Source organism: Ricinus communis, chromosome 1 (genome assembly GCF_019578655.1).
Source record: "Ricinus communis isolate WT05 ecotype wild-type chromosome 1, ASM1957865v1, whole genome shotgun sequence".
Lineage (NCBI taxonomy): Eukaryota > Viridiplantae > Streptophyta > Magnoliopsida > Malpighiales > Euphorbiaceae > Ricinus > Ricinus communis.
The window spans coordinates 28,322,436-28,394,524 of record NC_063256.1 but is presented as its reverse complement, the minus strand read 5'-3'; the positions used below and the strand labels follow the sequence as shown (position 1 = coordinate 28,394,524).

Here is a 72,089-nt window from a genome sequence, read left to right as displayed (position 1 = left end):
TTCATAAATTTTGACAAACCGGGGGCAGCTCGCAACACACATTTTTTGAATTTAGATATCGAGGGAATTATGAAAAACCTGATGATAAAAGGTACTGTTTTTCTAGTCTCGGGAGGTTAAGGATGAGCGTATTAAGAATAATTGAACCAAAATTGCTTTTCTATAATCAATTTGAACCCAATTGGCAGAAAAAGTTTAGTTTGAGGGATGAAACAATAGTTTTTATAAGTTCAGGGACTAAACCATAAAAACTTTTAAAACCTTTTACTCCCTAAGCCAATCGGCTTAGCATAGAGCCTACTCTACACATTCCCAATTGGCTCCGAAACGAAACCCGACGTAGTTTTGCATAACTTTTAAATTTAAAATGCCAAAACTACTAAAAATGTCTTCTATAATATTTTATTAATAAATATTCAATTTTTTAATAATTTTTTATTATTTATTCAGTATTTATCATTATTTATCAGTAAGCACTCATGGTAAGTCCAAAATTAGTTTCTTTTAATTATGGATATTTATCAAAAGTTAAGAATGTATATCAAAAAGCCTTTTAGGTTTCCTTCCATAAATAGAATAGGAAACCCTAGTCTTAAGGGGTTGGGCATTTTCAGCAGAACGACAATAAGTTTTCAACAATACATACGCTTTCAAAAATCAAACACAAAAACCTTTAAACACTCTAGATTGCTACCCTATTTTCGATTCAACCTATTTCTCATCACCTGAGACTCGAGGATCTGCACAATATGGTGATAACCTGAGGGTTTTAAAGCATCTATATCATCATTCTTCTCTTCTTTTCTAATTTTTTATTACTTTTTTTATCTTTCTGTTATAGAAACATGCTAGGATTTTATAGTTTTTTTAATGATTGTCATTTTTAATGTTATATGTGTTAGAATTAGGTTTTAGCATGATTTGCATGTTTTTATGATATGCATGTTTTCTAGGTTTTGAATTTGATAACTTTTATGTTCTTGGGTTTTGGATATGATAACTTCTATGTTCTTGGATTTTGAATCTGATAACTTATGTGTTCTTGGGTTTTGAATCTGACAACTTTATTCTTGAGTTTTGAATCTGATAACTTCTATATTCTTGAGTTTAGAATATGATAATCCTATGCTATAAATGAATAGATCAACATGTTAGGTTTTCTTTTATGATAATTCACATGTCTTTGCATGATTAGATCTAATTTTTATTTATTTATTATGATTAGCCTAATGTTCATGCTTTTAGGAAATTGTCATATTTATTTACTATGAGTTTGCTTTTTATTCAATTTGATTTTCGTTATCTTAAAAAGTAGGTATATTCATGTATTATTTGATATTTTGCACATGTTCTAATTGTTTATACGTGTTTTTTATGCAAGTATCTCGCATATTTGGGAGTTAGAGAACTAAAACTATCAAATCGGCCTAAGACATGAGCCGATCAACTTTATGATGCAGCCAATCGGCTGTTCGTTTGATTAATTGCCCATTTTTGCTAATTTTGAGTATTTTCATCATTTTTAGCTATTTTTAGCGATTTTAAGTTATTTTCAAGTTAAATTGTTGTACGAGGATAGTGATAATTTAGTTTTTATTGCTTTTTCTTATTTTGATTTATTTTTCTTTATGTTTTTATAATTTGACATCAAATATCTGCTTTGTGATTGAAAAACTAAAAGATGGACACCTAGACCTAGGGCTTGTAACTAGACTTTGGTATGTAACTTATAGTCTATTAGGTTTACAAAGATGGTAAAATGAGCTTAAATTATAAAATCCATTTGGACTTAAGTGGGCTTTGCCATATTGAATTAATGAATTAACCTATTTAGAATATGATAATCGAATTGGGCTTGTAAATGGTAGTACACTTAGGTTAAGAACTTAGTAATCAAAACATAACTTGTAATTGAGCTAGACTAGGTAGGCTTCCTTGTGCATAATTGAATAGTAAATCTAGGCTAACAATACAATTAGGAATTTGGCCTAACTAAAATGAGCTAGACTTAAGTGGACCTCACATGTTGTAGTGATTAATTATAGAATTATAAATATTGTGTTTATAAGGAATGGCCCGTAAAATAATATAGGGATACACAAGTAAGGAAGTTGGCTTCCGAATCATCTCTGGATGTGTCGAAGCTTTCTTATAAAATCTAGAAACACTCAATTAGTAAAAATATATTAGAGAATTACCAAAGTGGCGATTTTCTTTCTTTGCGCTAGTCTCTGTGACATAGCATTGTTAAAAGGCCTTGTAGTGTCGTAGTTGCTAGAGATACTTGGGTGCAAACTCAAAACCGCCACCTACAGGTGGCAAAAGACATCGCTATGGATCTTGCAAAAAAACTGGTCACAACAAGTCTAATTGCAAAAAGGCAAAATAGGATGGGGACTTGAAAATAAAGGATTTAAAGAAACCATATATCATTGATCTGCTACGAATGAAGATGCGATATTTTGCTAGGGTGTAATTATGAGACAAGGAACCTAAACATGTTATGTTACTATTACGTAAATTTATTCAAGTTCTATTTGGATAACTATTTATCATGCTGTTAAACTTTGAATTCATTAAATCTTTTCTACAAGCTTTGCAAAACTTTGCAAGTGGCGTTCGCAAAAGCTTTAGACAGGTTTATATGATTTACTTTCTTCTTAAATATCTAAGAAGTAAATTGAATTGCACTTTGCATATATTAATAAATGCTACAGTAATTACTACATATTAAAAGATAAGAAAAGTAAATCTAAGCTCTTCTTTGTCATGAATTCATTCATCAACATCTTTTCTTCCTTTTTAATGGTAGAAGTTTTAAATTATATTTGTGCTGAATTTTAGAGATCAAGATAAATTCATTTTCTTACTTTATCAGTTCTTGTCTAGAAATTTTATTTTTTGGTCTGGATCAATTGGGCAAAGGCCAAAACAAAAGAAAACTACTGCCTAACAAACTCTATATATAACGTGTCTGTAATCAAGAATTGAGACACGCCATCTGGAACCTGATAAACAATTTTCATGTCCAACTAACTACTAAATCTCTACCTTACCAGCCTGCACATCCTGATTGGAAAAAGTTTTCCTTTCCTTGACTTGAAAGCGCCATTCTTTTTTAAATATGAGCTGAATAACATTTAGGACACTGCTTCCTGAATTCTCAGAATTACCATGCGAGCCAATATGTTCTACAGCCTCATTAAAGTTGAAGCAAACAAAACCTATCTATAGCCAAGAGACCAAGCCAAAATAATAATTGAAGTGAATGAAGTTTATGCAGCAACTACCACATATCGATTCACGGTTACTTCAGAATATAAATTGTCTAAAATTTCAATGCAAAACTTACACGGCTTTAGTAGGATATGCAAATATATTCAATAATATGAAACTATTCAAGGTTATGTAAGTTTCTTTTTTTTTTTTTAAGTCAATGTTCAAGAAACATCATTTTAATACAAAATATCTATTTAACTCTTCGTTATACATAAAACATAAAAGAAAATAAATAATTCCTTTTTCCTATTCCTAATAAAAAAAAAAATCTTTTAGCTTGCAAGTCTTTTTATTACAAAATTTCGTAGTTGATGTAATAAAAGTTTAGTTTAGGGTCTAGTGTATTCAATAAAAAATCAGAATTTGTGATATATATTATAAGTCCATTTATAATAAGAAAGTAATTCTTTTAGCCCATTTTAAGGATAATAATAAATATAAAGCTAAATAAAGACCTATATTATAGAATTTATTAATAAGCTCAACCAATAAATAGAGCCCTACCTTTACCTATTTTACCTAGAGAACAGAACAAACTTGACCTCGAAGTAAAATAGAAGTTCATTTCTAGATTCTTCAATAAATCATGTGTATTATAGAAAAGCCCTATTGTATATATACTCATATTGAACGAAAACTTCAAGATAGTAAAGGGCAAGATTGTAACTAACCTAGCTTAATTAATTAGTGAATTTAGTTTTTAGCTACATTCCTTTAATTAGTTAGTTATACTAAGACGGTTTTTTGTCTTTTATATTTTTTTTTTTTTGTTTTATAAAATGTATATTTTGTCTGAATTTTTTTTTATTTTCTTTGATTAGTTTTTCTCTTGAACATCAAACATCTAATTTGGTTATCTAGTTAGCCATAGAGTAGCGTTACATATATAATTTGGGGAATCTTGTCGACTCCTAATTGTAATGATATACAATTATCTATATAGCTATTCCCCTTTAGGTAGTTGTATCAGCATAGGCAATCTTGAAGAATTTAAAGGACCCCTCCTCAGAGGAACAAGCAATCACGAATCCGATCTCTCATACGGCGTCGTTTTCCTTCCTTGGAGTAACTGCTGCCATGCCTGCTTTCTCTAATACTTCTTGCCCTTCTTCTGTGTATACAATAATAATCACATTAATTATCAGCTTCTTTTCTGGCCACGCCTAAAGAAAGCCCCTGAATAGGTTTATTTCTTAAATTATTTTCAAGTATTATTTTTCATACACAAAACAGAAGCATATACCAACCATTAGGCTGCATTGGATATCCTTTACTTTTCTTGCTTATAGCAAAAGGTCTAAAGGGCGGGAACACAAAAAAAAAAATCAAGTCTAAGCAAATCAGGAACCATGCATGAGAATTTTAGGCAATAAGAAAATATATTTAACGTAAACATTTTCCCATACTAGGACTTTGTCTAAACATGATTCATGGCTACAACTTCTCTAACAAATGTGTTAAGCATGTTTAGATGGTAGATAATTAGGAGAAGTTGCTAGTTCTAAAATCTTACTTTAAAAGGAAAGCCTTTTCCTTTAGACATAAAGAATCAGAAAAAGAAATATCTTGATTTAAAACGAATTTAACTCGATAATTCTTTGCAGGACTTTTTTTAGTGGGCTTCCAAAATAAGCATGCTGGGCCAGTTACAATCAAATAATAACATAGCAAGATTATCTTACCTTTAATTTACAACTGCAGACGGCACCTACTCTTTTGGTTAGCTTGCGTTTCTTGATTTTTTAAAAATACATTGCATTTTTAGATTCCGAGTCATTAGGGGGCAGTAAAGCAGAAACAAAAGCGGAATATAAGAATTTTCCATGAGGAATTCGGTACCTCATCTACATGGTATCAAAACCAACCATTTTTAAAAGCAGCACAAGCTAAATAAAAAGAAATAAATAAATAAATTTTTACGTTCAAAGTATTCCCCTTCAGAAAAGAAATGAATGGAGGATACCTGAATTGGAAAATAGTTAGTAAAGGTGAAATTAATGAAATATAAGCTAGGAATACTCTTACTATAGTTTTGCCATTATTAAATTCGGAGCTACCAGATACTTAAAATTGGAGCGCTCAGTGTCCCCTCTTTCCTCACCGCTTCCCCCTCCCAGCTTCTGACCTCCCTCCATTAAGAGGGGAAAAGGAGAAGTCACTTCAGGGATATCAGGCTGATCTTTGCCCAAGAGTTCAGAAAGGTTTAGCACGTCGATTGCAGCTCGTTTGCCCATTAAAGGAGCGCAGAATTTTCAATTCCCCTTCATTTCTTCCCAATTCTAACAAAAAAATAGAAACTAACAAATTGAAATGTATTCTACTCTTTTCCCGTCTCTTTCTGTTCTTGCTTCTTAGCACCAATACTAGTCAGCTAATTTGAATTTTCCGTTTTGTTGATCAAGACCCATTCCTACTGTCTTTACAAATCAAATTAGAATCCCATGTTCGAAGACATTATCTAACAAACAATAGAACAATATGAAGCCACTTTTTCAGATAACTAAACCTACAAGTACTTGTAAGAAAAAAGCTAAAATCAATGGAAAAGCTTGAGGCTTGAATGCAGCATTCTACTCCAAATTTAAGCTGGCTAAAATTTGTACAAATAGAGAATAAGAAAGATAACTCTGCCGCCAGAGCGAATTCTAGGATAGTATGGGAGCAAAGAAATAGGAGGAACCGACTACCAAAGCATAATCCTATTTCGACAACTAGACTCTTACTGCAATGACAACTGATTCATTGCAACTCCTTATAATACAGGAGCAGACATTCATGGTAACATAAGAATGGTGAATATAAACTGTGAAAGTGGCCACAATTTAGAATATTAACAAAATTAGTCATTTATAAATAAAACATCAGATACCCCAATTGTTCTAGGTTCATAATTCAAAGGTAGAAAGAAAATACCAACCATAAATGAGAGAAACTAACAAGCCAAACTACAAAACAAGAAACAGAGCAAACAAGTAGATAGTAATGAAAAGTGCCAGAAAATAATGCAATCAAGAAAAACAGACAACCCAACCAAAGCTAATAACACCAAATAAAGATGTCCTAAAGGGAAATAGAATTCTCATCAAACTTATCTGCCCTGTTTCCCTTTCTTTTTTTTTAATGTTTTTAATTTTAGTTTTGGATGAGTGTTCCTCACTTGGCCATCATGACTTTGACAAACTCCTCATAGTTGATTTGACCATCGCCATCCACATCAGCTTCACGGATCATCTCATCAACCTCCTCATCAGTCAGCTTCTCACCAAGATTTGTCATGACATGGCGGAGCTCAGCAGCAGAAATGAAGCCATTCTGATCCTTATCAAAAACCCGGAAAGCTTCTTTGAGCTCCTCCTCAGAATCAGTGTCCTTCATCTTGCGAGCCATCAGATTAAGGAACTCAGGGAAATCAATAGTACCATTCCCATCAGCATCAACCTCATTTATCATGTCCTGGAGCTCTGCTTCAGTTGGGTTCTGACCCAATGATCGCATCACAGTCCCAAGTTCCTTAGTGGTGATGCAGCCTGCAATTATATATCAAAGCCAATTTAAATAAGATACATACAGAGTCAGCAACATAATTTACAAAGCATAGCTGGTAAAATCACAGAAGAACAAAGAGTTGCTAAGAAACATTGTGATCCCAATGAAACAACACAATAAGTACAACGCCACAAAGGCTCAAACGAAGGCAACAAGATGGGCAATTCAACATGGAAATAGCCAAAGATATCATATAAATGTATGAAAAAGTAGACCTGCGCATTAAAACAAAAATATCAATGTCCAAATTAATTCACAGACCACTCCCAATAATCACTCATGAAAACAAGCAAACAACTGCACCAACTATATATAAATTATCCAAAAATTTAGTATATATTTCTTATGACAATCATTCTCAATAATTGCTCAAAATCATTACGAGTGCATTCTTAATGACGAAACAAAATGGAAAATTTTACATCAAACAAATGTTTCAAGGAATGTGAAAACCTCAGGTGTTCTTAAACGATATTCAGGACAATAAGATTAGATACCAATTTCAGATCCATCATTTTTTAACATAAAATATATATGATCCGGATATCTCCAGCCCCATATCTCCAAAAATATTGAATCCATAAATAATTAACTCGAGATTTCAGAAAAAAACAAAACATGCCCACCAAAAAAATGAAAAAATCGTAGCATCAGAAAGAAGAAATGAAAACAAGAGTCCTCATGAAAGTCAACACCACAAGCTTCAAAATAACAACGAATACCAAAAGATCGAGCAAATAAACAGAACAAAAGCACAAATGAAAATGAAAACAAGAATAATAATAATAATAATAATAATATAGATCCTAGATCTGAAGAAATAAAATCAGAGAGTAAGAGAAAGGAGAGATCTAAAAGAAGAGACCATCGCCGTCCTTGTCGAAGAGGCTGAAAGCTTCCTTGAACTCAGAGATCTGGTCATCGGTGAGCTGATCGGCCATATCTGTTTTTTTTTTTCCCCTTTTCTTCTTTTGGATTTGGGATTTGTGTGTTTGTTTCGGAAATGAAAGAGATGCGATGCGCTCTCTCTCTTTTGATTTGATCTTCTGCCTCTTCTTTGTGTCCAATTTGGAAATTAAATAGGCAAAGATGTATGTGGGCCACTTTTAAATGGTTTTGTGTGTGGGCCCATTTCTCAATTAGTCCATTGCTATGCACTAAGCATCTGATTCTCCACTCATCCGCACGCGATCCTTTTCTCCTCCTCCTCCTCCTATTGATTGTTTGATACCCTCGTGGATTGTCTCCACTTTATTTTCTTTTATCAGCTAATTACGATTTCCCCTCCGAAGTTTTTTATATTACACTCGACACAGCCGCACTTCTAACTATTATATTAAATATTTTAATTTGTAGGGATATAATATATTAATTCTCCTTTTATTAGTTTTTTCTGTTAATTTTGTTATTAAATTGAAATTAAAGACAAAAAGCCCTTGAATTGACTAAATAAAAAATAAACAAATAATTACTATTTTTCTATTACAAATAATTATGTTACACTAATTAGTCCTCATTTTTAATATTATGTCAAATTTCTTCCATAATTTATGATAAATATATTAATATCTCAGTCTCTAATTTTTCCTTTAATTTTAGGAAAAACTAGGAGTTGAAGCTGAACCTTTTAACTTCCATTGCATTTGCTCTAACCGAGTTATTTCCTTTTGTGCTTAAATCTCTTTTATCTGGCATTGGCTTAGCTTGAATAATCACTAACGAGGCAAAAAGTTATATTTTTCTTTTGTTAAAACATTTAAATCAAAATAGTTTTGTATTTAACTTTTATATTTTCAATATATAATATAAATTTATTAAATAGAATAACTATAATAGAAATTTTTCAAATAAAATTATTAGCTTATTATATTTATTATAATCATTGAATTTATAATTTAATTAAATTATTTAATATAATATTAAAAGTGAGATTCTGACTAATGTAAAATGCAAAAACTTAAGGCACAAATTGCAATTATTCCATTTTAAAGTTTTTTTTTTTTTTTTTGAATTCTTACTTTTTAGCTATTTAAAAATGAATAGTTTTAAATTTATATTTAAATTTGTTAAAATTTAATAACTAAATCATTAAATCTTTTAAATTTGCTATTGATATCGACCCAAAAGGAGCATATCAGCCTATGATGTCCAAAATAAATACAAGTTAGGGTTGGAGGTTGATTATATCCAAATTTGTTTGCCGATTATATTAGGACATTATTGATATAATTATCATATTAGATATAGATTTGTTTTTAATTAAATTTTTTATCTTGTTAGTTTTTGTTCTAAAGGATTTAGAATTATGCCTTGTTTGCTAAAGAAAAAGTGTAGACATATATGGCAGACAACGGATTTTTACTGATAAAAGATTAGGCCAAAGGCTTAACTTCATATATTTGCCAATATATGTCAAGTGTCTTCCGATGTTTGGAGTAATGTTAATCGACATACCCATATGTAGGTAAACATAAGCCCATCGACTTATGTGTGAGTGAAGCATGAGTTATCTAAAATCCATTTAAATCTTTGTTCCTTGTTTGAGTATAATCCAACTAGAGTTGAATGTTTAGAGTATTAGAACACCTCTTCTCTCATGAAACTAGGGATTAGTAATTAGATTTTAATATACAACTTTGAGTAATAAAAAGGCAAAAACCATACTTTGGTCCTTCTACTTTGCGAGTTCATTTTACATAGTCCCTATACATCAATTACATCGTAAGTAGTCTCTTAATTTTTATTTTTGTACTTAATTGGTCCTTGCATTAACAGTTTTATAAAATTACTAGCAGTTTTATAAAATTATTAACGTTACTGTTAAAGTATTTCCACGTAAAATAATTTAGAAAGCTATATTACTCATTATCCAACTGGAAAAATGAAGTGGACAATCTTGACGTCTAGAATTTGAATACAAAAAGAAAATGTTAGGGTTTCAACCTCACAAACTCTCTCTTTAAGAGCTTGACTCTATTATGAACATTCATTTCTATAGTAAACTGGATAGCAAATAGTTAGCATGCAATTGTATCAATGAAACTGGGTTACCATATCATATGATTGATAATGATGCTAATAATAACAATCAGTAAGCAAACATCTCCATATTATGCCTAATAATAACTGAATCAACACTTTTCATATTTTCCTCTCTTTTTCCTAGACCAGTTAAACATATTTGTCAGCTATAATTTCCTAACTCAAAGAAGCATACTTTTCATGAGCAACCTAAAGTATCTCTTCTACAAACGTTCACTCAGTCATTTTTACAAACATATTGTGAGCCTAAGCTGAAGTCGTCTTGATGAGCACCTCCCTATGATAGCTGTAAATGTTTTTTTGGGAAGAGAAACAAAGAAAGAAATTGAGAAAAAATCTAGAGTTGAAGGTAGCTTAGCAAACCCAATAAATTTCCTAAATTTGAAAGGTTACTAGTAGTATATGAAAGGCAAAAGCAGAACACAATAATGAAAAAGACTACAACGTACCCGAATGAATTTAGAAGCTCTCGAAAACTTAGTATTGAGTTGATTCGACTGTCTATGGCTTCTACATGCTCTGTGACCTTTCTCCAGTTGATCACCTACACTTTTAATAATGCAGGTCTGAGTGAGTAGGATTGATCGTCATGCTTATAAGTTATGTGCTTCTCATATTGGAAATGGAGATCAACGTCGTCGTTAGGAAGTTGATGAACTGCATCAAGTTCAGCTGCCGCCGACAATTTTGCCGGGTGGATTGATTTGGGCGGCGGTGATCAAATTTTTTTGAGTTTTAAAAACTACGTCGTTTTCAAATACTAGAAATTGTATTTCCTTGTCAGTTTCCATATTGGCAACTTACTTTATATATACACTCAGCAAATAACAACGATTGAAAATACGCATAAAACCTCTATTACCATAAGGACTAACTAAGTATGTAAATAAAAATAAAGGGACTACTTACGAGGCATTTGATGTATAGAGACTAAGTAAAAAAATTTATGGAGGAATCAAAATATGAGTTTTGCCTAATAAAATATATAAAGAGAGAAAAACCAACTTTATCGACAAATTGTGTTTATGACTTTTTGAATGTTCTCTTTGCTTTTTGGTGATTCTAAAATCTCAACTAAGAGCTAAGTATGAAGTTTTATGGAAGTAGACTTCACTAGCTCATGGATGCAAATTTTATAGTTAGTCATTTTTGTGCCTTTTCTATATATTTTTATATTTTATGTTATTTTTTCTAATTAAAATGACTCAATAATGAGGCTATGTGTGTGTTAATGCACCGAAGATAATCTATGTCTCATGGTTAGAGTTTAAAACCCATGGCTATAGAATTTCTATACTTGGTCATGTTCTTTTACTTTTATTAAATCAATGCACATTTGGCTTTTGATTGTTTTTTGCTTCATGATGTTTTAAGTTGTTGGAATTAAAAATATAGTGATTGTGTGATGGATTCTATCCAAGTCATTTTTAATTATTAAATTAATAGATATAGAGTTGTTTTGCCTTAATTTAAGTGAGTATTGAGTCTCATATAAGTCTTTGTATGGAATTTGACTAAATAATGAATTTGGTATGTGTATTAGTAAGTTTAGCACTTAATTTAATGACTAGAAATGGATTTACATGAAAAGACCTAACTTAATTAGGATTTATATTGAAATGGACTTAGTTAAGTAAATTTGTCATTTTTGAAAAATTTTCAAGTTGGGCTTTTAGGCCTTATTTAGTTATTTTTTACCTTTAAATTGATTTTATCAGTAGAGTTTTAGACTTTTAAAATTTAATTTATAATAAATAAGTTAGTTTCATTTTATTACGTGTTTTGGGCTTTTATGCACATCAAGCAAGTTGGACCCCTTAGTTAATAAGGGATTGTCAGCCAACAATTAAGGGACTGTCTATCGATCTTCCCTTACTATTAACCAACATTTCCTTTGTTAATTGTATGATAATTTAGTTTCAGCTTTATTCTTGACCTTTGCTTTGTTTCTTGTGTCTAAGGTATTATGTTAATGCTTGGTAGTAACTTTATGCATGCAGAATGTGTAAATGTGTAAATTTTATTATGTTCATCTTTGATCGAGCGGTGATTAATTTGCTTTTTGGACCTGGATTGTCATAAAGATATTCTTTGCTTGTATTTGATGCTAAAGTATTGTCCTTTACATATTTTGCATGATCTGTAAGGAGTATCTGGTTGAATATATAGAATTAAATCATGCCAACAACTTTGATATTCAATTTCATTTGTAATGGTTGGTTTGAAGCAAGGAATTGTGTAATTAAAAGAGTGATTCGACTTTTCTATATGCTTGGCATAGCTTACTCCTTTATAGCTTAACCCTAATTAGTGTTGAGCCTTCACCCACAACTGTGGGCGGCGGTTTTGAGCGCGCACTTAAGTGTCTTTAACGACTATCGAACTGTAAAGCTTTTCAACCTAATAGAAACACGCTAACTAATCACAAAGACTAGCATGGAGATGGGAGTCACCACCTAGGTAATTCTCCACGATACTTTTACTAATTAAGTGGCGTACTAGATTTCATAAGGAAACTTCGCCATATGTAGAGATGGATCTAAAAGTCAACTTTCTTATTTATGTATCTTAATCTTTAATTTTATTGTTTAACGGAATAAGTTATTGTTCTTTCCATATTTTGCATGATTAGAAAGGAGTATTTGGTTGAATATATAAAATTAAATCATGCCAATGCTATTATTCTACCAACTTTGATACTCAATTTCATTTAGTCCCGTGTATATTAAAAAATTATATTTTTCTAAAATTATAATATGACATGTATTTATTATTATGCGATATTTTATATTATTTAAATAATTATTTTATACATATGGCTACTTTAATTCAAACTATTTTATTTTAACTCACTCCTAAGACTGACAGTCTCAATTTAATTATTTTTCAGATAACAGCTAGGTCTTCTGCAATTCCTCTCCTTGAGCAGCCCAACTCTTTTCTTCCTTGGGCTTGACATAATTATTTTTCTTGTATTATTAACTATTTAAAATTTTTTATATACTTCGCAGTATTTACATTCATAGTTATAATTTCTATTCGGCATGAGGAACAATCTGATGTTGTATTAATTTTATTAGTTCTAATGAACCGGTATGAATTCTATTGTATTTGCGGATGAGTATTAGTAGATATTGTATTTGGTATTATTGAATAGAATTATATTTTAATTAAGTTAGTGATCAATCAGGCTTGTTACAGGTTTTGGTGGCCTTAAGCCTACCCATTCCTTAGCGTCGGTTAGGGGCCCACAGATTGGATCGTGATAAAGTTGGTATCAGAGCCTAGGTTTAGATTTCCTTCGACCTAGTGATGTGCGTAAAATACACACATCTAAATGGAGTTTTTAAGGCTGATTTTATATACATTTGGATGTGAATTGGTCCCAACACTCACCTTATGCGTCTGTTTGTGTGCATTAGGTCCAAAAGAAGCCAAAGAGTGATAAAGGGAAGAATTGGAGCAGAATCGGACGTCAAAGTTGCCAAAACAAGTCGAGTTTATGCATAAGGAAGCTGAACACGGCCTTGTTGGTTTTAACACTGGCCGTATTGGGTGCATTTGACAAAAAAAAGATGCGTTAAGGAGCACGACCATAAAGAGTAACACGGGCATCAACACCAGGTCGTGTTCCCAACACGGGCATCAACACAGGTCGTGTTCCCAACACAGGCATCAACATGGCCATGTTCGCGGCAGCTGGACGAATTAATTAAAAGAAAGAAAAGAGGGAAAAGGAAAAAGTAGGGTTAGGACGTCCCAAACTCATCTTTTTCTCTCTCTAAGGGTTTTCTGAGCTGGAAGCAAGGAAAAAGGAGACTTGGACCAAGATTTCAATTGGATTCCTTTCAAAGATTGAACATTGGGCGAGATTCATTGATTGGTGTCAATTCGAGCAAGAGGAACAATAATCGATTCAAGATTGGGCAAGAGGAATTGGAGCTGTTTACTCTCATCCAAGGGTGTATTCGGGTTTCTCTATCTTTACTCATTGTTGTAATTGAATTCTTGTGGGTTTTGATAATGAACATGATTAGCTAAACTTGTTAACCCATTGGGGTTCTTTATCTAAGGAATTTTGTACTTAACTTTTGAATTGAATGTATTGATTTTTAATATTGGTTTGCAATTGAAGTGCTTATTGATTTGTTCTTCATATCTTGTTGAATGATTATTAGAATTTGAATATTCTTGAGAAAGACGTTTAGGTTTGGATTGTCCTTTGCAACCTAAAATTGAATTCGCCTAGAGATAGGGTGTTTGTTCTACCAGATTAAGAATTAACAACTCTCAATAGTGTTAAATGGTACATAATGCTAATTTGGATAATTAGAGTTAGGAAGAGATTTCAACCTAATTAATCTAAGTTAAGATGTTAATACTCTTGAGAAAGGCGTTAATTGCGTAGAGATTTTCTCACGAAAATTGAATTCAATCAATCAATTCCATCTTTAGTTTCCATTCCCTAGAGACAAGAATTCCTAAAGGGTTACTCCTTAACTTGAATTAATCCTTCCCTAGTAGCCGTAGTTAGATAACAATTAGAGTAGCTATTAGTTAATTTAGGAATTATTTATCATTCATTTTAGGCTAATATAATAGAGAACAAATGAGTAACTCTAGGCTTTCATTTTCCCGAGGAATACGACCTTGATACTCGCCATTAGTGCTAGACTGCATTGATAGGTACACTGCCTTAGATTGTAGCTGCATAGATAGCAACCATCACCTAGGTTAGCTTCCTTAGCTACTGTGGAGTTTGGGTCGAGTTTGTCCTTACATGTTTCGTTGATTCTAGTATCTACGCTACACGTTAGAGAGTCTATTGTTGCTTTGATATTCTGTTTATTTATTTTCAATTTTTGCTATGCTGAGGAATCGAGCAGCTACAGCAGCAGTGGCCCGGAGGCCCAGAATGAGGTTTCTATCCAGTCAGCCTCAAGAATTATGAATTCAAGTTTGCAAATGATGTTTGCCAAGTTCATTTTAGAAATGAATATATTGCATGTGGTACTTTAATTAATGGTCTCTATTATTTAAATTTATATGTAGATAAAGCTGAAACACATAATGTAAATATAAATGCCAAAGCAACCAAAGATCTAAATTCGAGATATTTGTGACATCTTAGATTAGGTCATAGTGTAGAAGAAAGAATCAATAAATTGGTTAAAATGGGATTAGTGAATCCCATTGGTTATGAACTATATCCAATGTATGAATCTTGTCTTCGAGGCAAAATGACACGATCACCCTTTACAGGACAAGGGAAACGAGCCTCGAATATTTTAGGACTAATACATAGTGATGTATATAAGCCTTTTAACATTATGGCGCATGGTGGTTACACTTACTTCATTACCTTTAGTAATGATTTATCACGTTAATGGGTATTTGTATCTTATGAGATACAAGTTTGAATCCTTTGAAAAGTCCAAAAAATTTAAAGCTGAAGTGGAGAATCAGACAGGCCTAAGTATTAAAGTCCTTCGATCTGATCGAGGCGGTGAAGATTTGAGCAATGAGTTTGATAAGTTCCTAAAGGAACATGGCATTGTTTCACAACCTACTCCCCTTACAACACCACAATTGAATGGTGTATTTAAAAGGAGGGATCACACCTTATTAGACATGGTATGATCGATGATGAACTTTACTGATTTACCCACTTCCTTATGAGGATATGCCCTCCTTACAATGTTATACCTTTTGAACAGAGTGCCTTCCAAGTTTGTTCCTAAAACTCCATATGAGATATAGAATGGCAGGGAACCTAGTCTTAAACATGTTTAGATTTGGGGTTGTGCTTTTATGAAAAAACTAAAAGTGGACAAATTGGAAGCTCGATCTGTTAAAGGGAGATTTGTTAGATTTCCTAAAGAAGCAAAAGGATATTATTTCTATCTTTTTGTTGATATAACCATCGTTATTAGTAGAGATGCTCTCTTTCTTAAAAAATAGTTTATTCGAGATGCAGATCATTTTTTGAAGTCTAGGATCTTGTAAATCCTCCTGAAGGTATTGTACCTATAGGGAATAAATGGCTTTATAAGAGAAAGATTGGTTCTGATATGAAGGGTGAAACTTTCAAAGCTAGGCTAGTGGCAAAAGGGTATCAACAAAGGCAAGGAATTGACTATGAGGAAACTTTCTTACCTGTAGCTATGTTTTAAATCCATTAGGATTTTATTAGCCATTGTTGCACACTATAATTATGAGATTTAGCAGATAGATGTCAAAACAGCCTTCCTTATTAGATACATTGAGGAGAACATCTATATGGACCAACCTAAGGATTTTGAATCCAAGGGTACTCATAATCAAGTATGCAGCTTAAGAGATCCATTTATGGTCCTAAGCAAGCTTCAAGAAGTTGGAACATCCATTATGATGATGCAATCAAATCATTTGGTTTCATAAAAAATATGGATGAACCATGTGTGTACAAGAAGGTTAATGGGAGTGCTATCACTTTTCTTGTACTTTATATATATGACATATTATTGTTCAAAAATGATGTAGGCATGTTGACTTTCACAAAAGTATGGTTGTCAAAGATTTTCTTTATAAAAGACTTAGGTGAAGCAACCTATATTCAGAATTTCATGTCTATAGATATAGATTGAAAAGGACTATAGGCTTTTCCCAAGGTCTTTACTTAGACAAGATGTTGAAGAAATTCAACATGCTTGATTCTAAGAGAAGATTGTTACCTTTTAGGCATGGTGTTCATCTTTCAAAGAACATGTCTCCAAAGACATCTGGTGAAAGAGAACAGATGGCTAGGATTATATATGCTTCAACAATTGGAAGTTTAATGTATGCTAGGTTTTGTACTAGGTCAGACATTGCCTATGCTGTCAGTATGACTAGTAGGTTTCAGTCTAACGCAGGTGAGGAGCACTAGGCAGCGGTCAAGAATATCTTTAAGTACTTGGGAAGGACTGAAATGTATCCTTGACATATGGTGGAGGAGAATTAAATTTACATGGTTATACGGATTTTGATTTTCAATCAGATGTGGATGATAGAAAGTTTATCTCCGAATTTGTATTTATATGTAATAGAGGAGCAGTAAGTTAGGAAAGTTCCAAATAGGATACTATTGCAGACTCCACTATAGAGGTCGAGTATGTTGCTACATCTAATGGAGCAAAGGAAGTGGTTTGGATTAAAAAGTTCAAGAGAGAACTTGGAGTGGTTTCAACCATCGAGTTAGCAGTACCTCTCTTCTGTGACGATAATGGGGCTATTGCACAAGCCAAGGAACTTAAGTCTCATCAGAAATCTAGACATATCGCAAGATGCTTTCATATTATACGTGAAATCGTTGGTAGAGGCGATATAGCCATGCAAAGAATAGAATCATATCATAATGTAGTTGATCCCTTTACCAAAGCTATGACACAAATACAGTTGGAACGCCATCTTATGAAGATGGGTTTCAGATACTATCCCGACTAGCTTTAGTACAAATGAGAGATTGTTAGATGTATGTCCTAAAAGCCAATTGGACTTTTGCTTTTTAGTTCATACATTATGATATTATTATGTAATGAATATCATTTTCTTAATGGCAATTGTCTATCATTCATTTCTGTAGTAATATAATTATTGAATGAGGTCCAATAATATTTATTAAAGACTCTATTCTCAAGAGTTGAGAATATAAATGATAGATGATTTTTAGAATAAATATTATAAAATAGTTCTTGGTTGTAGGATTAAATATTGGACATCTTTAACCGGAAGACCAACATAATGCGTTTAACCCTATGATTAGTATGAGATACTAATATATATAAGATGGTGAGTCTCATGCCATTTAGTATGAGTTACTAAGTTAATCATTATAGGTCACTTGTGAGACGAGTGGACTGAACATGACTTGAAGAAATAATGAATCACATGGATGATTTACTTAAGTCACTAATTCATTATTAAGTTATGATGGTGTAACTAATCCTCAGACCTGAGGTGACAGAGTTGTCTTATGAATATGTAATTGGAATTTGCTTATGCTTTAGGTATCTGTTCATACCTAGAATGGGTACTTGCAGATAGTGGCTCCTGTTGCATATGCATCAAGGCAAGTGTTCATCAACAAGGAATCCATTGCCTTGAGTAAACAATGATAATATCATATGTGATTCGATAACATTTTGAATAAGAAATCCTTGGCCGAGGTAATTATGATTAATGGAAAAAGGATTTTCGCATTAATCATATTTAGTCGAGATGTATCTTGGATTTAGTATAGAATCAAGTTAGTGGACTTGACTATTCCATGATCCTCACTTGATCAAGATATTGTTCAATGGGAGGATTTAATTACACGGTAATCATAAATAAAAGGTTCATGGATGATCAATGTATTTATTATTAATTGGGTAATTACAATATGTAACTAGACGTCACTTATAATTATAGGAACGATTGAGAGACAATTATTTAATTATTCCCTTAGTTGATTAAAGTGTTTTAATTAATATTAAAGAGTTTAATATTAAATTCCGACTGTCAATTAATAATATACCTAGAAAGTCACACACATTAAGATCAACTCAAGCACGCGATGGACTTGACTTATACCTCGAGTAGGAACACTAGCATATTCTGAAGTTAAAGTCTGTAAATGTCTAACTAATGATAATGCATAATATATAAGTGTTATATATTGAAGGAGCTTGACACATGTCATCACAAAAGAGTTTGTAATGACATGTATTTGTACAGCAGCTTGATACGTGTCATCACAAAAGGATTTTATGATGACATGTGTTAGGAAAGTAGCTTGACACGTGTCATCACTAAAAGGGTTTTATAATGACAGGTGTTAAGAAAGCAGCTTGACACGTGTCATCACAAAAACTCTTCTATGATGACATGTGTCAGTAGCTTGACACATGTCATCACCAAAAGGGTTTTATGATGATGTGTATCATGAAAGTGGCTTGACACGTGTCATCATACAAGGGTTTATGATGACATGTGTTAGAAAAGTAATTTGACACGTGTCATCACTAAAAGGTTTTTATGATGACATGTGTTAAAAAAGCAATTTGACTGTGGTGTCAATATAGCTTGACACGTGTCATTACAAAAGAGTTTTATGATGACATGTGTCAATATTGCTTGACATATGTCATCACAAAAGAGTTTTGTAATGACATGTGTTTGTACAACTCTGTTAAGAATTATGAATTCTTAACACTATATAAGAGAGTTTCTTACTCCTATTATCATAAGAAGAATAAGAAAGATAATTTGACATACTTACTATTATAACAAGGTTATCATAGTAGGAAATTTGAAAGAGGAGAAGGAGTTCTTCATCTTCAAGAATTGAATAGCTTTGTTTGAGATTGGTTGTGTGAGATAATCTAGAGGATTTACAATTGCGAATCTCTATTTGATTCTTTAATAGAAACATCATCAACAATCAAGAATTGAATTCTATTCTTCAAAGGTTGTAGTTTTTTTCTTTGTATTCTTCACGTTCATAAAAGAAAAGTTATTTTCTTTTCTCAACTTAAGTTCTCAATTACAACTCGTAACCTTAAATTCCATGAGATATGAAATATTTAGAGCTTCCATTGCACCAGTGCATATGTGTTTCTAATATAAAGTTCCAATTAGGGTTTCTAAGGATTTCATAGTCTCAGTTTTCAAGGTTTTATCAATCCATTCCAAGGCTTCCAATCGTCTTTTGTTATCGTCTAGAGCCTTTTCCTTTTTTCCTAAAAGCTCATTCCACCGAACTTATCCTAGTCTGGTTATCGGGCTTATGTAACGGATGAGCAAAAGTTAAGTAATAATAATGTATTAAGGGATGAACTCGGCCTTCTTGTCTTGCCCCCAATCTGGTGAATAATTATGCTACCTTTGATTCAATCATTATTGTATCAAATATTATTCCTTTTTTCTCATTCTCTCAATCTTTTCTCTTCAAGAATTATACTGTGTGCGATAGAAATGCACCTAGGATTATCATTTGTTCCGAGATTAAATAAATCAATTCGAATAGAATTAATATTAAACATGCTCATGTAATAATCATTATAATGCACAATTCCATTAAGATAAATATTATATAAGCAAAACCAAAGTTTATATTAACAAATCAATAGCTGAATCTTTTGAAACTTCATCATCTATAGATAGTGGGTCTTTGATCTCTCCAACTTGATATTTTTTCATGTACCCTCCAGCTCTAGCATTTTCAATCTTCTCTACTTGTAAGCCATCATTATACAAGCCTGCAAAGGTCTTGGGGTTCATCATTTGTAGCTTTTCCATCCAAGATGGGAGAACATTTTGAATTACCATTCGAACTTGATCCTTCTTAAAAGGTTTGTTCTACATTAACCCTACTTATTTCTCCATCTAGTAAAAAAAGATTCATTGAAATTTTGCTTTGTCAATTTAAATATCTTATAGAGACTTCTAGGTGAGCGTTATAGTCATATTGCTTCACAAAAGCATTACTAAGCCTTTTCTAAACAAATCTGATGGGCCTTTCTAACCTATGGTATCAGTTCACAACTAGTCCTTCTAATAAAAGAATAAACAACTTGAAAATTTGGGTCTTAGCTAAATTAGTAGTACTCATGATATTAGCATATTGCTTCAAGTGCACCTTTGGATCTCTAGTTCCATTGAACTTTTATATTTCAGGTGTGTGAAATTTGGCAGGCAACTTGCCTTCTCTAATCAGCATCAATGCATCAAAATTAAAAGTTGAATCTAAATATTGGTATTTTAGAATATCTTGCATCTTGTCAAGCCTTTTAGTCAAACTATGCATAACCTCAGATTCCATAACATTTTTTATAGTAAGTGCAGACTTATCTTAGCTTCTGCTAACATGTAGTCATCTAGGTTCCAGAGATGCTCATAATGTGCTTCCACATTAGGAGTAGTTGTTACAGTAGTTTGGGGCAATAGTAATCTTTCGGATTGTCTATTTCCCAAAAAATCTCAGCTAAAGCTTGTTGGGTTCCTCTCGAATCACAATTCTTAGGTCAGCTATGATTGTAGTCTTGATAGCATCAATCTCTTGCTTGTAGGCTATCTTTGTTTTAACTTTTGAAGTGCTACTTCTTGGACTCTTGTCTTGATTATTGGTGAAATGGGCCTTTTTGTTATCCTTTTAGCTTTTCACCTTCTTGTCTCTTCCAAACTAACGGAGAATCTATATGGCTTCAAAATAGAGAGTTAGAGTGATGCGTGAGATGCACGTGCAATGCACAAAGACAAAGAAAAGGTTAGCAAACACATAATATATTACAAGTTATTATACAAGCATCCTTTCTACCTTATTACTCCCACACAAGGTTCATAGTGAGTTATTCTTTCCTAGAGTTTTAGGTCTGGGCTTTCTATCAACAAGGGATAGTAGGCACAACGTGCATGCCATAAGCTCTTAAAGCATATTAAAGTAAACTAGGTGATGTTTTTCAATATAAGTATAAGCCTGAATATTTCGGGTCAAACGCCTCATTCCACATGTTTTTGGGCCAAGGCTTTTCAATATGTGGGATTAAGTACTTATAAAGAAAAATATCTCAAATAGCAAGCAAAATGTATTCCTAAGGGAGATTGCCACTATGATTACCATGAGTCCAGTCTTGGGTAAGGATAAAAGGCTCTCATAAATAAAAGGCATCCTTCCCTTGCTCGACTCCACACTTAAGGGTCCATGCAACAAAAGAAACTTGCTCATTACTTATGAATGATGGTTAGACAATATTGTAATGCCAAGGTCTGAGTGGAACCAAAGAACTACTACTCAATGCCATCGAGGTTATTGGGACAAAAGTAACCAAGAAAATGATGCAAGAATCACTTGTTAAATAATAAAACTAAAAATAAAGATACACTAAAATCAACTTCTCTTATCCCTAGCGGAGTTGCCACTATAGGCAGCGGTTTCAGGTGCGCATCCAAGTGTCTTTAGCGACTACGCACTGCAAGACTTTGCAACATAAAAGGAACACGCTAACTAATTATAGAGACTAGCGTGGAGATTTTGGAGTCGCCACTTAAGTAATTTACCAAGACACTTTTACTAATTGAGTGACTTTTCTCGATTTTATAAGGAAGCTTCGCCACATCTAGAGATGGATACGAAAACTAACTTCCTTATATTTGTATCTTTGTCTTTAATTTTATTGTTTAACAGGCTATTCCTTATAAACACAATAAATATAATCTCTATAGTAAATCATTACAATATGTAAGGTCCACCTAGGTCTAGTCCATTTTATTAAGCCTAGTTCCTATTAGATGATTAACCTAATTAGCTATCCAATTATATATAAAGGCCTGTCTAGTCAAGCCCAATTACAAGTTATGTATTTAATTACCCACATTTTAACCTAAATGGACTACTTTTTATGTTTAGGCCTAATTAGATGATCTTATTCTAACATGATCCATTAGTTTGATTAAAAGCACGGTAAAAATCTACTGAGTTTATATGGATTTTAGTTTAAGCCTAATTTACTATCTCATTAACCTAATTGATTACAATTTATATGCGAGGTCCAATTTTAAGGCATAATATATATCGAGCTTTAATTAGGCAATCAGATAATAGATATTTAGCATACATCTGAAATAAAAAAAAATAATGTGTAATAAAATTAAATATAGCTATTACAATCTTTCTACAACTAAAAATCAAAAGAAAAAATGCATAAACTAAGTTACAATGTACAAGAACTGCCAAAAATTACAAAAATTGCAAAAATAGGTTAAAATTGGAGCAGAGCCAATTGGCTTGGGTCATAAAGCTGATCAGTTTAGCACAAAGAAAAATCAACACTGCACAGAGCTAATCGGCTCTAGGGCTTGGTCATGGTCAGTTTTGCATTTTTCCTCGATCCCGCTCACCTAGAAGCCGATTTAATATGTACATAAGACAAAAATATGATTAAAACTCAAGAATATGAAATAAAGGATGTACAAACAAATTAAACAAGACCAGAATACATAAAAATAATACAAACATGAAAAAGAATAAACTAACAGAAGACAAAAGCTTCACATGACAGATTCTAGATTGAACATGTAACCCTAGAAAATAGATGCAATCACATAATTATATGAGAAAAACATAAATCTAACATGTTACTTTAATCATTTAAAACATTAGATTCAAAATCTGACATATATTATGTTATCAGATTCAAAATCCAGCATATTCTTTGTTATCAGATTCAAACCAAACATAACAAAAGCATGTTGATTCATAAAAAAGCCTAAATCCAATAATGTAAATCATAGGGATTGGAAACTAGGCCCGTCTGAGCATCTCATTCCTTACCACTGTCACGAGAACTGACCTAGGTGAGGCAGATGATAGCTATAATGGTTGTGTGTGAAAAATTATATGTACTTTCTAGAGAGTATGAAAAGAAGAAAACTTTAACTTCCAATTAAACTATTTTTAGAAAAGTAACCCAAATAAGGATTTGGATGCTCATATAAATGTAAGTATAATTTTTTTATAAGTATCATTTTATTTATTCTTTTGACAATTAATATTGAATTTTGTTTAAATATAACCATTTTTAATTTCTATTTTGTTGTTTTAATTTTTATTTTGTAAGAGTTTGCTAATCTTTCCTCTAGGGATTATAATGGTAGGAAATCCTAATTAGATTTGTATTTGGACGAGTCTTTGCTAGATTACCATTTGGAGCTAAATGTTCTTTCATATTAGAGGGATAATCAATTTTGATATTTTGAATATTCACTTATGGCAAAAGGCATATTGAACATTTCGATTACTACAATAGCATTAGGATCAACTTTTAGTATGAGAGATAGAGTACTAAACAAATGGAAGAGTAGACTCTTATAAAAAAACGCATAAGCGTTAATAGTCACTTGTAATTGGCTATTAGGTCATGATGCAATAACAGATGATAAAAAGATTCATGGTATTGAAGTGAAATTTTATAGTTTATGTTTATTTAATTCATAAATTGGTTTTAGATCAGTTGACCTAATAAATTAATGCAATAATACTTATTTAAATGTATTAGGATTGAGTCAATAAAAAATTTAACATCATATTTTTTTATTAGGCTTGACCAATTATGAGTGTCCTATTACAAGTCAAAGTTAAAATTTAATTTTCATTATTTGGTCAAAATTTGAAATTCAATTAAAAAGCACTGAATTGTTAATGTTAAACAGAAAATAAAGGTTTAGTAAATAAAAAATATATTTATTTATAAAAAAATTAATACATGATATTTTGCTTTTCCACTAATGAGATTGAATTCTTTGTCTCTAATCTTTAACTTGTATTAGTTATGCAGAAAATGTAATTTTTCAATAAAATTTGGAGTAAACAAAAGTATTTAGATTATTATATTTTCATCAAAATAAGTTACACCCAAAAACATATATAATAAATTAGTTTCTTAAACTTATATTTTCAATTAATTTTTTTTTTCAATATAGTAAAATTCTTTTAGTTAGTAATTGAGTTTCTTCATTTTTAAAAAAAAAATACACTTTGAAATTATTATTACTTAAAATATACTTTTATTTGAAATCTCAAACTTTTTTCCTCGTAAATATAACATCAAAAAGATTTCTTTAAGAAATTGTAAGATTAAGAAATATAAAAATATTGCTTATGAAGTTAATATCAAAAGTTATTGCTTACATATATTTATAATAAAATGTTACAAAAACATTATTATTTTAATAAAAAACTATATTCAGAATTATTTCGAATTTTGAATCGGATTATGTCAATTATAAATTTAGATAATATTGAATTTCAAATCGCGCCAGTCTTAGGTTCGAATTATTTTGGGTTTGGATATATTTTGGGTTTTGACTATTTCTAGCTCAGGTTGATTTGGTCTCGGATCACCCGCATCTCGAATAATTTCAGTTTCGCTTTTATATATAAAAAAAAAAAGAAAAGACATAAAGTTTCACCATTAATTTTTTATTTATTGTCGGGATATTTTTTAAGATGAATTGATTCGGGTTTGAGTTATTTCAGGTTCAAATAATTTCGGTTTCGGATTAAAATCTCTAAATTATTACTATAGTTTGAGTTCAAACAAGTCGAGTTTAAAGCCAGTTGGATTGGATTTCTGGATTGGGGTCAGACTTTGCCATCTCTAATTTGCTGAGAGCATTTTCATATTTTGTAGTAACCCATCACTGCATCTGCTTTCTGTTCCTTGTCTCCCTGATAATGACTCTTATACCCTTTCTATATCGCGTTATTTTATTAGGGCTCTGGAAGAGACAAAATGGTAATTGGTATTGCAAAATCAATTGAAATTTCATTATTCATCCCAATAATAGTTTTATTATATTTATATATGATTTGTTTTAATATCAGCAGAGCAATTTACTTAATATTAACTAGTTACCACGTGAATGTTAATATATTAGACTCATTATTATTTATATAATTAAAATAAAATATTTAGTAAAGAGTTTAGGGTTTTTGCCCCTGGATCTTTGTTGGCTGTGGAGATAATTGTTGTGACATTAGTGTCCATGTACGCTTGAAGGAACAATGACCTTTTATGTCCTTCACTAGTAATGAATCTGTTGTCTCATTTTATGTTCGTAGACTGTAGAATTTAATTTGGATTCACTAGCGGCTAGGGATATTAGTGCAAAAAATTTGATTCTATCAACGAATTTTAATAGTAAATCGTGGCACAAAAAAAAAAAAGAAAAATATGTTGGAATAATTGTTGGTAATTGGGATTTTCCAAATTTCCATTGAATATTTCGCTTTCAAGAATAGTTACAATTTGGTGTTGAGGTTTTGTGAAATATTTGGGTGGTTCGGTTTTAGAATAACCTGGTTTTGTAACAGTTTGTAAAAAGTTGGATGGTTTAGGTGGGGTAGAAGGAGTTTTGTCAAGTATTTCAAATCTGTTGGTAGAAACCAATGAAGATTGTCCAGACTTTTTAGCCGCAAAATCGGCCGGAGATAATTTTTTCTTTATGGGAGTGCCCATAAGAATTAGCTTGATTTATTTCCCTGCAAAAATTATCTTGTCAAAAATCAGGCAAAGAATTTGAAGAACCTTTAATATACTCAATATCAAAATCAAATATTCCTAATAGTGCTTGCCATCTGGCAAAAACTTGTTTTGAAATAAAATTTTTAACATCCTTTTCTAAAATATTTTTGCGTACTACAATCAATACGTAGTAAAAATGTTTTCCAACTAAATCATCTTCAAATTTTGTAATACACAAAACAATTGATAAAAGCTCTTTTTTAATAGTAGAGTATTTGGATTGGGTTTCATTCCATGCTCCAGAGTGAAATCTAACCAAAGACTCTGTATTTTGATCAGGTAACCTCTGTTTGAGAATACCTCCAAAACCTAAATCAGAGGCATCTGTTTCTACTATGAGAAAGGCATTGGGATGTGGTATGGATAGACAAGGTAAATGACGAATTTTCTGTTTAATAGTTTGTACGACTTGAGTGTGTTCATGGGTCCAAGGTTTTGGATTTTTTCTAAGACGATTGAACAAAGGTTTACAGAGGATTCTAATATCCTTAAAGAAATCAGATACATAATTAAGGCATCCCAAAAATCTTTGAAGTTGATTTTTGTCCTTAATTTCATCAGGAAATTTGGAAGTAAATTCCAAAACTCTTGAAATAGGTGAAACATTATTTTTAAAAATTTCATGTCCAAGAAATCTAATTTTTGTTTGACATAGTTTCATTTTAGGTGCAGAAACTACTAAACCATTTTGTTTAATTATATTGTAAAACTTATGCAAATGAGAAAAATGTTGTGCTAATGAATTTGAAAAGACTAACACATCATCAATGTAAACAATGGTAAATGATTGATGATCATGAAAAATGTCATTCATAATTTTCTGGAATTCAGATTGTGCATTTTTTAATCCAAATGGCATGACATTCCATTCATAATGACCGAAAGGAACATTAAAACCAGTTTTATAGCGATCCTTTTCATCAATTTGGATCTGCCAAAAACCAGATTTCATGTCAAACTTAGAATAAATTTTTGAATCATAAAGTTTTTTCAACAAATCTCTTTTGTTAGGTAAAGGGTATCTAATCCATTCTAAAACTTTATTTAAAGGTTTATAATTTATGACAAGTCTGGGTACACCACGTTCTTTCTCAGCTGCATTATAAACATAGAAAGCAGAGCAGCTCCAAGGAGAACTAGAATTACGAATTAATCCCTTTTGTAATAATTCATCTATTTCTTTCTTACAATGATTCTCAAGTTCCGTGTTCATATGTATAGCATGTGATTTTGTTGGTATGTCATTTTCAGAAAAACTTTTAACATAAGGTAAAGAAATCACATGTTTTTTCCTATTCCAAAAAGCATTTGGGACAGGTGCACATAAGTCTTTAGTAAAGAGATTTTCAATATCTTTTATTTTGGCTTTTGTCACATCAAGGTCTAATTCTTCTTTAATTTTTAAAGACAAAATTTCTTTGTTTAAAAAAGCGATTTGTTTTTTCTTTTGACTAATAAGATCATTAAAAACGCAATTTTTCTTCAAAACATTTATGTCTTTTTCTTGCTCAGAGAAAATGAATTTAAAATAAATTTCTTTTCCTAATAATCTAGTTTTGATGCCGTGAGTGTCTACTGAAAAAGGGTAAAGCAATGCTAAAAACGGAGTTCCAAGAATAACAGTAGCAGATAGATTTTTTATTAAAATAAAAGAAGTGTAAAAACATAATCCGTCATTACAAATTTTAACTTTAGAAAGCTTATAATTTATTTGCATTCTTGAACCATCAGCAGTATGTAATTTTTCGGTTGTTTTTTCAAAAAACTGTGTAGGTACAATTCCTTCTTGTATACAATTTTGGTCTGCTCCAGAATCAACTAAAGCAATTGTCTCAATTTTAAAATCATTTATAAGAATTCTAACAAAAATAAACCATTTATGAAAATTTACTCTGGTAATATGAGCTAAGAATTCATTAATATGAGAATCATTCGTATTTTCAGAGGACTCAGCAATATCTTTATTTTTCCAATTGAGTTCTAATTTTAAAATTCTTTCTTTGAAATCTAAATTTTCATTTTTCAAATTATTAATTTCTTATTTTATATTTTTAATTTCTTCTTGTAAATCTTGAATATTAGGTGTAGAATTTCTAGAAGATTTTGAGTCAAATCTTTGAAAAATTTCTTTTAAATTATAAGGAATAGGTTCAGATTTTTGGGTTTCGTTATGCAAAACAATATATCTTAATTTTAAAAAGTATTTTTCTTTATCCTAAGGGTCATTAATTTTGTCAACTAATTCAAAAAGATCAGAAAGAGTTTCTTTTGTTAAAACATTTAAAGTTGAATTACAACAAGGACCTGTACAAATTCCAGGACCTTCACATGTTTCAAAATCAGTATTTGTAGAAGATGAATCACTTAAAATATTTAAATCATTTTCTTCAAAATCACTTAAATCAGAATTTTCAGGATCTGTATCAGATAGTAAAAGATTAAGCATTTGATCTTTAAGTTTATCAGAGATGTCTAAATTATTGATTTTTTCCTTCATCCTACATTGGGATTTAAAATGACCAACACGACCACATTTGTAAGCAGACGGGGAGGACCTTTCTTTTTATTATTTTTATTTTTATTTTGAGAAATATTTTTGGATGAAGAAGGTTTTGAAAATTCAAGTATTTTTCTATAATTTCTATTAGAAGATTTTCTTTTCAAATATTTTTTAGTTTTTGAGGAAGGGGCTTGAATACGTTCATAGCCATATTGAAAACAATCTCCTAACTCCTTTTTAGATTGTGAAAATTCATTTTTAATTTTGGCTTTTAATTTCAAATCGTTACACAAGCTAAGCCTTCATTATTAATAAAATTAATAATTTCTCCATAGGTTAAAGTATCATAAGGAATAGTATTTCCATAAAAATCTCTAATCTTTGTTCTAACTTTTTCAGCGAATAATTTAGGTAAACCAGCAATAAATCTTTCTTTCCAAAAACTATGGTTACAATCAGTTCTAGAGAAAACTTTTGTTAAAAAGACATCTTTGTACCAACGAAAATCTTGAAGTTTAGGACAAGTTAGATTTGAAAGAATTTCAGAAGATCGAATTTGATATTGATTAGGTTCACCAACAAAACATTTTGTAATAGCAAAAAGTAAAGTTGCAACAGCATCTTCTTCTTCAGTTTGAATAGATGTTTGATTTTCAGTTTTTATAACTATTTTCCTAGCATTTAAAATTCTTGATTTATCTTCTAAGGAGGTGTAATTATCCCACCATCCTTTTAATTGACCAGTGAAGCCAGATATTAACATCTGAGCTATTTTTTTATCAGTATTATTTACAGATCTGGCTCTGTACGAAGTACAAGCCATGGTCATTTCTTGTAACATATTTAAAATCTGATATTCAGACAGACCATCTAAGTTCCATTCATAAACAGAATCTCCATCATATTTTGCTTGAGTAAAGCTAACTCTTTCCTCAAACAAGACATCTGGAGGAGTAGGTCTAGGATAATAATGTCTAGTCCTAGGTTTGTCAAAACCTTTATTATGGTATATTTTATTTATTTCAATTTTATCATTAATAAATTGACTCTCTAAATTTTTAACTTCATTTTGTTCAAGATTATCAGAATTAAGTACACTAACAGAAGGTTTATCTTTCAAGGACAAACTAGCTAATTTTAAATTTATTTGGTTCAAAATATCATCTTTATCATTTAATTTTATTAATTGTTGTTCAGGAATCTCATGGGGTTGAAAAATAGGTTTCATAGGTATACCACCTGGTTTAGGTGCTTGATTATTTAGGCTAGATGTCTCTATCCTATCAAGTTGTGAAGCAATTGTAAAAAGAATTTGATTTGTATAATTATTTTGATTTTGAACATTTCTAATATCTTTTAATAAAGGTAGTTTGTCGTCATTCTCAGAGCTTATCCTTTTAAAGGGTGAAGCAATTATTTTCTGATTATGAACATTTATTTTAACTTCTTCTAATGGTGGATGCACAGAAATAATTTGTTTATTTCCTACGGTTGTATTCCAAGTTTTAGAAACTCTATCATTTGTAAAAATATTCTTAAAAGGAAATTCTATATCATTATTGTTACAATAGATTTCAAACCAGATAAAAAACGGAACATTTACCTTAACAGAATTCAAATATTCATAAAATTTCTCTTGAATAGTCTCTCTCTCCCCCTTTGAAAAATGATTTTGAAACCATAAAACTTTTTCACGATTTTTTGTATGGTAATAATCGGATCGTAGAAAAGGTTTATTTATTTCAAAAGGTGTAAAAATCATATTTAAAGTTGAAAAATTTTCCATAGTTGATCTAGAAGGTGACAAAATAGGTTCATTAGAATTTTTATCTTGTTCTATATTAACAGAATTAGTGTAAAAAGGTTGAGGAATCCTATTTTCAAAATCAACTCCTTGTAAATTTGTATTAGAATTTGGAAAACGTGTTGTGTGTGTGGAAGGTCTAGAATTTTCAAAAGTAGACAATCTAGATGAAGGAACAAAAGTAGGTGAAAAACTTATTTGAACAGAACCATTAGATTGTTCTAAAATTTGTGAAACTCTAGAATTATTTTCTATAGATTGAGGCTTATTAATTTCTTGTAAATCCCAAGTTCCAGCTTGTGACAATTCGTTCCATTTTAGTCTCTTGGGGACTTGTTGTCACGACCCCACCCGTGGGCCCGTGACCGGCACTAGGGAATGGGTAGGCTTAAGGCCACCGAAACCCGTAGTAAGCCTGACACTCACTGATTTAAACAAATCTCATCTCAAATTAATATTATTAAAACCACAAATTATCTTAATAGTTACACTTTACAAAATTACTTCGGTCTACCAGAAAAACTAGACGAGACCCGAAGCTCAGAAAATTTACAACTGATACATCTACTATTTACTACTGCGGAGAATCTAAGATTTACCAATTTACATACCAAATCAAATACATCACCCGATGATGAAGGAGTCGGGTTACTGAATAAGAGTCGCAGGAGAACTAACGATCCGAATCGAAAAGCGGTAAAATGAGACCGGTCTCGAGAGTGAGTTAAAATCAAATAATCTAGAGACTATTGCTTCTTCTCGGAAAACATAGATTATTCAGGTATATCAAACCATACTATAATCATACCCTACTATTTCCTTCACATAAAATATTAATCATTCGAATCAAAATATCAACCATGCACGTAAATACAATCCATATTATAATCATACCATAATAAATTAATAAATAAATAAAATATATATTTACTTTTACGGGACGAGTGGCTCGGTAGAACCCTAACCCCAAATTCTAATAGCCTTTCGGCTCTCTTAATCCAACAGTCCAGCCTAGAGAGCAAGCTCGATCAGGTCCTTACCTCCGTGAACACTTGAATTCCAAATAAGCCGGCGCCCAGAGAGCAAGCTCGATCAGGGACCTTAACTCCGGCAATCAACTGAACCCAGCCCAGAGAGCAATGCTCGATCAGGGCAAACAAATCCATAATAACCTTATATCCAGGATCATTACCGGTGTGCACACGGTCCTGATGTAACCCATCAAAGTGGCATGTTCTACAAGCCACATTTCCCAAATCGCAATCACCACATTTAATAAATATTATTGTCTAAAGAAGTCATTCAACTATATCAAAATAACGATTAACAATTTTAAAGTAAGACATCATGCAACTCATGTGGAAAACTGATAATATTTGATATTATTATTACATTACTAATAATAATATTTATATTATCTTCAATAATCCGGTGAAATTATTTATGTTGCGATACTAATACCCATATTATGCATAAACCTTCAAAATAACATATTAAATTCAGACTTAGCAATAGTGCAACGATTAAGTGACTTTAACTCACAGGATTGGCGACCTCCTAGCTCTGCTCCGGTGCCTCGGTAGGAGCGAGCCGAACAAACTGACAATCTAGTCACGGAAAACAATTTATCAAAACGATGAAACAATTACAATAGATCCTAGTCTAGATTCCTAGGACTGTCTAAGAATCTCGACTCAGGAACTACCGAAAATTCGGCAGAACCTCCCCTACAACACGAACATTACCCCCCGTAAAAACGGGTCCAGGACCTGCCAGAAAAATACTCCAAATGCTTAACGATTTAAACAACGGAGTCGGGTCCCCAAACTTCACTATTTCCGACTCGCCACACAAAGACAAAATACGAGGCGGTAAACCGAGACAATTATTTTTACTCACAAAAATCATCAAATACTCAATATAATCCAATAGACACAATTAAACCAAGAATTTCTAAAATTAACGGGCCAAAGAAAAATTACCGAGACGCTCGATCGCTCGGGCCGGAGTCCGATCGACGACCCGAACACACCATCGGACTCAACGACGGCGATGACGATCCCGCCCGATTTTCCGATCCGACACCCGATCATCCGGAGAGATTTGCGGACGATCTCGACCGTCGATTTGCCAACGAAGCTCGATCGCCACGAAACCGGTGCCATCGCGAAGCTTGAGGAGAGTCGGGATACATCCTCCGATCATCCATCCTCCACGGGAGCTCGCCGGAAAAGCCCAAAACGCTGCCTCCACTTCACGAACTCTCCTCCCACCAAACCGGCCGCCAAAAGGAAGCTCTCTCCAAGGGAGTTGATCGCCACCGGAAGGCCACCGAACGGCCGAACGACGCTAGGAAGCCGTTGCCACACGTCGCGATTCCGCCGACGCCTTGCCACCGCCCACCGCCACCATCGGCTCGCTGGTTGGCGCGCTTCCGACGCGTCAACGCCGCCCTCCAGCCTCCGGGTCCACCACGCCTCTCTCTCTCTCCTCCCTTTCTTCCTCTTCCTCTTCCCCGATTTTCTTTCCTTTCAATATCGACATTAGGCCCCCGAAACTTTTCCTTATTACAATTTGGTCCCTCAACTTCCTTAATTACTTACAATTTTATCCTGCAGAATTCCAATTTGACCTCCAAACTTCTTTTTTAGCCTTTCAATTAAGCCCTTAACTATTTAATTTGGGCCAAAACCGAATTACTGAAAATACACAATTACAAAAATACCCCTGATCGACATATTTATTTACGAAAATACCAAACTCACAAATTTCCATTAAAACCCCATAAAAATAACATTATACTTTCAATCCTTATTCCAAAATAAATTTCCAATTTAGTCCTAACACACAATTAAATTAAATAATCAATTTCCAACTCAAAATTTAATACTACTAATCAATTATAATACCAATTTTCCCAAAATTCTTTTATAAACACATCCTTTATAATTTCTTCCAAAATTTTCCGATATATAATACTTATATAAATATGCTCTTGGGAAAATTTGAATAACCAAAATATAATCATTTCTCAAATAATTTACTTGAATAATTTCTTAAAATTTCAAACTAATTGGGTATAGAAAATAACTTATTTACTTGATTAATATTAAATTTTTCATTAAATCATTTGAAATTAAACCCAATAATAATGAAGCTAAAATTAACTTAAATAAAAACTCATTATTAAATATATAAAAAAATTCCGGGTGTTACATTCTCCCCCCTTAAAAAAAAAATTCGACCTCGAATTTTAAAAGAAAAGGGGCTTCACTTACGACTGAAACTAATTAGGAACCTCTCATCTCCAACCCGGCTTCTCGGAAACTTTTTCTCGGCAGAAACTAAACTAAACCACAAGACTCATCAATAAAACCCTTAAATAAAACTGGCGAACCTGAAAATCCGCTATCCTCATCTACTACTTCTCGGAAACCAAATCTTCACTTGCTTCCACACACTAAAGGTCCAACACGAGCAAAGATCGAAAATATACTTCCTCAACTCAGACTTACAAACAACTGGATTTGACCTCAGAGAACATTACTAATACTTGGCGGCAAGTCCAACTTACATGCCACCTCACCAACCTGCCGACAAAACCAAGGGTCCTCACAACCTTATTTTCTTACCAAACCACATCACTTATGACATACTAGCCATCTAGTTTCCATAACCGACACAACTCATGCCATCCTGACACAAGATTCCTCTTTGACTAAAATCCAAAAGCGTCCTTTATTATCTAACATGGGGCCTACAGCTCGACAGACTTACTCTCTCAGCAACTCAACTCGTCATCCAGAGAATTCTCAAGCTAACACTATTTACTTTGAAAATTTTACTTATTTATTTACTTTATAATCATCACTGATAAAAGCTTTATTATCTTGGAAAAATACTTTTATAAAATCATAAAACCTTTAGCCATTTCTTTATATAAAATTTTACAATATCGCGCGCCAGGGTGATGATGCCCCTATCACCAAGGGTTGCAATGCACAATGTATGATGCATGTCCTAAAATGAATTTATGCATGCCTAACAGTGAAATGCCAAAATGCATTCTTACGGGACTGGGCGCAATATTGTATTTCAAAACACTTGTTTTACTTAGAAAAATAAATAATGTTCGCTTAAGTTTCTCTGGATTCTGAGCGTCCGAAAATACTCCTGCCACCTTTCTTAAGCTTCTTACAACCACAAAAATCAACCATAAAGCTCTGACATCTACTCGACTTCCCAGGCACTAACTTCGGTGCTACTCAATAAGGCGATGCGATCGATGGCAGCCCATGACACGATCGCAACCACGCTCTACACTAAACCGACTGCGGTGCCCACCATCGGAAACAACAATCAAAGCTTCTAAAGGCGATCGCACTAATCACTTGAAGAAACAAAGACGAGTCTATCGCGGCCGGATCTTCCCATCGCTACAAAGCACATTCTCGAAGCACCAAGGACAAGCTTACGAGAAAGGAAAGACTGACTCTGGGTGAAGGCCGAGACACCTGAGTCAATGAAAACAACAAGAGCGGACATGATCCTAACTCCGCAGTACTAAGAAAAATCTTAACTTAGGTCGAAGGAAATCTAAACCTAAGCTCGATACCAACTTTGTCACGACCCCACCCGTGGGCCTTGACCAAGACTAGGAATGGGTAGGCTTAAGGCCACCGAAACCCGTAGTAAGCCCCGACACTCACTGATTTAAACAAATCTCATCTCAAATTAATATTATTAAAACCACAAATTATCTTAATAGTTACACTTTACAAAATTACTTCGGTCTACCAGAAAAACTAGACGAGACCCGAAGCTCAGAAAATTTACAACTGATACATCTACTATTTACTACTGCAGAGAATCTAAGATTTACCAATTTACATACCAAATCAAATACATCACCCGATGATGAAGGAGTCGGATTCTTGAATAAGAGTCGCAGGAGAACTAACGATCACGAATCGAAAAGCAGTAAAAAATGGGTCTAGAGTGAGTTAAAATCAAATAATCTAGAGACTATTGCTTCTTCTCAGAAAACATAGATTATTCAAATCAGTATATCAAACCATACTATAATCATACCCTACTATTTCCTTCACATAAAATATTAATCATTCGAATCAAAATATCAACCATGCACGTAAATACAATCCATATTATAATCATACCATAATAAATTAATAAATAAATAAAATATATATTTACTTTTACGGGACGAGTGGCTCGGTAGAACCCTAACCCCAAATTCTAATAGCCTTTCGGCTCTCTTAATCCAACAGGTCTGGCGCCTAGAGAGCAAGCTCGATCAGGGTCCTTACCTCCAGCCTGAACACTTGAATTCCAAATAAGCCGGCGCCCAGAGAGCAAGCTCGATCAGGGACCTTAACTCCCAGAATCAATCGAACCCGGCCAGAGCAATGCTCGATCAGGGCAAACAAATCCATAATAACCTTATATCCAGGATCATTACCGGTGTGCACACGGTCCTGATGTAACCCATCAGGCGGCATGTTCTACAAGCCACATTTCTCAAATCGCAATCACCACATTTAATAAATATTATTGTCTAAAGAAGTCATTCAACTATATCAAAATAACGATTAATAATTTTAAAGTAAGACATCATGCAACTCATGTGGAAAACTGATAATATTTGATATTATTATTACATTACTAATAATAATATTTATATTATCTTCAATAATCCGGTGAAATTATTTATGTTGCGATACTAATACCCATATTATGCATAAACCTTCAAAATAACATATTAAATTCAGACTTAGCAATAGTGCAACGATTAAGTGACTTTAACTCACAGGATTGGCGACCTCCTAGCTCTGCTCCGGTGCCTCGGTAGGAGCGAGCCGAACAAACTGACAATCTAGTCACGGAAAACAATTTATCAAAACGATGAAACAATTACAATAGATCCTAGGTCTAGATTCCTAGGACTGACTGTCTAAGAATCTCGACTCAGGAACTACCGAAAATTCGGCAGAACCTCCCCTACAACACGAACATTACCCCCCGTAAAAACGGGTCCAGGACCTGCCAGAAAAATACTCCAAATGCTTAACGATTTAAACAACGGGAGTCGGGTCCCCAAACTTCACTATTTCCCGACTCCGCCACACAGCACAAAATACGAGGCAGGCAAACTGACAGACAATTATTTTTTACTCACAAAAATCATCAAATACTCAATATAATCCAATAGACACAATTAAACCAAGAATTTCTAAAATTAACGGGCCAAAGAAAAATTACCGAGACGCCGATCGCCGGCCGACTCGCCACGAGTCCGATCGACGACCCGAACACACCATCGGACTCACAACGACGCTACCGATGACGATCCCCGCTTCCGATTTTCCGATCCGACACCCGATCATCCGGGAGATTTGCGGACGATCTCGACCGTCGATTTGCCAACGAAGCTCGATCGCCCACGAAACCAGTGCCATCGCGAAGCTTGGTGAGGAGAGTCGGGATACATCCTCCGATCATCCATCCTCCGGCCGGAGCTCACGGAAAAGCCCAAAACGCGGCTGCCTCCAGCGGAACTCTCTCCTCCCGGTCACTAAAACCGGCCGCCAAAAGGAAGCTCTCTCCGAAGGGAGTTGATCGCCACCGGAAGGCCACCGGAAGCCGAACGACGCTAGGAAGCCGTTGCCACACGTCAGCGATTCCGCCGCCGACGCCACCGCCTCCACCGCCACCATCGGGCTCGCTTGACGTCGCTCCTTAGGCGTCAGCGCGCCCTCGGCCTGGCCTCCAGCGTCCGTCCACCATGGACGCCGACGCCTCTCTCTCTCTCCTCCCTTTCTTCCTCTTCCTCTTCCCCGATTTTCTTTCCTTTCAATATCGACATTAGGCCCCCGAAACTTTTCCTTATTACAATTTGGTCCCTCAACTTCCTTAATTACTTACAATTTTATCCTGCAGAATTCCAATTTGACCTCCAAACTTCTTTTTTAGCCTTTCAATTAAGCCCTTAACTATTTAATTTGGGCCAAAACCGAATTACTGAAAATACACAATTACAAAAATACCCCTGATCGACATATTTATTTACGAAAATACCAAACTCACAAATTTCCATTAAAACCCCATAAAAATAACATTATACTTTCAATCCTTATTCCAAAATAAATTTCCAATTTAGTCCTAACACACAATTAAATTAAATAATCAATTTCCAACTCAAAATTTAATACTACTAATCAATTATAATACCAATTTTTCCAAAATTCTTTTATAAACACATCCTTTATAATTTCTTCCAAAATTTTCCGATATATAATTTTACTTATATAAATATGCTCTTGGGAAAATTTGAATAACCAAAATATAATCATTTCTCAAATAATTTACTTGAATAATTTCTTAAAATTTCAAACTAATTGGGTATAGAAAATAACTTATTTACTTGATTAATATTAAATTTTTCATTAAATCATTTGAAATTAAACCCAATAATAATGAAGCTAAAATTAACTTAAATAAAAACTCATTATTAAATATATAAAAAAAATTCCGGGTGTTACACTTGTATTTTAGAATGTAAAGGATTAGCTTCAAATAAAATCGTTTCATTTCTTGTTAAAGAATGTCTTGCTCTAGGATCTATAGTTGTTGTCATTACTTTATAGTAGATCCTATAAATGACAGCTATAGATCTAGAATTTTCAGCAAAATCCATATTTTTAGTTTTAACAGTTAAAATCAAAGTGTCTAAAATATTTGAATCAAATAATGAAATTGAAAAATTTGGATAACAATTAAAATAGACAGGACCATTGGCTAAATTTGATTCAGCCATGGCCAAAAGTGAGTTTGAAAAATTCAAATGTCTTGCATCTCTTAAACAAAGGAAAATAGGTATGTCCAATCCAATTCTAAATAAAGGTTTAACAACAATTTGAACCATGCCTATATGTAAAAATTTAAATTTCTTTTTAATATGTTCATGCAATGCAGAAGACGAAAGTAAATGTAAATTTTCATGAGATTTGTTTAAAGCAATAGTTTGTTCAGTTTGTTTAATAGAATAATTTTGTGCAAAATCAAAAGTTCCAATTCGATAAATACTATTAACATTTTGTTTAGGGATGGACCAATTATGTAACTGATTTTCTATTTCTGAGATATTAGTGCCTCAAAATTATAATAATTTGAGTTGAATTTTTTTATCAATATTATTAATTTAAAATTACATTATTTTTTTAATTTTTTTGTTAATTTAGTTATTATAATAAAATTGTGTATTAAATAATTATATATTATACAATTGATAAATTTATTTCAATTTCAATATACTTATACGGAAGCAAAACTTTGCGACCCTGTTGCCTAATGCTAATATATATATATTTAATTTTTTATATATAATTTTTTTATTTTGATATGCGTATTTACTTTTCACGTATGGATTCAAATTTATGTGTAATTTTATAATTTTTCTATTAATTTATTAATTTATAAATTATATTCATAATTAAACACTAACTCTAATATTAAAAATAATATATTAATTATATTTTAATATTATATTAACTAATAAATCATTTTCTAATAAAATAATAATACTAATTTTATTCTAAAAAATATGATATTAATAATGTTTTAATATTATATTAACTAATAAATTAATTTTATAATTATATATTAATTTATATAATATCAAAAGTAATTAATAGTAAATTTTAAAATAACTTTTATATTATTATATTAATAAAAATTTAAAATTTTAAAATACATATAAAAATAGTTAGCTTGCTATTATTTTTAAAATTTTATAAATTAATAATTTTATAATCAAAAGGTCGTACGATGCACGAGTAAATGACTAGTTTTAATTTAGTTAGTCTACTAATTTTTATAAGTTTAATAAGCATTTGTTATATATTTATTATTTTTTATTTTATTTGAAATTATATAATTTATATCAAACACTTTTTTCATTACTTATAATTGAAATAAAAAATCCTATTATATTTTTTAGTGTTCTGTTTTTATATTAATTATTTATTATTTTACTATTAAATTATCCAATTTTAATAACATTAATAATCGTAAGTGGTTTTAGTAAATTCGTCTGTATAATCGGTCAACCACGATTGCACCAAACATAATTATTATTCCGATAATATAATCCAATATGTTATTGTCCCACGCAACAGGAGAATTGATAAGCGCAAAGGAATGTGGAGCACGCAAATGAGAAGATACACAAGGATGAAGTCGTATAGAAGATGGATGTCAAGCGAGGCGGGAAAGAGATATGCAGCGGTTTGGGGGAATGGGGATTTCGGAAGGTTAGGCACTGGATCTTTAGATTCTCAATGGCGCCCTAAGCTTCTTCTCTCCTCTTGTTTTGCTAATCACTCCCTCAAATCCATCGCCTGTGGTGGTGCTCACACCCTTTTCTTAACAGGTTCTCTCCATTTTTCTTTTCTTTTCTTTTCTCTTCCTTGTGCCAAGATTGATTTCTTTCTTTAGAAATCATATTGGGTTGGATTGTATGCCATTTAGATGTAATTTTCGACAACCATGGTTGATGGGTTTTCAGTTATCTATTTGTTTCTTATCCAGGTTGATTAGTATTTTCACAAATTGAAATCTAGCTGTAAAATTGTCACCCATGTTCCTTTAGAACTCATAATTTGCTGTCCTCTTTTGCTAGAAACTGGGTGTGTTTATGCCACTGGTCTTAATGATTTTGGACAGCTCGGTATATCAGGCAACCTTTCTTATACGACGGTACGATATCTTTGACCTATTTGAACCTTTCTACCTGTTTTTTCTATTTACAAGTGCATGATTTCTCTAGTTAGCTCCTTTTTGTATGCAATAAGTACAAAAATGTGCCTTGTGATTTTGTGCTTTCACTTTTGAGTCTTGTGGTTTTGTATTGACACTTTGATACCTTTAGGAGTTTGATTGGTAGTATTTTCTGGCAATTGTTCTGACACCTTTCGTTATTGCTGATTTGGTATAAGTCGTCTAACAAAATTAGTTTTTAACTGATGTGGTATCTGAATAAGACGCAATGACCTGACCCCTAACATTAACGTTAGCCTCTACAGTTTCATTTCCTCCTTAATAGGTGGAACCATTCTGATGGAGAGGTTATGTGTCAAATACATACACAGACTAGACCATTTTCAGTATTTGGCACTTCATTTTAAAAAACTTTCATAGCTGTTGATCTTCTAAGCATCCAAATTCTAGAGCCCACACTATTTATTTAAAGAGGTGGAATGCAAGCTTAGACATCCCAAAGACTTTTCTAATGATCTTGAAATTCAGGAAAGCTTAGAGTCTCTAGTACAATCCATTAGGAATCGCTAAATGGCGACTGAGAAAAGGGAGAGACTAAGAAGGTGAAACAGAGATAAAAGTGATCCTTCTGATATTATTTCCAATATAATCTACTATAACCTACAAGATCCTATTATTACTCAATATCAAATTGCCTCTTATCAAATAAGATGGATGGCACCATCCGATTAATTTATAAAAATGACATAGAATTATTAATTTGCAACTTTTGTATTTAAAATAATTCTTCCAATGAAGTGAATTATTGTCCTCAAGTATGAAAGTAGTAAGAAAAATGAATTAGTTGAAACATAAACTCCTTCTAGATGTGGTTTAATTCTTTCTTTCCTTGGTTTCATGTTAATGTTCATTAACCAAGCTTTTAGAATAGTAAAGTCCTCCAAGAAGATAAACCTAAAAAACTAAAACTTGTTGAGCCTCATTATGGGTTCAACATTTTTTGGCAAAAAAGGCCAAAGCATGCATCTTGAATTTAGTTGGCGGTTCAAGGAAATCTGAGGTAAGGTAACTTGACAAGTTCTTGGCTTTTCTTGAGGAAGGATTATAGGGGCAATTAATGCTTACAAGAAATAAATCACACTTCTCCCAGCCTATAGTATTATGAAGCACATCAAATTCTTCTTTACTGCTACTGAAAATTGCATCTAGGACTTTATTTTATAAGTTATATCATATCACTTACTTCATAATCACTTATGACTAGTGACTATATGCAAATTGTTTCATCTACATTTGCTCATTTAATAGTTGCTTTAACTGACTCATTTCTTGCTTTTCATGTAAAATGCCTCCAATTTATCAACTCAAATAGACAAGCTTGAAGAATGGGAAACTTTGTTTTCTTGAGAGGACAAGTAGATGAGTTACTCTTATTAAATTTTTTCACTTTCATGCCCAATATCACTCTCAAAAGGCTTCTTTTTCTAGAATGCCCTTAAACTCCATTGTTTTTGGTCCACCTTTGATGGAAAAGCCTTAACTTTAGGAAATTAAGTTTCATATCTTTGATAATGAACTCGAAACATTTAGGGCCAACTAGTTGCAAAATTGTAAGGTTAAATAAGAATAGGTGACCTGGTATGATCCAAATGAACCTAGAACAGTTGGCCCTATTCTCTTCTTAGGACTATTAGTACAATTATTGATGAAGAGCATTAAGAATCCTACATCTAGCACTATCATTTTCCCAAGCACCTTCAAGCACAAGACCTCCATTGCTAGGATTTTATTTTTTTTCTTTACTGTTTTCAACATTTCAAACACCTCTTTTTGAGGTTCATCTTACCATTTGATTACAACTAGAGATCATAGCTATCATAATATTTGAGTTCCTGATTTACACGCTTATCTTCCTCAACTTTGGTTCTCATATCAAGAATGAACTATTAAGAAAGGGAAACCTAGTTTAGGAATTATTTGATCAAAACTATGATTTGGAATTACTAATTAGCAATCCACACTAGTTACATCTTTTTTTTTAGACTAAGGGGTAGTGTAGGGATGCTTACCATTTTGGACTTTTGTAGTTAGATGAATTTTAGAAATTTGATCCCCTTCCCCAAAATTGGAATGTTCAAGATGCCCTAAGATTCATCTGAACTCCTGTTGATTTTCCTCTTAGATATCTCCAATCTATTTGATAGCAAAATTAATGATAGCTACTTCCATTTTTGCTTGGGTTCTCAATAATCCTAGAAATTGATTTAGTTTTTGTTCAACTTCTTTCTGAAAGTCAACCATATTCTTATTTTGTCATATAAGCATTTTTAATATTATCTATGAAATACTATCAAATTTCAGTTTGGCCATTGAGCTTGTCACTCGGGTTCAATTTAGCTATTTTCTAAATTTATAGACTTTTTTGTCCAAACCTTTGTTTATTTGGTTCAAAATAATTCTATTTTGGAAAAAATGAGAGTGAGGAAATAAAAAAACAATTGAAAAATTGGTAATAATATTTAAATTATAATTTTCAGCAATAAGTAGCTATTACCACCGTTATTCCTGCTGAAACCGTTCTCACCTCCACAGCCCTTGGCAACACTGGCACTGTAATCGTCTTCTTCACCGTCAGTATTAGAAAAAAAAAGTAAGAACACTAAAAAGTAGCAATTTTTATTTTCTTATTGTGTTTTAATTAAATTTGAATATATATTTTTTAATCTAAATATTTTAATTTAATATAAAAATTTATAGCTACTCTCCTTTTAGAGAATGTGTAACTCACTCTCTCATTTCTAAAAAATAGGACGAATTTGAGCTAAATATGCAAATATTTGGGCTAAAATGTCCATAATTTAGAAAGGGCTAAATAAAAGCCGAATGATAAGGTCAATGGCCAAATTGGACTTTACTACAATAATTTATGTTGTTGATGCCCTGTAGCTTTCTAGAACAGCTTTGATACCATGTTATTAGGATATGAGATTACTAGGTCTTCAAAATAGAAGTTGCATTGGATTGGGTTAGGATTCTTCACCTATGTCCAGATTCGGCTTGAATAGTAGGCTTAATGTTATTACTGAGCTCAGTAAAAAGCAAAAGATACATATATCTTTAGATGTAATATATAATTTAAGCAGGCTGGGTGGGCTGCTTTTACCTGAATCCATGAAGAGCTTTTGGCTTAACTTTAGTGTCATGTTGTTAGGATATAGATCATGAAGAATCAAGGTTAGATATAAAATTTCTTTGGTCTCGAGTTAGAAATCACAATTTGAAGCAAATTGCTAGCAATTTCTACTTCAGCTTACATCCTTGTCAATTTTTGCAAAGGGGAGGAAAAAAAAAAAAAGCCAAACCTTTGTGACTTGCTGAGATAAGTCAAATCTTCCAGCACAATTCCTTGGATATATGCATTCCTTGTTTTGGTTGAGAAAATGAGACAGAAAGTATGCTTGTTTTCACCATATGATAGTTATTTATTGTGATGAATTATGATGACCTATGGCTCAATGATAGTTGTATTCTCCTATTATCGATTGGTTAATTCTTTTACACGTTAATGGACTTTTCTCTATCTTAATTAATGTATATTGTCATTGCAGGAGCCTGTTAAAGTTTCTGGACTTCAGAAGGAAATTATGCAAATTTCAGCTGGTTACCATCACTCTTGTGCTATTACAGGTGAGTCTTACTGGAAAGAGGGGGTATGTTTACAATTCTAATGAGCTATAAGTTGCAGCTTTCAGGTGACACTTGAAAAGTTAAAAGCAATGTGAACTTTTTAAAGGCAAGAAAGGGTTCTATTAGTTCATGGAATTACAGATGCAAATAAAACAGCTATTCCTAATTTTGATTGAAATTTGTTATGTACATAATAGCTTTTCCACAATTTAACCTTATAATATCGCCATCTAAAGGGTAGTTGTTAATTAGGACAACAATTTCCTGCAAAATAATATAAAAATAATAAACTGTAACAACACTTTGCTGAAAGTAATATGAAATAAAAAAAATTCTAACAGCAATTTTCTAAAAAGAAAATAAAAGGCAGAAAAGTGGTAAATTTGACTAGACTTTGGAATAGTGCCTGAAAGGAAAAAATCAATGTTTTGTGAGCTAGATTAGAGCTTTTGACAAGCACAATTATGTTGGACCTTCATTGAGTATGTAATAGTTACATACAAGTTAACTTGGTGTTTTCAGCCCAAAAAGAAGCAAAAATTATGTAACTGCAATTTCATTTTCCCCATATTTTCTCAGCAATGCATTTTCAAAATCACCAATTTAATAAAAGGGAGGGATAGCAATTGCAGGCAAAATCAATGTTTGAGTGTTACAGTGGTAATTACAGGCCAAAAGTGTTGCAACATTGTGTTGTATAATAATTGCAGGCGGATTTATAATCCTATGGTGGGGGAATGTTTTAATTCATCATGTTGGCCATCTAAAGCCTTCAAAGAAAATTACATGTGAACTTTTAGCTTGGCGATGTTATAACATCTGCACTCTAGTTTGGCATTTTTAATTCCTTGTTAGTTTTGTTTTTCCTTTTCTTATCTTGATGGGGTGTGGTTGGGGAAAGGGGTATTCATCTGGTTCATGCTGTATTCATGTATGGAAAGTGCCCACTCATTGTTTGTTGTTCCTGTTTATTTGATTATATTATATTTGCACCGACACAAGATTGTGCATATGTTCTTAACTGCCTCATCTATGTTAATCCTCATAATTTCTTGTAGTGGATGGTGAGCTTTATATGTGGGGAAGGAACTCAAATGGACAACTTGGCCTTGGAAAAAGTAAAATTAAACTTGTACTTCATGCTGGTTTTATCATATAGCTGAAATCCTTTTGATTGCCTTTTTGTTTTTTGTTTTTAATTTTTTTGGTTATGTATGTTCATCTTCTTTTCTATGTTTGGAAGTTTGGGTGGGGAGTTAAAAGTGTGATCTTTCTGCTTGGTCATTATTTAGTGACTAAGGAGATTATAATGCGAACTTAATTTTACGGATGCATTTTTCTGCTTTAGAGGCGCAAAGAATAGTCCCTCTACCAACAAAAGTGGAGTACTTGAATGGACTCACCATTAAACTAGTTGCTTTGGGTTCGGAGCACTCAATTGCTGTTACTGGTTAGTAATGCACAATTTTCATCTGATATATTCCTTTTTCTTCTTGTTACTTATTATAAGTGTTACTCAAGTGGTAAGAGTTAGGCGTCGTGTTAACATATATTTTGTTTTGGTTGCTTTTTCCACTAGACAGAGGTGAGGCCTTAAGTTGGGGACTGGGAGGATTTGGACGACTTGGTCACAGTAACCAATCAGGCACCTTCAGGTTTTGGACGAGTACTAGGTTGAATTTAATGGTTCTTTTATGCTCTTTAGCAGTTCTCATCATCACCTAAATGTTTTTCCTTGTTCTTGGTTTTCAAAATTGGACATGGTTACTTATGCATCTCAGAATCTCATAATGAAAGTAAAATTAATATCTAGACATATCTTTTGTTGCATTTTAACTTCAAGAAGACGGGTGAAGTTCATTTCCCATTGGTGGACATAGCGTTTACACTTCTAAATCTTGCAAATGCCTTAGGCTATAAAATTTAATGTAAGGTGCTCATTGTATTTCATGACCCAGGAAGAAGGATTGTCAATATTGGACTATTTGACATTATAGATTTATGCATTGAGAATAGTTTTATCATTGTTTTAAACAATCCCATTTTTATTTGTAATACCATCAAAAGTCAAGAATCCTATATGCTGGTCACCCCTTAATTTGCTCAAGGTTCCTTAAAAACTTAGGGAATAAAATTTGTAGTTAGCATTTTAATTTGCTAAAGGTTCCTTACTGCCTTGTATTGTTTCGCATGCACACATTGCATGCACGTACACACCCACTAGGACAACTCAATATATACCATAAAAAGTAATGTGTGGGAGAGTTTGTGGAGAAGATAAAAATTGTTTGAACAAATAGCTTTAAACTTGTCAATGAACTTTGGGAATGGGAAGGGATGTAAATGATGCATAGCATATGCTATTCTTAGTTGGCAAAATGAAGAGTTTATGAGAGGGAAAGACGATTATGTTAGAACAAAAATGTGAAAGTCGTTGTAAATAAGAGGAGCGAGACAGTTTCTTAAGTTGAAGTGGGAAAAATTTTGTATGGAGTACAAAGAGCTATACAAAGAGCTATAAAATACTGTACACAAAATAAGGCATACAAATATAATCAAATGCCAAGTATTTGAATGACCCATCTTTCGAGGATATCTGATGTCTGATTGTGTTGGTCTCTGAAGGCCAATAATATTTAGCTGTGATGCATTTTTCATTTCTATCATGTGGACTTCTTTATGAGTTTATTTTTTTCTGCAGTGAGTATACACCGAGGAGTATTAAGAAACTAGAGGAGGTTAAGGTATTTAATACTTGTAAAGCTTTCAACTTTTAATGGTTTGCCTTTTTAAATTGGAAATTTTCTTCTGTTTATTGTGGTTCTCTGTTCCGGGGTTCTTAGGTTAAAAGTGTTGCTGCTGGGTTGCTTCATTCAGCTTGCATTGATGGTACTTGTTAAGCTTTCTTCTAGTTCATGGTTTTTATCATATTATTTTGAACCACTGTTTCTGTTAGATTTACTGTTAGAGTATCTCTTATATATGATATTTATTATTTAAATTCCGCAGTAAATGGCTCCGTTTTTGTATTTGGTGAAGTATCAGTTGATCGAACGGTAAGTTACAAAAATAGTACTTTGATTCATATCCTAGGGTTCATCTGTTTCATGGTAAGTGACTTTAGGTTTCTTATGTGGAACATTTTTTAAAGCAATGAATATTTTCGGTGTTTGGTTGTATTGCTGAGGTTTCAAGTAGTACAATTAACTTTTAGTGTATAATATAGATTGAATAATTTTCTCTGAATGGAAATGATTATGGGATCAATCTAAATTCTGTAGCTGAACTGGCTAAACATAAATTTTAGTGGTTAGATGTATCTAGTAATCATCGATGGCAGTTGGTAGACTAGTAGATACATACTTACAGGTTGGTTCCTTTCAGGGGTTGACCCAGAGTTGGTAAGTTCTAAAGTACTTATAGATTGTCGGGGGCCATGTGTAATTTGTCATTTTTAGTGATCAAACAAAAACAATTTGTTTTAAAAAGTGTACAAGTATCAAAAAGGATATATTTAAGGCCCCACTCTGTTATAATGTGGATCTGCCCCTGATACCTTTCAGTTTATGGAAGTCTCAAAAAGTTCTTGCCTTGAAAACTGCTTAGCTCTCCCTTGACAAGGGCAGCATTTGTTTTGTTAACCAATTTTCTCATATGCCCCAGATGTCAGAAAATGAATATTTGCTTTATGGTACTCCATTTTCCATTTTCCATTTTCCATGAATCATTGGAAACCCTTTCTTTGGGTGTTTGTGTTGGAAATATATGACAGGGTTTTGGAGAGGCAATTGGTGCAGAAATACCATCTATGGTAGGCAAATTGCCATGTGCTAATGAAGTTTCATGCGGTGGATATCACACATGTGTTGTCACAAGTAATTTGTCCGTTTCCTCAGAGCTTTTTGTTTTAGATGCTTTGTGTCCTACTTATATTTTGGTGTATGTAGATGGGTAAATGCTTATGATGTTAGAATTGTAATAAATTTTGGGGTGAGCCTATTTCCACAAATATAAAAACTGCAGCCCTGGCAATTGATGTTGTGGAAATAGCGGTTACTTGAGCTTTACAAAAAATAGATCAGCGAATTTGGATTAGACCAGCTAATTGCATTAGAGCAACTGTGAACTGGACTAGTGGTCAGTTCAGTCTGATCAAATTAATTCATTACAAAACCTGCCATAAACTTGCATGAACTAGTTAGATATTAATCATGCCCAGCTTGTTACAAAGATAATCAACTTGAGTCCCATTAAGAGCTTTCATGAAGATATCTCCCAGTTGCTCTCCTGTCTTCACATAACCTGTGGAAAACAAACCTTGCTGAATCTTCTCACTAATGAAATAACAGTCAATCTCCATATGCTTAGTTCGTTCATGAAATGTAGGATTGGATGCAATGTGAAGAGCAGCTTGGTTATCACACCACAACTTGGTTGGTATTGAAGTTTTAAGTCCTACTTCAGTTAAAAGCTGTTATATCCACGTTTTTTCACATATTGACTCGGCGATAGCTCTATAGTCTAGTTCTGCACTTGAAAATGAGACAGCATTCTGCTTCTTGCTTTTCCATGAAACCAAATTCTCTCCAATAGATACACAATAGCCTGAAGTAGACCTTTGATTATCCTTGGATCCTGCTCAATCAGTATCTGAAAAATATTCAATTCTATTATGACCATGTTTACCATATAATATTCCTCGCCCAGGTGCTCTTTTTAAGTAGCACAAAATTTGTTCGACAACTGTCCAATGATTAACTATTGTACAGGACATGTACTGACTCACTACACTAACTGAATATGCAATATCTGGACGAATTACAGTAAGGTAATTCAACTTTCCAATCAATCTTCTATATCTCTCAGGATCTTTAAATAACTCACAATCTTTTATGAGCTGCAAATTAGGAACCATTGGAGTACTGCATGGTTTAGCTCCCAACTTTCCTGTCTCTGACAACAGGTTAAGTACATATTTCCTTTGAGATAAAAATATTCCCTTCTTATTTCATATTACCTCAACACCCAAGAAGTATCTCAATATTCCCAAATCTTTAGTATGAAACTGAGTGTGGAGAAAAGATTTAAGGGATAAAATCCCTGTAGTATCACTTCCAGTAATGACAATATCATCCACATACACAACTAACAAAATGATACCCATAGCAGAATGCTTGAAGAAAACAGAATGATCCGACTTTTCTTCATGCCAAACTTCTCAACTGCCTGACTAAACTTTCCAAACCAAGCACGAGGGTGTAGCATCAGAATCAATGACTCACTTCGAAGAGGAGGAAACAAGGCATGTATTGGGTTTACCTGACTTGATGATGGCAGTAACAGGAGGAGATTGAGTTTTCAGTGATTCTTGGTACTGGACAAATTTTGCATGTTTCTCTGCAGATACCATTACAGGCTTTTTTAGAGGTATCCGTGGTGGATGCAACATGTGCGGACTGAATTTTCTTATATTGCAACTTCCTGCAATCTCGCTTCATATGTCCTAGCTTATGATAGTAATGTGTCTGTCTCTTGACTCTTGTCCATGAGTATTAGTATTCCTGTCATAGTTGCTAGATGCTATCCCTTTACTATCATTCCTAGTCTTGTATTGTCTTCCTAATTCAGATGTAGTATTGCGACTAACCAGGACACTACTAAGCTGAACAGGCGAAGAACTTTCAGTACGAAGGACCCTACTAAAAACCTCTTGTAGAGAGGAAATTTCTGAACTGGAAAGAATTTGAAATTTAGCAGTCTTAAATTCCTGAGGGAGTCCGGCTACAAAACTCATCACAGCCATTTTTTCACGCTGAGCTTGTTGAACAGTTATATAATTACTAAATGGAAGCAACATATTAAGTTCTTCATATGTTTTCTTGAAACCCACAAAATAGTTGGTGAGAGACTTATCACCTTTGTACGCCCCATTCAAGAAACATTCCCCTTTCTCGAATATAGGAATTCTAAATAACTCATTAATTCTTTGACTGTCCTACAATGAGTAACCATACCAACTACCTCACTATCATAGAATTATGTATCTGTAAAAACAAGCGAGCATCTGCTCTCATCTAAGGTAGTCTAGCATCCTCTTTTGGAGGATCATCAGTCAAATGGTTATCCACAGAAATACTTAGCAAATATAATTCAATAGTTTGACGCCAATCAAAATAATTTGTAGCATCAAGTTTATGTTTTGTAATTTTTGACATCACCGGAACCACATCAGAAACAATGACAACTTTTTTCTCAGCCATATTTTATAAAGAACAAACCCAAATTTAGAAAACAAATTCTGCCTAAAGAAAGTTTCCGAAAAGAAAGTCAAACCTATATCAAAAGAGATCCCACGCCACGACTGATGCTGACCCAAACAGGTATACAAACAAGTCATAGAAGTCAAGAGGAGTCAATTGAGACAAACCATAGCAATTTCCAGCAGCAGACGTGCCTCCACGCCCCGGCGTGTGGTTCTATGGCAGAAAGCTTCTGGCGGCGCATGCAGCTCACGCGCTTGGACTCTGGTGGCCGGACTTTGGGAACTTGACGATCGGAAGCTGGCGCATCTCCTAAGGCAGGCGCTGACAATGAACAGCCACTCTAGGACGATGACCCAAATATTGAACAAAAAAGTTCAATGGCAGTTTTTTTTTTTTTCAGCAGTCCCAAACCCAAAAAGAAACCCTAATTTCTTGAGCTGGAAACCCTAATTTCTTTAGCTCAAGGCTCTGTTGCCATGTAATTTGAGTGGAGAATCCAAAAATCTTATTATTTAATCAAAGGAGTTACACCCATATATATACACAATACATACAATCCTAATTTAAGTAGGACTAGGACTCTTAATTAAATTAGTATTCTAATTATTATATACAATCCTATACAACTTCCATAACAAGATTCATATTTCCTTAGCATACACAATTATTTATTTTAAATTTTCTATCCTAATAGAGTAAATTTTGGTAGAAGAATTTTAAAGTTATTTAATTTGTTTTATCATTAGCAATGTTTACTAACTTTTAGGTGAATTATGTAATTTGATTCTGGTTCTTAATAAGAGATAGAAATTCTATGTTTTTTATTTTATTTTATTTTATTATGGTTTATTAATCCAGGTTGAACTTTTAAACCATCACATCACCTTTACTGGTTTGATGATGAGGCTGGATTTGTAGGCTTTAGCTTCTAATAGACTCTAAAAAACCATAAACCTTTAACGCTATCTATCTTGATGGAGATTTTCTTGCTGGTAGTGGTTCTTATAAAGTTTGGTAAACTAATGCACTGGACAACTGAGTTTGGGTAATACACAATTAAGCATCTCTGTAACAAAACAAAGGAATAGTTCACAGTTAGAGTTGAGAGATATCTTAATGCTTTTGATAATGAGTTTCTGGTCATAGGCCTAGTACATAGTAATTGTAGGGATTCGATATAATAAAAGTCAACAACTATAATGATAGTGAAGGTAAAAAAATTAAGAAAATAGTCTAATAAAAACTAGGAAATTGTAATGAAAATATTTCTAAGTAATGATGATAAGGGGATTAAAGAGACTAGGTTTACTTTGGTGTTAGACTTTTCTTTCGCTGTGATTTACTTTTCTTTTGTCTTGCTGCTCCATGAAGCCTAAGGATAGATGTCGCTCATCAGTCTCCTCCACTTGCAGAAAACTCGTCTTTAAGTTCATTTCAAACTCTGGGTATAGGAGCTGCTCAGATGGGAAATTTGGGTAAATACTAACAATCTGAAAAGTCTTCGAAATACCTGTAGACTCATGTAAATCAATAATATAAGCATTGTCATTATTTTCCTCAAGATTTAGATGGCCCATTTTTCCTTGGTTGGAGCTTGTTGTAAGTGCCAACTGGTCGCAACCTTCTTGCTGCAAAAAATACCATCTTCCTGTTTCCTCCTTAAAAGTCTTAGCACGTTGGTGTTTATCTGCAGCTGCCTTTTACTTGGCATTAGACTTTGCTGAGTTTTGTTTTACTTCAAACTGAATTGCTCCTATGTCTGTAATTATGTTCTCAGCTGCAACACTTATGTCCTGGAATTTTGAGAAGACAGGAAAGTCAAGCGCATGCCTAGGAACAAGTGCATGTCTAGGAGGCTTCTTTTAGACCATTGCAAAAGGTGATTTTCTGGTAGGCTGTAAGTGAATTACTGTATATAAAGTCTGCCCTTGCTAGGCATAATCCCATTGTTTTGGTGGATCTCCACAAAACTTATGCTTGAGTGTTGGTTTGTGGATGGGGTATACTGCTGAAGTTCATGAAATGTCGAGCCTCTTTCGCAAGTCACCTAAAAGCTGCTAATGGACTTGCTATCACAGTCAGAGGTTATAGACTTTGAAGTAGCAAGGCAAGAGAAAAGTACATCATAGTAGAAGGAAAGTCTAATGATATGTATTCTGCGTCATAAGCATGCATCTTTATCTAGGAGGAAGTAGTGATTATAAGATATGGTTCGGAAGTTTTTGTAAAATTTGCAAATCCCTTCAAGTTTTGTTCACCAAATTAGTAGGTTGAGGTTTCTGCATGAATAATACTACCATTTTTTAAAATTAAACAACCATACTTTTATCCTTGCTCTAATAAAAAATAGATTAAACATCCTATTTTACCTTCCTAATCCATATAATAAATAGACTTGGTTAGAACTCATTCCCAAAAGCTAGCTCAAAGGAAGAGGGTGCCCAATCCACTTATATACACTATAACAGCCCAGTAACCAAGCGATGTCGGATAAATACAACGTCTAACATCCTCCCTCACGCTTAGAGTGACATGCAAACAGGCCGGGTCCAAACCTACCATTGCAAACAAAAGGCCGGTTCTGATACCATGAGAAATGGACTTGGATAGAACTCATTCCCAAAAGCTAGCTCAAAGGAAGAGGGCCCAATCCACTTATATACTATAACAGCTAGTAACCAAGCAATGAGGGATAAATACAACTTCTAACACCATATATTATATCTTACCTTAGATCTGAAATATTAGGCATAACTCATTTGCATAACGTTAATATATATTTAAAATTTTCTCTTTTGTGTCTGTGCGTGTGATACATGCTTTATTACCCACTCTAAATTACATCGTAATGTTCCAAAGAAGCCCTGAACAAGATTTAGTCTATAACTTCTTAGTTCCTTAAACCCTTAAAATTGACTCTGTTTGAGTATTTATATGTGCATTAGCATTTTATTTTTGCATTTGTTTGTAGTAATTTTTATACACCTCTGTAGACAAATTCAATTTTTTGTTGCTGTACTCACTTAACTGATTGTGCTTTGTCCCCTGCTTATGATACCTTTCCCATAGGCGGTGGAGAACTATATGCATGGGGTGTCAATGAAAATGGTTGCCTTGGTATCGGGTATCTGCACAGCGTCTTCATCTTTGGCTTGAAGAGGACTAACATCTTCATCTTCTAATGCAATTCTTGTTTACAGTTCTTTCAATTCATTGCATGCACCAGAAAGAGTCCAAGGTCCTTTCCTGAGATCTCCTGTTGAGAAGGTTTGCCTAGATGTCATGGTTATTGGACTAATGTCTTACAGGCATGCCATACATTGTGATGTGGGAACTGAATGGAAGGCTCAATATTATTGCTTTATTAAGTGCTCTTTATCTGCACATATATTTTGCTTCTAACATGATAAGTAGAATAAAGAAAGTGAATAGAAGACCAGAAGGGTTGTCAAACCAGCAATGTGGCAATTTAGCAATTTTGCATACACTACCAGTATACGATTTGGTATCAAATTCATCTCAACTTTATGCATGATAAAGATATATTGACAGGTTTCCTGTGGTTGGAGACATACTGCAGCAATTTCTGGTAAGTGTTTTTTTTTTTCTTTAAAAGAAAATTTGAAAACCAGTGGCGTTTCTTGTCAAGTATTATCTGATTTTACTTACATAATGGTTTAGGTTTTCAGATCTCTTTGAAAAATTAATTGGTTACATGTATATTTATATATGAAATTTGCATTACTATATGAAATAGAATATCATTGCCTTAATCTCTATTCTCTAATTTCAAATTGCCCAATGCACATTTTGATTTTATGATTCTTTTTCCATTCTATCTCGGTAAAGATCTTTTCTGAGGAAAGTAAGAATGCATGCTTGCTTTATTTTTTTTTATTATTACTTTGGTGGTTTATCTTCATTTCTTAATGGTTATTATACATCTTGAAGCTATCAGCTTATGTTCTACATCACAAATCTTAGTCTGAGTTCAAGTCTCTAATCCTTGTTTATCTTGGAAAAGACATCTTCATAACAATTCTTCCTTCTGTCTCTAAATAGTAGGAAACTCGAGAAAGAACATATCAATATAGTTACTATGTTATTTCGGATGGCTATATTTTAGCAGGGTTAGTAAATTGTTTATTTTATTTCTTTTTGTAAGCCTCTAAGACATATTTAGGATTTTGGTTAAATAAAGTTAATTTCGGGTCATGGAGGGTTCTACCTCATATTGATTCCTGCAATCGTCTTAACTATTGTATTTTATCCTTTCCTTTTTCTTTTTTAAGAAAAATTACTGGTTAGGTTTTCACAGAATTATTGGGCTAAAAAAGGTACCTGTGTATTAGTATGCTGCATTGCTGATAACCATATTCATGCTCATTGCACTAAATTGTTCCAGCAGCATGAATTGGCAGACATTGAAGTGGTTTTATGGTATAAATTAAAGGCCTTGGGGTGAAGAACTCTTAGCTAGTTTTTCTTTTAATTTTTTTTAATTTATCATTTTGTCCTATTTTGTTCAATTGATTGAATTTCTTGTGTGGTCATTTATCTCCATGCTGTGCTGTGCACTTTTTGTTACATCATGTAGAAAAATTCGCTTATGACTACTAACTAAAGATGGTTTATTGTTGGCATTCAGAAGGCAACATCTACACCTGGGGCTGGGGAGGTTCTAACGGAACATTTTCTGAAGATGGGCATTCTTCTGGCGGACAATTGGTTTGTTTTCAGTTCTACCTCTTCTTTTACCATAAAATTATTTGATGTCACATGCAATGCTTAAAATTGTTGCTAATTGTATATTTTATTGAAAGTAATTATGAAATTATTCTCTACTTTTGATCATACAAAATACTCTAATATATAGTACAAGTACAATACCATTTTAGTGACAAACTAATTCCTATCAATCAGCCTAAATTAAATAAAATCAGAAAGATTACAATCTGGCTAACATAGAAACATATCTGTCCATTAGCTTTTTACAGTCATATGCAAACTTCTGGAAAGTCAAAGAATCTGGAATTCTCCAATACTCCCCCTCAAGCTAGAGAATAAATGTTTTCCATTCTCAGCTTGCTACTAATATTTAGGAAGGTTCAGCTGTCCAATCCTTTTGTAAGTGTATCAGCCAATTGATCATTTGTAGGAACATAAGGAGTTCAGATCAATCCACTTTCAATTTTTCATTGATGAAATGTCCGTTCCTCTCAACATGTTTTGTTCTATCATGTTAAACCGGATTGTGAGCAATGCTTATAGCAGATTTGTTGTTACAATACAACTTCATAGGTCCATGTCATTTGACTCGTAGATCTTCTAAGATTTTCTTTATCCATAAAAGAGTGTCTAAAGAAAAGAGTACGATCTCTTTGACTTTGTTTGTAGCCAATACCAAGCATCACTTTAGTAAACTTTCCAAACCATGCCCAATGTGATTGCTTGAGTTTGTGAAGTGCCTTTCTTAATTTGCACACTCCATTATTTTTGAAAAATTTTTCAAAACCTGGTGGAGGTTCCGTATACACCTCTTTGTCTAGATCACCATGTAAAAAAGCGTTATTTACGTCAAATTGCTGTAAACAGCGCCAAAGATAAAACAATGCAAATTGTATTCATTTTACCTACCAGAGCAAAAGCTTCTTGATAATCTAGCCCGTGTTTTTGAGTGTACCCTTTGGCTACTAGCCTAGCCTTGTACCTCTCCAAAGACCCATCTGCTTTAAACTTTATTGTATACACCCACTTATCTTCTACAAGTTTCTTGTCTTTTGGATGATCATCAATTTCCCATGTATGGTTTTTCTTAAATGCACTCATTTCCTCATTCATGGAAAGTTTCCAATTCTCATCCCTAAGTGCCTAGTTAAAAGTTTGGGGAATAGAAATGGCATCTAATTTGGTGAGAAAACAATGATGTTTATGTGTGATTCTTCCAAAGAAACAAAATGAGAAATAGGATGTTGAGTACAATTTCGAACTCTTTTCCTAACTGGTATAGGAACATTTAAATTATCAATTAATGGTAAATTTTGACTGCATACCTAGTTCCAGAGTTGAATCTTGAACTTGCAGTCTTGAACTCCGCGACTTGGTCCTGAAAAACACAATGTGTAGAGTAGAAAATCACTTGAAGATTCAAATCACATGTAGCTTGTTTCATAGACAGAAGATTCACAGCCGTAGGAAATCATTTAACACAATTCGGGAAGACGAATAGTTCCTTGACATGTAACAGTAGTAAAAGTTCCATCTGTAATTTTGATTTTTCTATTGCTAGGACAAGGCTTGTATGAGGTGAACAACTGATGTGAAGAAAACATAAGATTGGTAGCTAAATGATCCAAGTACTATTTTGGACCGGAAAAGAGGCACTAAGAGCATAAGAATTAGAGAACTTACCTGATTAAGCTAGAGAATATGAGATGCCGGGTTTTCTAAATGAATTCATCATTGATTTCAGTTTTTCTATCTCTTCCTTGAGAGTTTCCTATCCATGTTTATTTGGCTTTTCACTGGAAAAGTATTTTTCATGTGGGCCTATCCTTGGGTCTGTCCTCTAGGATTAGCTCACTTTCCTCCAACATTTGGCGGCTTCCCATGGAGTTTCCAACATGTGTCTTTGGTATGGTGCACCTTTTTACAATAAGTGCACCAAACCCCATCACGGTTGGATTGCTTTTAATTCCTAGCAGTCTCAGCATTATGTCCACCCTTTGTGGAATTCACGGTTGATCCTTCATTGCCTGAATTTTCAAGCATCATTCCTCGGTGACTCTCCTCAGCTCGTATTATTGAGAAAACACCTTCAAGAGATAGGAGAACTTTTTTACCTAGAGCTTGGCCTCGAACTTGATCAAAATCAAAGTTAAAGCCAACAAGAAATTTAGAGATTCTCTCCCTCCACATATTTTTGCGTCTCGTGTGTGTAAGGCGGACGCTAGGATCCTTTTGCGCCTTTAATAACTATAACTGCACCTTTGCAGTAATTATCACCTTTTTTAGAATCCAACTATTATCTTCCTAGATTGATGAGAGTATAATTTAACTAGGTTATTATTATTTACCTGAATTTTGCCATATTGTACTAGTCGTCCCTTGACGTTTTGAAAAATCATTTCAAATATTAAAAAATAGAAAATGAAAAAAAAATTTCGTGTCAACAAAATCTATATTCATTTGAACTATGATTAATAGGAGTCAAATTAAGAATAACATCCACCTTATAAAAGTGAAGATTGAAGACAAGGGGTGAGTTTTGGGTTTGGTGATTGAAATTGATGAATTTGATTTTTGTCTTTGTGTTTTTAGTGGTGTTTAAAACAGGTGGATGAGATTTTTGCATTTGAAATGTTAAGTTGTAATGAAAAAGAGAGAATGATGGCGGTGGTAGTGATGATTGGCGCTGGTAGTAGTAGTCTGCGATAATTGTGGTGATGTAATGTAGAGAGGAAAAACTAAGGTTATGCTTGTCTAGTGTATAGAATCAAATGAATATCATTTACTTTAATGATAGATTTTTCATTTGAGTTAATATTAACAACTACCAAAATGAAAATCTAACAGAAGATGATGTTAGATTTGTCATTTGAGTTAATATTAACAACTACCTAACTGAAAATCTAAAGGTGATGTTAGATTTATCATTTGAGTTAATATTAACAACTACCTAACTGAAAATCTAACAGAAGGGGATATTAATGTATACCGAAAGTGTTAGGAGGAGACTACTACAATATGTTAAAATGCAAGGAGTAAATAGTAATTATCCCTATTTTGAATTGAAACATTAGACAATACAAGATATATTTTCTCTTTACTCTTTCCCTTCTCTCTCATTAGAACGCTCTCCCTTGACCAAAGTTCACTTTTATAGTACATTTTTCTCCACCCCAAAATTCATCAACATGTCGCAACCAAAATAACCCCCCATTTAAATGTCCATTCCTGTCCGTTGAACTAAATTAAGACCCCTCACAGAGGAAAAAAAGGGAAATGGAGCCACTAAATACCAACTTTATCGATGGTTATGCAAGCTAACCTCCCTTTGAAACATAGAATCTATTCCTCCAAGTCACCATTTATTTCTCCTTCAAATCTACAAGTTGCTTTCTCATTCTTCAATTAATGTATTTAAACGAACCACTCACTTTAAATGAACCTAATAATCCTATACTTTCAAGTGCCTTTGCGGTAAACCCTTCCCAGAATGTCGTGAAGTTATGCGGTAGTGACCAAGTATATTTTACATTAAAACATTCGAAGAGGACATTTTCTCTCCTCTCATTCTTCACTCTCGTCAATCTTCACACCTATCTCTTTCTTTCTTTCTTTGGCCAGAAGTGATTTGCCCCTTAGGCCAAATTATTACACCCTTACTTTTGAATTGCAGTTTTGTTTAAATAGCATATGATGGGTCACAGCCACATCATACTCAGTCAAAAATCCTGCACTGTTCATAGCTATAAAGTTCTTTTCTAACCTCTGTTCATAAAATTTTAGTTTGGCTTCTTTAGGGGGTGATAGTTCATGATTTTAGAGTTATAAACTTGAAGTTGGATAATGCTGTAATATAGTGCTAATTATAAGGATGATGAGTGAAATCAAGCCAAAAGAATAAGTTTGATAATTCCTTGAACATTAACTTGATCCATCATGTCTAACTGCATATTTACCAATGCCTTGATTATATGCATATCTGTCTACTGACATCAGTATGGAAGTTCATCATCTTGAAATCTGATAATTCTCCCTAATGTCTGAGGAGACATGAAGGTGTTTTTAATAGGAAGTGACAAGTGTTTAGAACACAATCCAAAGATATTGAATGCTTAACGTCTCATTGTTTAGAGTCCAACAGTAATGATTTTAAATGATTCTTTTGTTGTAGAACTCATTATTTTCATATATTTCACATTGAAGCAGGAAGTTCATACTATAAATTTTGTTCCCATAATTTTAATTGCCATTTTCTTTTTAGCATTTATGGCTTATGATCTCACATGCTAATTTCTATGAGTGCCTGTAGAAATGCCTTTTGTTTAATAGTCTTCTTGCATTTATGAATTAGTCTCTGAATACAGGGTCATGGGAGCGATGTTGACTATCTGAACCCTAAGTCCATCATCTTTGAAAATAATGTCAAAGTATTGCAAGTGTCATGTGGATTCAATCACACCGGTGCCATACTCGAGAATGCTAAATCTTAGGGCATTGTTTACTTTGGCTTTTTAAAGTTTTACAGCACATCCATATAAATAAAGTGAACGAAGGCATTACCATACTTAATACATATGTAAGAGAACTCCTGAATGATGTTTGCTTTTATTATGCAATAAAAGTATCGATTTGCAATGTAGATGTATAGCTATACATTTACTTCCCAATGTAGGAGTGGTGTCACAATAGCATATTGCACAAGTCATGATATAGTAGGTTATGAAAGTAATAATTGTATGAAGCTACTTTTTCTTAAGCAAGACTGAACTCATAAATTATACCAATTTTTTTCCTTCATCATATTAGTCCACATAGGGTGATGAATTTGAGAAATTTTTAGATAACTATCATGTAATTCATAGAAAAATTTAATTGTATAGTGATATGCGATGTTATTTAAGTACATTTGGATTCCGAAAAGCTATAAGATGGGTAGTTCTCAAATCGGCCGAGAGTATATAAAACTGTAACCCTAGTAAGGGTCAAAATGGACAATATTTAATGTGATTTGTAGCTCATATTTTAAGTCTCTTTTTAATCTTAATAAAAAGTTTATTTGGCCCAGATGGGTAATATTCATATTTTACCCATTCAGATTTTAGTACTTTTTGTAATCCAGGTCAATTAAGAAAAACAAAGACCCAACTTTAGGGTTTATATTATTTCTTAAGAAATTAAGTAAAGAATATATATATATGAGAGACGGCATGCATGTGGAATACACTAAGTCAAAACAATTTCGTGAATTAATTAAGATTAATTGTAATGTTTTAAAATTTATTTTATTATTTTAGTTATTTTATTATTATTATTTATTGTTTTAATTAATTTTAATTCTTTAGGCCATGTTTGTAAATAAATAGTTTTAGTATTACTTTTGAGGTAGATAATTTTGGACTAAATTAAAAATCATAAATTATTTATTTTCTTGATTTTGTTGATTTAAGACTAATTTTACAATTTTAAAAGTGAGTTTAATTTTATTCAATATGCCCCTATTGTTATGTATATAATATATTCTTGGACCCTAAATAATAGTTAAGTATTTATATTTAGTTATATTAAGCCCTAATCTATAATTAATACTTAGATTAAACTTTATTTTTGCTAATAAACAATAACCACCCTCTTAATTTCATTTAAGTCATTGATTATTGTTAATTAGGGGCATTAATATAGCTTTTTTTTTTAACTTAAACTACTTATTCTAGGTATAATTATTAAATATAATTTTTTATATATAATATATTATATTAATAAAACAAACCATTTATATATATTTAATGAGGTGCTTATATGTAGTTGACCAATGTGGAAAACAATATATAGACTCTTGTAGTTTTCTCTCTCTCTCACCCACACACTCTCTCTCTTAAAGGAAATTTTGGCTATTGCTATTCGCTAATCAAATCGCCACCTCATGTCGTGAAACTGTAGGAAAATGAAACAACCTCCTCATCCCATTTGTGGTGTTACCTTCACTCTAGAAATTATAAGTGACGATTTGAAAAGGAGAAGGAAAAGTGAACGGTTTGTGGTGCAGTCGATGTCAAACGGCCAAACTGACACTGAAAATGGAATCAGCAACCTTGAAAACCCTAAGTTGGAAATTTTTGGTCTTTATCACTGGCGTTTGGACGACGAGTGGAGCTTATTGGCACTAATAGTTTGCAACCACGATATGCCATTTCTCGGCCAACTTTAAGCGATGACCCCCACATTTCTGGACTCCTAGTTCGCGGGCTACGCGTTGGTGATCTTCAATTAAATTTTCGTCGCTGTCAAAATTACTCGACGACCGTTAAATGAATGTTTTTGGCAAATTGTTCGGCTCGTTAAACCAAGCCTCCTTATGTAAGTCGCACTCTAAAATTATATTTAGTTAATTGATTATAAGCAAATTAGTGAAGTTTGCCTGGGCTATATACTTGTGTCTATTTGAAGCTGTGGGCCTTATTTTCCCAATAATTTGTATTCCCCAAGATGCAAAGGCCCAAGGAAATGTCAAATTGTGGAGTTACATTGGAGGCAGATGACTCGAGTTACCATTTATCCGACGTTCATGGCAGTTTTTTGCTAAGGCTATGCAATCTTTTTCCATCATTATCCAATAATAACTCTGTCAGATGATATTAGCTAGTACTATACTGTTCATACGAGGTCTACATATCCCCTTAGACATTCTTCATCACTTCTTCTACTTTGCTCTTATTCAGACATTAAAGATGAACGCCAGACGCCATTCTCTTATACAATATCCCATCATGGCTAATGTAATTCCAGGCTTGTACCCGAATTGCGTGTCTCTCTCGTAGTTGCTTCTTTTAGATACTCCTTTTTTATTTTTATGAACTTTTGTAAATTATAAAACCATGGATTCTCTTTTGGACCCATCTTGATGTCCATGATCCTCTCTCCATAGTAACGTGATGCTTTGAATTTTACAATTACCAATGATTTCATCAGGGATTGAGCTTGGTAGGTGAATAAACGAACGTTTGGAGAAATTATCTACCAAAGTCTTCAAATAATTAACATATCGTTTTAACCTCTCTTCCTTTACTTTCCGCTCTTCTGTAGCCTGTTCAATAACCGAACATAAAATCACTATAAACCATCAACTCTTTAGGTCCTGCCATCGTTGCCGCCTATAACCTATACAAGCAAACTTCATACTCAGCCATATTCTTTGTGAGTCTTGAGGTTCAACCTCTTAGACAATGATAGAATTTTCCCTATAGTGTGATCAACACTATGCCTAGCCCTGTTTGGAAAAAAGTGCAGTTCTGTAGGCTGTTACGCGGTTCGGATCCCTTTTTTGGCGAAGACTGCATTTTTTCTCACATCTAAATATTGTGAAAAGTTGCACACATCCTAAGGCTATAAAAAGGAAGCTTGAAGGAGGTTGCAACAATAAAAAATCATCCGAGTATTAGCCGGAACCAACAATTCGATGACTTTCAAAAGCAAATTAAGCTTATTGGTATTGTAGTTCAAATTTTACTTTTCTAGTATAAATCCAATAGAGTTATATTTTAAGAATTCAGGGAGAGTATGCTTTGCACTTGTCAATAATTTTTGGATCTTATGCAAAAAAAACCTAGGTTTCTCTTTGGAGGATACAATCACATTTTTTCATATTCTTTAAATTTATAACAACGGAGACTAGGTCAAGCTAAGTTATTCACTACAGACCGCCGAGTAAGGTACACACAATGTATTCCTAACTTGTAATTTCCTTTTATTTATTTATTTATTAATAAAGTAAGCATTTTTTTATTTTATTTTTATTCATATTTGTTTTCAATATATGAATTGGCATATTTAGCATTATCTTATCTTTTCTTCATTTATCTTTATTTCTAGTTAATTAACATTTCATATAGTTTGACATGTTATTTAGGTTGTATTATAACATGTAAACATGCCATATAGGTTAATATGCCATCTAGATAGCATTATCATTTAACATGTCATATCGATGAACATATTATTTAGATTGCATCTTAGCTTGATGTTGCAATTTGTATTAAATGTGTGCATTTAAGTCATATCGCATATCATATTAGGATGCACCATTCATGTTTAGATTTAAATCATGATATCTATGTATTTCATATTAATTAGTTGTATATAAATGGGTTTATTTTATTGCTTTATAGTGTGATATTATTATCTGTGTTTATCATTTTGTTTATATATTTTGTAATTTTTCTTTGTAAATATTCATTTTCTCTTTTTGAGAATGTGTGTAGAATCCTAATTAATTAGGCTAGAAATATCCTTGCAAAAGGTTTTATTTTTATCCATTCCATGTATATACATCATGCAGATGTAATTTCATCAAGCATCAATAAAGATTACTAGTTTTGGCAATTATATTTTTTGTTACTTATTTCATTTTTCTAAAACCTAAACCTAGTTCCTCTATCCTCCTTAGTTTCAAGAGTAATGGTTTTATCCAAGTGGTAATATCTAAAAGGAGTATAAAATTGAATTTTTTCTTATTTTTCTAAAAAATATAAGATGGTGACTCTAAATAAACAAATTGACCATAAAATGCCAAGGTACGAGATGGTAAGTCATCTTTTTGGTGATGTTGCAACCTAAAATGAGCATTCCATATTTTGCATCCAGGTGGTACTGGGGCGATGTCTCACAGTTACCGACTCCACCGACGATACAATTGGATTTTCTTTTATAAAAAATAATAAACGAGGACTACAAAATGATTTTTGAAAAGTAAAACTAATAATAGGAGAATTTCAAAAATTGTAATTTTCTTTTGTGTTAACATGCATCATTTGTATGTACATAAACCATCATGTGTTTATTTCTATTTTACATGAATGCGTGAAGCCTAGTTCTAGGAAAATAATGGGTTGTGATTCATAACATTGAGTGGGGACTTTCCTAAGATACTTTCATCGATTTTAAAAGCACCTAACTCGCAATGAATCCTCGACCCTGTCGAGGTGTAACAAGATATCGTACTGCTTGACCCACGCGATGCTCCTAGTATCAAATGTGGTAGGTATATTATGCCCTAGTTGACAAGATGCTTGTGACTAAACTACCATTACCAAAAGCATGTAACTGACTTTAGACTATGGCCTTTAGAGATTATGCTCCGTAATATTGCATAATCCATATCAATGTCATTATATGTGACCATATACATAATGTTTTCCATTTATCCATTTCATGCATACATGCCATTAGCCTATGTTTTAGCCTTGTCAGAAGCTGAAAAGCCATTTACCTTCAAGGACCCTATGACCTAAACACTTCTACCAAGAAAATAGATCCCTAAACCATATTTCTTCTTTGTGTCAGAAAGGACAAGCCATGGCTACTAAAGAAATTGACATGTCTACTCCATAAGCTATGCTCTCCGACATGCTGAAAGAAGCACTTTGTAGGCGGTAAGGGTGTATAGAATTCGGTTAAAATCAATAACCGAACCGAATAATAAATTTGGGTTAATTTTTATAATATCAGTTCATTTCTTAGTTTTAAGTTTGAAAAATTTTCGTAGATATCAATCCGATTTGGTTTCTATGAGAAAAATATCGAAAAAACTGAACCGACTGATTTTGGTTATATACTTGTTGAATAGTTACTAGTTAGACATGAGTAGCTTAGTTGAAACACGTTTTTGTTCTCCTTCTTTGTGTCCCAAGTTCAATACTCCAAGGTTTTTTGAAATTTCTTTCTCTTTTTTTTTTTTTTTTCTTTTTCTTATTTCTCTTTCTCTTTTTTTTTTTTCTATTTGTAATTCAAATACTCCAAGGTTACAGTTTTGAAATTTCTTTTTTTTTTTTTTCCTTTTTCTTCTTTCTCTTTCTCCTTTTTCTCTTTTTATAATTTTAAATTTTTCTTTTTCAGTTAGTTAAATGTTGTTTGCACATATTATATTATTTTTGTATTAATTTTATTTAATTTAATTTTTTAATTAACTCTTTATTTTCAATTACATAAAATTATAGTTTTTAAACTTTGAAATATTTTTATTCTTTTTTCTTGTAATTTTAAATTCTTTCAATTTAATTTAATGTAGTTTGCACAGATTAAATAATATTATAATATTATCCTCTTAATTTTATTTAATGTAATCTATTAATTTGTTTCTTTAGTTTTAATTACATAAAAATTATGATTTTTAAGTTAAAGATAAAATTTAATTTTATAGTTCATAAGAATATATATCCACTATTAAAATATTTTATACAGAACAAACATTTGATGTTCATGAGGACTGGAAATATCGCATAGATCATCCAATGATAATATAGTGGACAGTCCATCACATAAAAGGATGACAAGGGCAAAATCTAAATTATTACATGGAAATGTGGCTTTTATCTCATAAATTGAACCAAAATCCTATGAAAAAGCCTAAAATGATGAATATTGGATATTTGCCATGCACGAAAAATTAGATCAATTCGAATGGAATCAGGTTCAGAAGTTGGTTTCGAGACCTAAAAGACAATCCATCATTGGAACTAAGTGGATATTCAGAAATAAACTGGACGAGCAAGAAAATGTCATCAGAAGCCAGGTTAGTTGCCCAAGGGTACAATCAAGAAGAACGTATAGATTTCGATGAAAGTTTTGCTCACGTTGCTAGACTTAAGGCTATTATACTTGTGTGTTTTGTTGCTTGCTTTAAAGGTTTTAAACTTTATCAAATTGACGTAAAGAGTGCATTTTTAAATAGGTATCTAAATGAAGAAGTCTACATTGAATAACCACTAGGTTTTGAAAACTACGAGATGCTTGATTATGTTTTTAAACTTATCAAAGCATTATACTGTCTAAAACAGGCCCCAAGGGCTTGTTATGAAAGATTAAGTAAGTTTTTATTAAACAAAAGTTCTTTTAGAGGATAAATAGACACCACCTTATTTGTTAAATAAAAATCAAATAATTTTCTCATTGTCTAAATTTATGTACATGATATAGTTTTTGGATCAACTAGTGATTCTCTTTGTGAGTAATTCTCGAAAGACATGCAAGGTGAGTTTGAGATGAGTCTCATGGGTGAGCTCAACTTCTTCTTGGAACTGCAGATCAAGCAAATAGATGAAGGCATCTTCATTTGTCAAACAAAATACACCAAGCAGCTGATTAAGAAATTTAAACTAGAAGAACTCAAACCAAGTGGTACACCAATAAGTCCTTCAACCAAACTTGAGAAGGATGAGGAAGGAAAATCCATTGATATGAAACTTTATAGAGGAATGATAGGATCCTTGCTATACATAACTATAAGTGGACCAGACATCCACTTCATTATGTGTATGTATGCTCGATTTCAAGAAGATTCTAAGGAGTCTCATCTAACTTCTGTGAAAAGAATCTTCAGATATCTAATTGAAAGCAGCAACCTAGGTCTATAGTATCCCAAATGTGAATTCTTTAATGTTGTTGGATATAGTGACGCTGACTATGCAGGTAATAGAGTAGACAAAAAAATCACATCAAGGACCTGCCAATTTTTAGATCACTATCTTATCTCATGGTTCAACAAGAAATAAATGCTTGTTGCACTATCCACAACTGAAGCAAAATACATCTTAGTGGGTAATTACGTAGCATAAATACTATGGATGAAGTAGTAATTAGAAGACTATGGACTCATGTATTACCATATACCTATTCAGTGCAACAACACAAGTGCCATTAACCTTTCAAAGAATCCTATACGACACTCTAGAACCAAGCACATTGAAGTAAGACATCATTTCATTAGAGGCACGCACAAAAAAGAGACATCACAAGTGCCATTAAACTTTCAAAGAATCCTATACGGCACTCTAGAACCAAACACATTGAAGTAAGACATCATTTCATTAGAGGCACGCACAAAAAGGAGACATCCAACTTGAATTCGTTCCATCAGATGGGTAATCCTGCAAAATCAGAAGAGGCCTTGGAATGGGTAACCAATCCAGCTAAGTGTTACTTAAATTTTCTTATGAGTCAGTTTAGACACGTGCTAAAAGTTCAGACATTTATTCTTCATATTTAGTATGAATTTTATTCTCCATATCGTGTGTAATTTTAAAATTTAAAATTAAATTCATTTATTTCAAAATTAATCCTGCAAAATGATTTCAAAGACTAAAAGATCTTTTTTTTTGTCACAAAAATTCAAAGAAGAAGAAAGAGGATTCTCGAATTGATGGTTGAGTGAAAAGTGGAAAGAGGATAGGTACGTGCACAAGAAAATAGGAACAATTATCCAAGTTCAAATTTAAAAGAAGGAAAAACCGTTGGATAAAAGAGACCCCCTTTTACCTATTTAAAAACTTAAAATTTCCAATATATCTCTATCTTCTTTTCAAAATCCTACAACTTGAAATACCTAATTTCTCTCTCCCCAAACTCAAATCTCATCACTCTCTCTTTCGAAAAACGAGTTCTTTCTCTCTATACATCTCAAATCCATTGCTAGAAAAGGAAAAGAATCCAGCACCTCAACCATTTCAACTAAGCAAAATAAAGTAGAGAAGAAATCTCAAGTACCAAAGATATCTATTCGAACAGAAAAATACAAAATGGTGCAGCCTTGTGTACTTGACTGGAAAGTTCTTGGTGATGAAGCTATGAAATTTAAAGAGTGGTTTGAATTTCAAGGATGGGTCTCGTTCATACAGAACAAAGAAAAGTACTACGAATTTATAGATCAATCACCAAGATAACTGATGAACTAGTGTGTCTCAGTATTAACGGGAAACCTAAGAAAATCACTCTAACGCTGATGGTTAAGATTCTAGGTTTGCCAGTAGAAAGGGCGAAGATCACTAAGCCCACCTCAGACAAGAGCATCCCTAGGTATGATAAGAAAAGGTTTATCCAAGAGCTAAGAGCAAACCAACCTACTCCAGGTAAGGAATTCTTGGCTGATTATGGCTTATATGGTAGGATGCTTCATAAATTTATTGCCTAATGCTTTGTCCTAAGAATGGGTAATCTGGACTACGTCACCGAGCTGGATTTGAGAATTATGTAGCATATTACCAAGAAACAAAAGTTGAATCTTCCTTATCTACTGTTGAATGTTATGACCAACCTGAACCCTACTAGTGGAATGCCCTATAGCATGTATTTGACCTTACTGTTCAAGCACTTTGGCATTCCTCTAAAGGATGGAACTGAGCTGAAAGCCAGTGATGTGTTAGTAAAATTCACCATCAATAACGATAAATATCATGACAATAATGAGGTGAGATTGATTAAAACAAAGTGGGATACCATTGGAGGATCTAGAGAAGTAAAGAGGAGAAAGACAAGAGCAAAGAGACAGTTGAGCCTGGTTGACGAGGAATTTGACAACAACAGTGAGGAAAACAAAGAATTGGATGAGGAAAAGCCTATTGAGAAGGAAGAGAAATTTAGAAGAAGTAGAGGAATCAAGGGAAGAAAAGAATGATGAGATGATCGACTTGAATGAGGAACTTCTGGCCAAATTAGAGCAATAAGACCTTATTGGAAAAGAAACACTCAAAAAGGTCAAAGAGGTATCTATCAAGCTATTATCTAAGTCCAAGAAGAATCAGTAGAGAAAACTAAGAGTCAGACTTCCAACACTAGTGAGACATCTGATGAGGAGGAAGTAAAATCAAATGACTTAGAAAGAAGTCCTGATTTTACTGAGAAAGAAAGAGAGGAAACATAAAGAAAGAGCAAGGTTGAAGCAGATACTCATGCTGTAAACCTAAGTAATCAGAATTCAGTGAGTAATCTAATGAATTTGCTCACTGTCGCTCTCACTAGTCATCTAACAACGCTATCAAACCAACAGTACTGTATGGAGCTTCATCCTAAGTTTGCTATCTATGTCTTGCTAAAGGATATTCAAAAGAAACAAAGTGAGTTAGAAAAGACCATTTGCTCCCTTGAGAAGGATTTAAAAGAAGAATTCCAGCAGTCTAAATCGGTGGTGGCTAAGGGATTCAAGATGAGCACTGAGAGTAAAGCTGCAATGTGGAAAGAGATGTCAAAGATAACTGAAGGACTCGGGAGTCTCTCGTTTGAGGTAGGAAGGATGTCCACTAGGGAAACCAATGCTGCTGAGAAGACCTTTACTAGTTATTTGTATAAATTAACATATTCTTTTATCTTTATATTAGAAGGTTGTAAGAAAAGATGAGTAGAAATCTACCTTTACGCAGTATCCTTGACACCAACAAGCTTATTGGACCGAACTTTGTTGATTGACATTGCAATGTGAGAATTGTTCTCAAAGAAGAAAAGAAGCTTTATGTGCTAGACACACCTCCATTGAATATCCCTACAATAGATGCACCCGAGGAGGTGGTCCAAGAGTACAAAAAGCGTCAAGAAGACGATGACCAAGTTATTTGTATGATGTTACGAAGTATGACTTTCAAACTACAAAGACAACATGAGAATATGGATGTTCAAACTATCATCTTGCATTTAAAGGAAACATTTGATGAATAGTCAAGGACTGAAAGGTACGAGACCTCAAAGGAATTGTTCCGATACAAGATGGTCGAAGGTGCATCTATGAATGCACATGGACTAAAGATGCTTGGATATATGGAACATCTAGGGCATCTTGATTTTATGATGGACCATGAATTAAGTATAGACTTAATTTTGCAATCTCTACCTGACAGTTATTCGTAGTTTGTTATGAACTTTTATATGAATAAGTTGGATGATATCCGAACTTATTAATATGTTAAAGACTGCGAAGGGCACCATAAAGAACCAAAAAAGGAAGTTGTTCTAATGGTAGAACCTTCTAAGACTGCTAAGAGTAAGTCTAAAAAAAGAAGAAAAGAAAGCCCAAAAGCCCAAGAAAACCTTAAAAACTATTAGAGGTGTTAATAAGGATAAAGAAAAGTGTCACCATTGTAAAAAGGAAGGATGTTGGAAGGAATTGCTAGGTTTATCTTGCTGCTTTAATGGATAAGAAGCAAGAACAAGCTTCTAAATTTGAAAAGAAGTAATCGACTAGCTTGAAGGTAATTGTTGCCATTTAGTTTAGTTATTAGTTTTTTTTTCTTTTTTAAGGATTTAATAATTGTTATTAATTCTCTTTCTAGAACAATTGTTGCTATTATTTCATTTAATAATATTAGGCAATTGTTACCTTATTGAATTAAATGATTTCTGTTTGTAGAAACTCATATAAAAGGTTGTATGAAAGTAAGAAAACAAAAGGTTTTTCAAAATGAAAGGTTGACACAACCCTCTTTGTGAAAACTCACAAGCATATGCTATTTTGATTGTTCAAATTTATGTTGATGATATAGTTTTTGGTGCTACTAATGAATCTTTGTGTGAGAAATTCTCTAAGTGGATGACTAGAGAATTCAAGATGAGCATGTTGGGAGAGCTCGAGTTCTTCGTAGGATTGCAAGTCAAGGATGGCATCTTCATCAACTAATCCAAGTAGACCAAAAAGCTTCTCAAGAAGTTTGGAATAGAAGGATACAAGACAAACAAAACACTAATGAACACATCAACTAAATTGGACAAGGATGAAAAAGTTAAGCCAATAAATGAGAAGAAGTATACAGATATAACTGGATCTCTACTCTATCTAATGACTTATAGACCCGATATTATGTATAGGTTTTGTTTGTGTTCACATTTTCTATATAGCCCTAAAGAGTCACATTTGCATGCCGTTAAGAGAATTTTAAGATATTTGCATGACACATTGAATCTAGGTCTTTAGCGTTCTAAGGATATGTCTTTTGACATAATTAGCTTCTTTGGTGCCAATGATGCTGGTAGTCTCTTAGATAGAAAGAGCACTTATAAAACTTGCCATTTCTTAAGAGAATGTTTAGTGTCTTGGTTTAGTAAAAAGCAAATCTCGGCTGATTTATCCACCATCGAAGTAGAATATATGGCAACGGGTTGTTGTTGTACTCAAATTCTTTAAATATAACAATAACTCAAGGATTATGCTCTAGTGCTTAGTTGCAATCCCATCAAATGTGATAACACTAGTGTTATAAATTTATCTAAGAACCCCACTCACCATTCCAGGAGTAAGCATATAGATATAAGACATCATTTCTTGAGAGATCATGTCCAAAATGGTGATGAATTCATTAACACAACTAATCAATTGGCTGACTTCTTCATAAAACCTCTAAATGAGGAAAGAATAAACTTTATCAAAAGAGAGCTTCATGGAAGCCCCCTTGAATGATGTGTGTGTTTTGATTATTGTCAAAGATATGTGAGAATGAATGAAAGTGTTTATGAATCTTGTTGTGGCATTCAATAACCTTAGATCCATTCAATACATAAAAAAGGATAATGTTTTCAAAGGCCTAAAGGTATATTCTTAATGATTTCTCAAAGTGTCTTTATGTTTTTAAAATTCGCGGTTGCAAATCTAAGGAATGGTCGTGAAATGAAGGCACAAATGAGGCATAGCTTTTGCCGTATTTTTGTTCATTTTTGTGGTTGCACCTCAGCATTCGCGGTTGCGACATTGGTCAAACTAGCCATTTTAACAGAAATTTTAAAATTTGCAGTCGCACTTTGTAAATTGCAGTCATGATTTATGCAAAATTTTATAGTTATTTTTCACCAGTTTAGAAGGTGTTATGTCATTTTGATGCATTTTTATTGTTTCTAACATATTTTTGGTTATAAATATCCCATTTCATAATGTCTTCATGCATTTTAACATTCATAATCCTCTCCCTTCTCATTCTTTAGTGGTCTTTATCTAAAAGCACATTTTCAAGCACAATTTGTCTTCATCTTTACATTTCTCATATCATCTTTATCTAAAAGCACACTATGGGCCTATCAGACATCTAAAAAGGAGCTCTACTAGGATGAGTCCATTTTCTCTTACTTATGGTCATATGATGCAGTGTTACTTATGGAAGTAGTAGTGTCTTCTTTAAGAGTACCAAAATGACATGGTTTGGAGCCTGCAAAATACAACGAGCCCATGATGATGGAATTGGAACAAGTAGATAAAGAAAGATTGGAAGCTCTCAACAATTTGATTGCCTAGAGAAAGAAGGTGGCTAGACGCTATAACGAAAGAATGAAGAGGAAGTCATCCATGAAGGTGAATTAGTCTGGAAGATAATACTGCATATTGGGATGAGAGATAGAGAATTGGGCAAGTGGGCTCCAAACTAGGAAGGGCCTTTCAAGATTCACAAAGTTTTGAAAGGTAATGCATATTGGTTATCTAGTTTAGATGGAGAACCATACTGAAGATACATTAATGGCAAGTATTTGAAGAAATACTTTCCCACTATGTGGGAGATGATGGAAAAAGAGAAAGTTGGAATTTGAAGCCAACCTATGGCTATGAAAGAAACATATGATAATGTTTC

The 72,089-nt window shown here is 32.9% G+C and overlaps 2 protein-coding genes across 8 annotated transcripts; one reads left to right on the top strand and one right to left on the bottom strand.

Annotated features, from left to right (window-relative positions):
* Positions 1-6,100: 6,100 nt before the first annotated feature.
* LOC8278623 (calmodulin-7) lies at positions 6,101-7,912 on the bottom strand. The gene is made up of 2 exons (XM_002515557.3): positions 7,691-7,912; positions 6,101-6,806 (listed from the first exon to the last, which is right to left on the bottom strand). Exons 1-2 carry the CDS (start codon positions 7,764-7,766, stop codon positions 6,433-6,435), a joined length of 450 nt encoding a protein of 149 aa, XP_002515603.1. The 5' UTR covers positions 7,767-7,912; the 3' UTR covers positions 6,101-6,432.
* Positions 7,913-39,364: 31,452 nt separating this feature from the next.
* Positions 39,365-59,365, top strand: LOC8278624 (ultraviolet-B receptor UVR8). Of its 7 annotated transcripts, none has more exons than XM_025156742.2 (15): positions 39,370-39,701; positions 39,951-40,027; positions 43,657-43,735; positions 44,794-44,853; positions 45,084-45,185; positions 45,315-45,408; positions 46,437-46,479; positions 46,579-46,624; positions 46,745-46,791; positions 47,508-47,610; positions 53,068-53,122; positions 53,199-53,265; positions 53,551-53,587; positions 54,650-54,726; positions 59,091-59,365. In XM_025156742.2, exons 1-15 carry the CDS (start codon positions 39,470-39,472, stop codon positions 59,214-59,216), a joined length of 1,245 nt encoding a protein of 414 aa, XP_025012510.1. In that variant the 5' UTR covers positions 39,370-39,469; the 3' UTR covers positions 59,217-59,365. The 7 variants fall into 7 exon arrangements, 6 of the variants coding, with proteins under 6 accessions (XP_048225850.1, XP_025012510.1, XP_015572629.1 ...); XM_015717143.3 differs by having other exon boundaries at positions 39,372-39,701; positions 45,315-45,390; positions 54,647-54,726; XM_002515558.4 differs by having other exon boundaries at positions 39,372-39,701; positions 54,647-54,726.
* Positions 59,366-72,089: the final 12,724 nt, after the last annotated feature.

Excerpts from the sequence above, each read along its gene's own strand:
- LOC8278623 (XM_002515557.3), bottom strand. The coding sequence starts at position 7,766 with ATGGCCGATCAGCTCACCGATGACCAGATCTCTGAGTTCAAGGAAGCT. Across the intron at positions 6,807-7,690 it reads CTTCGACAAGGACGGCGATG|GCTGCATCACCACTAAGGAA; the intron begins GTCTCTTCTTTT and ends ATATAATTGCAG.
- LOC8278624 (XM_002515558.4), top strand. The coding sequence starts at position 39,470 with ATGTGGAGCACGCAAATGAGAAGATACACAAGGATGAAGTCGTATAGA. Across the intron at positions 39,702-39,950 it reads TCACACCCTTTTCTTAACAG|AAACTGGGTGTGTTTATGCC; the intron begins GTTCTCTCCATT and ends CTCTTTTGCTAG. Across the intron at positions 46,792-47,507 it reads AAGTATCAGTTGATCGAACG|GGTTTTGGAGAGGCAATTGG; the intron begins GTAAGTTACAAA and ends AATATATGACAG.